The sequence below is a fragment of the Manis javanica genome, chromosome 12, assembly GCF_040802235.1.
Source record: "Manis javanica isolate MJ-LG chromosome 12, MJ_LKY, whole genome shotgun sequence".
Lineage (NCBI taxonomy): Eukaryota > Metazoa > Chordata > Mammalia > Pholidota > Manidae > Manis > Manis javanica.
Genome location: NC_133167.1, coordinates 45945662 through 46017750, shown reverse-complemented (window position 1 = coordinate 46017750; position 72089 = coordinate 45945662). Strand labels below are relative to the sequence as shown.

Below are 72089 nucleotides of genomic sequence, written 5' to 3'. Positions count from 1 at the left end.
TTTATCTTCTAGTTACATCAGAGGCTTCTGCTTCAAGGAGGCAGAACCTCCTTGAAAAATTCCTTTTGTAGTAGAGACTCTCTTGGCAAGGTGGCTGTGGTGATGTAGAGGAAGGAGATGGACCCCAGTAATTTATACAGTGGAATAGGGAGAATTAGCTCTTTAAATTGGCATGAGAAAGATACTGTTTAGATGAAGCCCCAGATGATCTTATGGAACTACTTTGTCCCATCACCAAGTCATATAAATTCTGTCTCCTAAATATCTCTTAAATAAGTCCTTTCTTCTCCTTGGTCTATTTGTGTCAGATTCTGCTAGCTGGTCCTCCTTCTTGCTATTAGTCTCAGCTAATTCCAATCTCTTATCCACAAAACTGTCAGAGTGGTCCATCTAAGCACAAGTAAGATCGTCAAATTTCCTCACTTAAAACCTTTCAATGACTTTCATGCCTTCAGGAGAAAAATGCAAACTCTTTTGCAAGACTCAGAAATTTCTTGAAGATATCACCCTCCTCTACTTCTCTGGCTTCATCCTTTGCCATTCTTTAACTCAAACTCTAGAGTATAGCTAATCTGAACTACCGGCACTCCAAATGTGTGATGCTGTCACTATTGCGCATGTTGTTAATGCAGCAGCCTCACTCCCATTTGTTGTCCTCTGCTAAATTTGCTCTTTCCCGAACTCAAACTGCATTAAGTATGCCATATGCTGTGCTCCACCCCCCAGTACTGGTGGCTTACTTTTCATATTAGAACTTAAATTACAGAAAAGTAATTGAGTTCTGGTCTGGCTTCTCCTACTAGATTAGGCACACTTAAGGCACTGGCTATATGACTTTTATCTTTGCCAGCCCAGCATTTAGTGCAGGTTTTCATATGAACATTATATACTCAGTACATTTTTTTCTACTGAGTGTCAGGTTCTGCATGGTATACAAGCTGTGGAGGAGGTGGCAGTCTAGTAGTAAGGATTAGTCAAATTCATAAAATTAAAACACAAAGCATAAGATGTGCCACGACTGAGATTTAAATGGAATGCTTTGGTTATTTTAAAGAGGGAGTTCTCAATTCCAGTTAGGGCAGAGTGGAGATACAAAACTGAGAAGGGTTAAGGAAGAAGATGGCATTTGGGATGGAGTCTGATAAGAGGAATTTTAATACTTGGAGATACAGCAAGTATAAGAAATAGGCTAGGTCATATGCTGATGTAGTAAAGCAGAGGATGTAATATAAGATCATAGAGAAGTCCCACTGAGCATGTAAGCGAGTACAGGAAAAAAGCTGAAGTAGCTTAGCCTTTAAATGCTGGCTAAGGAGTCAGTATTCAATTTAGAAGGCAACTATAGTGTAATTAAAGACAGTAATTAACAGACAAGAGACTACTAGAGCAACTTTAAGAGTCCAAGTGAGGAGGAACAAAGTCATCTTTGACAGGCAGTATATAGTATAGACAAGCAAACAGACCTAGATCACTTTATATTAGTGATATGATCTTAAATATGTTACTTAAACTCTCAAACCCCAAGTTTCTTCATTTATTTCAAGACTGTTGTGATTAAATTTATGTAAAGAAATTAGCACAGTGCTTGGCATGTATACCAAGTGCTTGAATTAAACAGTGATATTTCAGCTGCAACTGATAAAAATTCAACTCAATTCAGCATGAGCAAATAAGGGAAGTTATTAAAAGGCTACTGACAAGACTAGTGGAACAGAACAGAGAACCTGAAATAGAACCACACAAATATAGTCAAATGACCTTTGACAAAGGATCAAAGAGAATCTGTTCAATAAATTGTGCTGGAACAACTGCACATCTGTATACAAAAAAAAAAGAATCTAGACACTGATCTTCTAGCCTACACAAAAATAAACTCAGTGTATCATCGACATAAATGTAAAGTCAAAACATAAAACTCCTAGAAGATCACATGTGAGAAAATCTTGGTTTGGTGTTTGGTGATGACTTTTTAGATAAAACACCCAAAAGCATATTCTATGGAAGAAAAAATTGCTAGGTTGGACTTAATTAAAATGAAAAAAAATTGCTTTGTGAAAGACACCATTAAGAAAATGAAAAGACAACCCATGGGCTGGGAGAAAATCTTTGCAAAACACATACCTGGTAAAGGACTGGTATCCAAAATCTATAGACAACTTTTAAAACTCAGCAATAAGAAAACAAACAACCCAATTTAAAAATGGGCAAAAGATCTGAGCAGACATCTCACTAAAAATATACAGATGGAAAGTAAGCATATGAAGATACTCAACATCATATGTCATCAGAGAATTACAAAATAAAACAATGAGATACCACCATACATCTATTAGATTGGCTAAAAGCCAAAACTCTGACACCACCAAATGCTGGTGAGGATATAGAGCAACAGGAACTCTCATTCATTGCTGGTGGGAGTGCAAAATGGTATAGACAGTTTAGAAGATAGTTTGGTAGTTTCTTACAAAACTAAACAAACTCAACCAATGATCCAGCAATTATACTTCCTGGTATTAACTCAAATGACTTGAAAACTTATGTCCATGCAAAAGCCTACACACAAGTGTTTATAGCAGCCTTATTCATAATTGCCAAAACTTGGAAGCAACAAGTTATCCTTCAAAAGGTAAATGGACAAATGAACTGTGGTACATCAATACAATGGAATATTATTCAGCAAAAGAAAAAGAAAATAAATGAGCTATTATGCAAGAAAAGACACGGAGGGAACTTAAAGGCACATTACTAAGTGAAAGCCATCAATCTGAAAAGCCTGCATATATATGATTTCAACTATATGACATTCCAGAAATGCTAAAACTGTAGAGACAGTAATAAAAAGATCAGAGATAGCCAGGGGTTCAGGGAGCAGGAGGAAGGAAGGCCTGAACAGGTGGAGCACAAGAGAAACTAGGGCAGTGAAACTGTTCAGTAAGGTACTGTATTGGTGGATACATGGCATTACACATTTGACAAAATCCATAAAATGTAAAACATAAAAGCTGAATCCTAATTTAACTATGGATTTTAGTTAATAATAATGTAATAATATTGAGTGACCAATTGTAATAAATGTACCATCTTAATGGAAGGTATTAGTAATAGGGAAACTAGGGTGGGCAGATAGGGGGAATATGGGAACTCTCTGTCCCTTCCACTCAATTTTTTTGTAAACCCAAAAGTGCTTTAAAAGTAAAGTTGTAAATTTAAAAATTCAGTAAGCAGTATATATAAAATTCATGCACTTTAAAAATGAAAAAGTTGTACTTAAACTGAAGTAATTCCCAGAAACAAAGGCGCAAGGCTTCAGGAAGTAAAACTAGGGTTTGATTTCTCTCATTTTTTGTTTATGTAATCGAGTAAGCAGGCAAGTTTTCTTCACATGTCAGGGATGATGACATTTCCCTCTCCTCCCTCCAAAAAGGCCTATATTAATATCTGAGGCTGGTGGCAATGTGGGCAATCTCAAATACTAAGTTTACTAGCAAATTATATTGAAGCTTTGAAAAATGCTGCCTGCAGTAAGATGAAAATCAAGTCTAATGAAATTTTTTTAATTGAACTTATTTTCAAATAATTGTAGATGTATGTGTAATTGTAGAAAAACACAGATAAATCTTATGTATCTTTTGCTCAGGTTCCCCTAATGGTATTACCTTATAGAACTATAGTAATTTTCTTTGCTCTAAAGTCTACTATTGTCTGATACTAATACTGCCTCTACTGCTGTACTTTGTTTAATGTTTACATCATATGTGTTTTAAACATTCTGTCCTTTTACTTTTTACCTGCATCTGTTATATATTTCAAGTGAGTTGTTTATAGACAGTATATATAGCTGGGACATTTTTTTTAAAAACCTCTGCCAATCTGTCTTTTAAGTAGTGTGCTTAGACTACATTTAATATAATTATTCATAAGTTTAAAGCTGCATTCTGCCATTTTAAATTTTGGCTTGTTCCCTTCCCCTGCTCCTGCCCCTGAATGCTATCTTCTTTTCTTGCCTTCCTAGGAGTTATTTGAGCATTTTTAGAAATCCATTTTGATTTATCTATAGTCTTCTTGAATGTATCTCTTTGCATAGCCTTTTATATGGTGCTGTAGGTATTACATTATGTATCCATCACTAACGAGTTTACTGTTGTCATCACGTTACCAATACAAGTGAAGTATAAAAATGTTACCTCTATTTTCTCTTCCCCATTTATAATTGTCTTAAACATTTCCTCTATACATAATGTGCGTGTGTGTGTATATAAATATATATAGAGAGAAGAAACATTATTGCATCAGATAGTACTGTAGATTTTTCCTACAATTGTAAAACATAATTTAGAGTATTCAAGACTCTGATGTCATATCTAAGAAGGCTCCTGCTAATGCAAGGTTATGAAGATTTACTCTTATTTTACTTCTAAGACTTTTAAAGTTTTATCTCACACTAGGTCTATGCCCCATTTTGAGTTAGTTTTTATGTGTGGTGTAAAGAGGGGGTCCAACTTCATTCTTTTGTATGTAGATATCCATTTGCCCCAGCACTACTTGTTGAAAAGACATCTTTCTCCATTAAATTATCTTGGCACCTTTGAAAAATCAATTGACTATAAATTGAATGTTTTTTTTGGACTCTCAATTCTATTCCATTGGTCTATATGTCTGGCCTTATGCCAGTACAATACTGTCATAATTACTGTAGCTTTGTATTAAGTTTTGAAATGGGAGAATTGTGAATCCTCCAACTTTGATCATCTTTTTTCAAGACTGTTTTGGCTATTCTGGATCCTGTGCATTTCCATATGTATTTTACGATCAGTCTGTACATTTATGCAAAATGGCATCTGGGATTTTGTTGAATCTCTAGATCAATTTGAAGAGAACTGTAATCTTAACAATATTAAATCTTCTGATCCATAAACATGGCAGTGTTTCCATTTATTTAGGTTTTCTTTAATTTTTTTCAACAGTTTTGCAGCTTTCCAAATAAGAGTTTTTCACTTCTTAAATTTATTGACCATATAAGCTTGGGTTAATATCTGGACTCTCTATTCTGTTCCATTGGTATTATGGGTCTGTTCTTCTGCCAGTACCAAATAGTCTTGATTACTGTGCCTTCGTAGTAGAGCTTGAAGTTGGGAAGCAAGATCCCCCCTGCATTATTCTTCCTTTTCAGGATTGCTTTGGCTATTTGGGGTCTTTTGTGGTTTTATATGAATTTGAGAACTATTTGTTCCAGTACATTGAAGAATGCTGTCAGAATTTTGATAGGGATTGCACTGAATCTGTAGATTGCTTTAAGCAAGGGTGGATATTTTGACAATATTAATTCTTCCTACCCAAGAGCATGAGATGAATTTCTTTTTATTAGTGTCATCCATAATTTCTCTTGAGTGTCTTGTAGTTTTCAGGGTCTTTCACTTCCTTGGTTAGGTATATTCCTAGGTATTTTATTCTTTTTAATGCAATTGTGAATGGAATTATTTTTTTGATTTCTCTTTCTGCTAGTTCATTGTAAGTGTATAGGAATGCAACAGATTTTTGTGTATTATTTTTGTATCCTGCAACTTTGCTGAATTCAGATATTAGTTCTAGTATTTTTGGTGTGGATTCTTTAGGGTTTTTTATGTACAATATCATGTCATCTGCAAACAATGGCAGTTTAACTTCTTCCATACCAATCTGGATGCTTTTTGTTTCTTTGTGTTGTGTGATTGCTATGGTTAGAATCTCTAGTACTATGTTGAATAAAAGCAGGGAGAGTGAGCATCCTTGTCTTGTTCCTGATCTTAGGGGAAAAGCTTTCATACTTACCATCAACTTCTTGCTGGTAAGTATGATGTTGGCTGTGGGTTTGTCATATATGGTCTTTATTATGTTGAGGTACTTGCCCTCTATACCCATTTTGTTGAGAATTTTTATCATGAATGGATGTTGATTTTTATCAAATAGATTTTCAGCATCTATGGAGACGATCATGTAGTTTTTGTCCTTCTTTTTGTTGATGTGGTGGATGATGTTGATGGATTTTCGAATGTTGTACCATCCTTGCATCCCTGAGATGAATCCCATTTGATCATGGTGTATGATGCTCTTGATGTATTTTTGACTTTGGTTTGCTAATATTTTGTTGAATATTTCTGTATTTATGTTCATCAGGGATATTGGTCTGTAGTTTTATTTTTTGCGGTGTCTTTGCCAGGATTTGGTATTAGAGTGATGCCAGCTTCATAGAATGAGTTTGGAAGTATTCCCTCCTCTTCTACCTTTTTGGAAAACTTTAAGGAGAATGAGTATTATGTCTTCTCTAAATGTCTGATAAAATTCAGCTGTGTGATGAGTGGATTAAAGATGGTGGCATGAGAGGAGAGACAGAGGCTTCCTCCTAAAACTGGATACAATTAGGAAATTAAATTGGCATAACTAATCCTGAGAAAGCAACAGGAAAGAGGACGCATCAGACTGCACACACCTGGACAAAAGAGCAGACCTCAGCGAACAGGGTAATGTACCAGAGCTGTGGCTCCATGGAACCCGAGCCCCTCCCCAACCCCAGCTCACAGGCCGGAGGAAGAGAAATGGAGCAGGGAGGGAGTGGAAGGCTTGGGACTGCTGAGTACCTAGCTCTGGAGATCTGCGCTGGGAGCACAAAACTACATTTCATGGTGCTTTCATGAGATTTGCATGACTACCGGGTTGGTAACTTAATACAGGCAGAGTTTCTGGGGACACTGGGATTCCGGCTGCTTGTGGAAAGCAGGGATCCATATCCGGCTTCTCTGGGACAAAAACTTATACCACTGTGACTGGCCCACTGGCTCAGACAGTGGAGAGAGGCACAGCAGCCGGGAGGCGGGGAACAGCTCTTTCCTACCCCTAGTACCGCTCACCTGTGACCCGTGACATTGCTTCAGGGGCTCAGCAGCTCCATAATAGAGCTTCTGGACACTAGAGGGTGCCATATACAAACATGAAACGCCAAAGGAACCTTGTACAGAGTAAAATTGTTAATACAACTCCTGAGAAAGATTTAAATGATATGGACCTTGTGACACTTTCTGAAAGAGAGTTCAAAATAAAAATAATCAACATCCTAATGGAGGTACAGAAAGACATCCAAGAACTCAGGAATGAATTCAGGTCAGAGATCCAATCGTTAAAGAACATGATGGAGGGTATTAAAAGCAGGTTGCATACGGTGGAGGAGACAATAAATGAAATAGAAACTAGAGAAGAGGAATACAAAGAAGCTGAGGCAAAGAAGAAAAAAGGATCTCTAAAGATGAAAGAATATTGAGAGAACTGTGTGACCAATCCAAGCGGAACAATATTCACATTATAGGGATACCAGAAGAAGAAGAGAGAGAAAAAGGGATAGAAAGTGTCTTTGAGGAGGTAGTAGCTGAAACTTCCCCAATCTGGGGAAGGACATAGTCTCTCAGGCCATGGAGATCCACAGATCCCCCTATACAAGGGACCCAAGGAAGACAACACCAAGACACATAGTAATTAAATTGGGAAAGATCAAGGATAAGGACAGACTGTTAAAAGCAGCCAGAGGCAGAAATAAGATCACATACAAAGGAAAGCCCATCAGACTAACAACAGACTTCTCAGCAGAAACCTTACAGGCCAGAAGGGAATGGCATGATGTATTTAATGCCATGAAGCAGAAGGGCATGGAACCAAGATTACTTTATCTGGCAAGATTATCATTTAAATTTGAATGGGGGATTAAACAATTTCCAGATAAGCAGAAGCTGAGAGAGTTTACCTCCCACAAACCATCTCTGCAGTCTATTTTGGAGGGACTGCTATAGATGGAAGTGTTCCTAGGATTGGATAGCTGTCACCAGAGGTAGTAAAATCATGGTAGGGAGGGTGGAGCAGATGATTGCAAGGCAAATGCAAAATTAAATTGACTATCCCCAAAGCCAATCAAGGGATAGAGAAAAAGTATAGAATCTGATACCTAATATATAAAGAATGAAGGAAGAAGAAAAAGGAGGAGAAATAGAAAAGAACCTTTAGATTGTGCTTGTATCGGCATACTAAGTGAGTTAACTTAGACTCTTAGATAGTAAGGAAAGTAACCTGGAACCTTTGGTAACCACGAATCTAAAGCCTGAAATGGCAATAAGTACATACGTATTGATAATCACCCTAATAGTAAACAGTCTGAATACACCAATCAAAAGACATAGAGTCACTGAATGGATAAAAAAACAAGACCCATCTATATGCTGCTTACAAGAGACTCACCTCAAACCCAAAGACATGCACAGACTAAAAGTCAAGGGATGGAAAAAGATATTTCATGCAAACAATAGGGAGAAAAAAGCAGGTGTTGCAGTATTGGTATATGATGAAATAGACTTCAAAACAAAGAAAGTAACAAGAGATAAAGAGGGACATTACATAATGATAAAGGGCTCAGTCCAAAAAGAAGATGTAGCCATTAAAAATATATATGCACCAAACACAGGAGCACCAGCATATGTGAAACAAATACTAACAGAACTAAAGGAGGAAACAGACTGCAATGCATTCATTTTAGGAGACTTCAACACACCATTAACTCCAAAGGACAGATCCACCAGACAGAAAATAAGTAACGACACAGAGGCACTGAACAACACACTAGAACAGATGGACCTAATAGACATCTATAGAACTCTACACCCTAAAGTAACAGGATATACATTCTCCTCAAGTGCACGTGGAACATTATCCAGAATAGACCACATACGAGGCCACAAAAAGTGCCTCAGTAAATTCAAAAAGATTGAAATACTACCAACCAACTTTCAGAGCACAAAGGTATAAAACTAGAAATAAATTGTACAAAGAAAGCAAAAAGGCCCATAAACACATGGAGCCTTAACAACATGCTCCTAAATAATCAATGGATCAATGACCAAATTAAAATAGAGATCAAGGAATATATGGAAACAAATGACAACAACAACAAAAAGCCCCAACTTCTGTGGGATGCAGCAAAAGCAGTCTTAAGAGGAAAGTATATAGCAATCCAGGCATATTTAAAGAAGGAAGAACAAAACAAAATGAATAGTCTAACGTCACAGTTATCAAAATTGGAAAAAGAAGAACAAATGAGGTCTAAAGTCAGCAGAAGGATGGATATAATAAAGATCAGAGAAGAAATAAACAAAATTGAGAAGAATAAAATAATAGAAAAAAATCAATGAAACCAAGAACTGGTTCTTTGAGAGAATAAACAAAATAGGCAAGCCTGTAGCCAGACTTATTAAGAGGAAAATAAAATCAACAGACATCAACAGAATCAGAAATGAGAGAGGAAACATCATGACGGACACAAAAGAAATACAAAGAATTATTAGAGACTACTATGAAAACCTATATGCTAAGAAGCTGGAAAACCTAGAAGAAATGGATAACTTCCTAGAAAAATACAACCTTCCAAGACTGACCAAGGAAGAAAAACAAAATCTAAACAAACCAAATACCAGCAAAAAAATTGAAGCGGTAATCAAAAAACTACCCAAGAACAAAACCACTGGGACAGACAGGTTTACATCGGAATTTTATCAGACATACAGAGAAGATAGAATACCCATTCTGTTAAAGTTTTCCAAAAAATAGAAGAGGAGGGAATACTCCCAAACTCATTCTATGAAGTCAACATCACACTAATACCAAAACCAGGCAAAGACCCCACCAAAAAAGAAAATTACAGACCAATATCCCTGATGAATATAGATGCAAAAACACTCAATAAAATATTAGCAAACTGAATTCAAAAATATATCAAAGGGATCATATGTCACGACCAAGTGAGATTCATCCCAGGGATGCAAGGATGTTATAACATTCAAAAATCCATCAACATCATCCACCACATCAACAAAAAGAAAGACAAAAACCACATGATCATCTCCATACATGCCGAAAAAACATTTGACAAAATTCAACATCCATTCATGATAAAAACTCTCAGCAAAATGGGTATAGGGGGCAAGTACCTCAACATAATAAAGGCCATATACGATAAACCCACAGCCAACATCATACTTAACAGCAAGAAGCTGAAAGATTTTCCTCTGAGAACGGGAACAAGACAGGGATGCCCACTCTCCCCACTGTTATTTAACATAGTATTGGAGGTCCTAGCCATGGCAATTAGGCAAAGCAAAGAAATACAAGGAATCCAGATTGGTAAAGAAGAAGTTAAACTGTCACTATTTGCAGATGACATGATATTGTACATAAAAAACTCTAAAGACTCCACTCCAAAACTAATAGAACTGATATCAGAATACAGCAAAGTTGCAGGATACAGAATTAACATACAGGATCTGGAGCCAAGATGGTGGCATGAGTAGAGCAGCAGAAATCTCCTCCCAAAACCACATATATATACATGGAAATATAACAAAGACAACTCTTCCTAGAATAAAGACCAAAGGACACAGGACAACATCCAGACCACATCCACACCTGCGTGAACCCAGCGCTTCGCAAAGGGGGTAAGATACAAACCCCAACCCAGTGGGTCCAAGCGACCCTCCCCCTAGCTCCTGGCACCAGGAGAGGAGTCAGAGTGGGAGGGAGAGGGAGCCCAGGACTGCTGAACACCCAGCTCCAGCCATCCGGACCAGAGCGCAGGCACAGTGCATGCACGGGGCCCTGGATACTAGGGAAACAGGGCAGCAAGAACGGTGAGTGGGTACCAGAGGCCGGTACCAGAGGACAAAAGAAAAGTGAGTGGCCATCTTTTTTGTTGTTGTTGTTGTTGTTTTGTTGTGGTGAGTGCTTTTTGGAAGTCTTAAAGGGACAGGCACCCCAATACTAGGGAAACAGGGCACCAAGACCAGCGAGCGGGTATCGGAGACTGGCACCGGAGAATAAAAGAAAAGCGAGCGGCCACCTTTTTTTTTTTTTTTTTTCTCTTTTTGTTGTTGCTGTTGTTTTGTTTTGGTGAGCGCTTTTAGGAAGTGTTAAAGGGATAGGGACCCAAATACTAGGGAAACAAGGCAGCAAGAACAGTGAGCAGGTGCCCGAGGCTGGTGCCGGAGAATAAAGAAAAATGAGCAGCCATTTATTTTCTTTTTTTTTTTGTGGTCGTTGTTTTGTTTTGGCGGGTGCTTTTTGGAAGTCTTAAAGAGGTAGGGCAGAACACTTAGTCCAGAGGTAGGGAATCTGGGGATCTCTGAGCACTCTGATCCCCTGGGCTGCAGGGAGCACGGAGGACCCTTACGGAGATAAATAGACTCCTGGCAACTCCCCCTCCAAGGCAACTCCACCACTTGGGAGCGGCAGCCCGTGCCAGGCCACACCCACAGCTACAGTGGAGATAATCTCCATAGCAGCCAGGTAGGAAGCAGAAGCCCTGTCTGCGTGCAGCTACCCAGCACAAGCCACTAGAGGTCGCTATTCTCCCAGGAAAGGAAGGCCACAAACCAACAAGAAGGGAAGTTCCTCCAGCCGTCAGTAGTCCCAGCACTGCAAACTATTCCTATCACCATGAAAAGACAAAGACAAAATTACAGGCAAACCAAGATCACAGAGACACCAGAGAAGGAGACAGACCTAACCAGTCTTCCTGACAAAGAATTCAAAATAAAAATCATAAACATGCTGACAGAGATGCAGAGAAATATGCAAGAGAAATGGGATGAAGTGCGGAGGGAGATCACAGATGCGAGAAAGGAGATTACATAAATGAAACAAACTCTGGAAGGATTTATAAGCAGAATGGATAAGATGCAAGAGGCCATTGATGGAACTGAAACCAGAGAACAGGAACACATAGAAGCTGACATAGAGAGAGATAAAAGGATCTCCAGGAATGAAACAACATTAAGAGAACTGTGTGACCAATCCAAAATGAACAATATCCGTATTATAGGGGTACCAGAAGAAGAAGAGAGAGGAAAAGGGACAGAAAGTATCTTGGAAGAAATAATTGCTGAAAATTTCCCCAAACTGGGGGGGGAAATAATCGAACAGACCACAGAAATACACAGAACCCCTGACAGAAAGGATCCAAGGAGGACAACACCAAGACACATAATAATTAAAATGGCAAAGATCAAGGACAAGGAAAGAGTTTTAAAGGTAGCTAGAGAGAAAAAGGTCACCTATAAAGGAAAACCCATCAGGCTAACATCAGACTTCTCGACAGAAACCCTACAGGCCAGAAGAGAATGGCATGATATATTTAATGCAATGAAACAGAAGGGCCTTGAACCAAGGATACTGTCTCCAGCACGACTATCATTTAAATATGATGGTGGGATTAAACAATTCCCAGACAAGCAAAAGCTGAGAAAATTTGCTTCCCACAAACCACCTCTACAGGGCATCTCACAAGGACTGCTCTAGATGGGAGCACTCCTAGAAAGAGCACAGAACAAAACACCCAACATATGAAGAATGGAGGAGGAGGAATAAGAAGGGAGAGAAGAAAAGAATCTCCAGACAGTGTATATAACAGCTCATAAGCGAGCGAAGTTAGGTGGTAAGATACTAAAGAGGCTAAGCTTGAACCTTTGGTAACCACGAATTTAAAGCCTGCAATGGCAATAAGCACATATCTTTCAATAGTCACCCTAAATGTAAATGGGCTGAATGCACCAATCAAAAGACACAGAGTAATAGAATGGATAAAAAAGCAAGACCCATCTATATGCTGCTACAAGAAACTCACCTCAAACCCAAAGACATGTACAGACTAAAAGTTAAGGGATGGAAAAACATATTTCAGGCAAACAACAGCGAGAAGAAAGCAGGGGTTGCAGTACTAATATCAGACAAAATAGACTTCAAAACAAAGAAAGTAACAAGAGATAAAGAAGGACACTACATAATGGTAAAGGGCTCAGTCCAACAAGAGGATATAACCATTCTAAATATATATGCACCCAACACAGGAGCACCAAAATATGTGAAACAAATACTAACAGAACTAAAGGGGGAAATAGACTGCAATGCATTCATTTTAGGAGACTGCAACACACCACTCACCCCAAAGGATAGATCCACCGGGTTGAAAATAAGTAAGGACACGGAAGCACCGAACAACACAGTAGAGCAGACGGACCTAATAGACATCTATAGAACTCTACATCCAATAGCAACAGGATATACATTCTTCTCAAGTGCACATGGAACATTCTCCAGAATAGACCACATACTAGCCCATAAAAAGAGCCTCAGCAAAATCCAAAATATTGAAATTCTACCAACCAATTTTTCAGACCACAAAGGTATAAAAGTAGAAATAAATTCTACAAAGAAAACAAAAGGGCTCACAAACACATGGAGGTTTAACAACATGCTCCTAAATAATCAATGGATCAATGAAAAAATTAAAATAGAGATCAAGGAATATGTAGAAACAAATAACAACAACAACACAAAGCCCCAACTTCTGTGGGACGCAGTGAAAGCAGTCCTAAGAGGAAAGTATATAGCGATCCAGGCACACTTGAAGAAGGAAGAACAATCCCAAATGAATAGTCTAACATCACAATTATCGAAATTGGAAAAAGAAAAACAAATGAGGCCTAAAGTCAGCAGAAAGAGCGACATAATAAAGATCAGAGAAGAAATAAACAAAATTGAAAAGAATAAAACAAAGCAAAAATCAATGAAAACAAGAGCTGGTTCTTTGAGAAAATAAACAAAATAGATAAGCCTCTAGCCAAACTTATTAAGAGAAAAAGAGAATCAACACAAATCAACGGAATCAGAAATGAGAATGGAAAAATCACGACAGTCTCCACAGAAATACAAGAATTATTAAAGACTACTATGAAAACCTATATGCCAAAAAGCTGGAAAACCTAGAAGAAATGGACAACTTCCTAGAAAAATACAACCTTCCAAGACTGACCAAGGAAGAAACACAAAATCTAAACAAACCAATTACGAGCAAAGAAATTGAAACAATAATCAAAAAACTACCAAAGAACAAAGCACCTGGGCCAGACAGATTTACCTCGGAATTCTATCAGACACACAGAGAAGACATAATACCCATTCTCCTTAGAGTTTTCCAAAAAATAGAAGAAGAGGGAATACTCCCAAACTGTTTCTATGAAGCCAATATCACCCTAATACCAAAACCAGGCAAAGACCCCACCAAAAAAGAAAATTGCAGACCAATATCCCTGATGAATGTAGATGCAAAAATACTCAATAAAATATTAGCAAACAGAATTCAACAGTATATCAAAAGGATCATACACCATGACCAAGTGGGATTCATCCCAGGGATGCAAGGATGGTACAACATTCGAAAATCCATCAACATCATCCACCACATCAACAAAAAGAAAGACAAAAACCACATGATCATCTCCATAGATGCTGAAAAAGCATTTGACAAAATTCAACATCCATTCATGATAAAAACTCTCAGCAAAATGGGAATAGAGGACAAGTACCTCAACATAATAAAGGCCATATATGATAAACCCACAGCCAGCATTATACTGAACAGCGAGAAGCTGAAAGCTTTTCCTCTGAGATCGGGAACCAGACAGGGATGCCCACTCTCCCCTCTGCTATTCAACATAGTCCTGGAGGTCGTAGCCATAGCAATCAGACAAAACAAAGAAATATAAGGAATCCAGATTGGTAAAGAAGAAGTTAAACTGTCACTATTTGAGGATGACATGATATTGTACATAAAAAACCCTAAAGACTCCACCCCAAAAGTACTAGAACTGATATCGGAATACAGCAAAGTTGCAGGATACAAAATTAACACACAGAAATCTGTGTCTTTCCTATACACTAACAATGAACCAATAGAAAGAGAAATCAGGAAATCAATTCCATTCACAATTGCATCATAAAGAATAAAATACCTAGGAATAAATCTAACCAAAGAAGTGAATAACCTATACTCTGAAAACTACAAGTCACTCTTAAGAGAAATTAAAGGGAACAAATGGAAATTAAAATTAAACAAATGGAAACTCATCCCATACTCGTGGCTAGGAAGAATCAATATCGTCAAAATGTCCATCCTATCCAAAGCAATATACAGTTTTGATGCAATCCCTATCAAATTACCAACAACATTCTTCAACAAACTGGAACAAGTAGTTCAAAAATTCATATGGAAACACCAAAGACCCCGAATAGCCAAACCAATCCTGAGAAAGAAGAATAAAGTGGTGGGTATCTCACTCCCCAACATCAAGCTCTACTACAAAGCTACAGTAATCAAGACAATTTGGTACCAGCACAAGAACAGAGCCACAGACCATTGGAACAGAATAGACTCCAGACATTAACCCAAACATATATGGTCAATTAATATATGATAAAGAAGCCATGGACATACAATGGGGAAATGACAGCCTCTTCAACAGCTGGTATTGGCAAAACTGGTCAGCTACATGTAAGAGAATGAAACTGGATTATTGTCTAACCCCATACACAAAATTAAATTCAAAATGGATCAAAGACCTGAATGTAAGTCATGAAACCATAAAACTCTTAGAAAAAATCATAGGCAAAAATCTCTTGGATGTGAACATTAGTGACTTCTTCATGAATATATCTCCCCGAGCAAGGAAAACTAAAGTGAAAATGAACGACTATATCAAGCTGAAAAGCTTCTGTAGAGCAAAGGACACCATCAATAGAATAAAAAGGTACCCTACAGTGTGGGAGAATATTTTCATAAATGACAGATCTGATAAAGGCTTGACATCCAAAATATATAAAGAGCTCATGCTCCTCAACAAACAAAAAGCAAATAGTCCAATTAAAAAATGCACAGAGAAGCAGAACAGAAAGTTCTCCAAAGGACATCCAAAATATATAAAGAGCTCATGCTCCTCAACAAACAAAAAGCAAATAGTCCAATTAAAAAATGCACAGAGAAGCAGAACAGAAAGTTCTCCAAAGAAGAAATTCAGATGGCCAACAGACACATGAAAAGATGCTCCACATCTCTAGTTATCAGAGAAACGCAAATTATAACCACAATGAGATATCACTTCACAACAGTAAGGATCGCGACCATCCAAAAGACAAACAACAACAAATGTTGGTGAGGTTGCGCAGAAAGGGGAACTCTCCTACACTGCTGGTGGGAAAGTAAATTAGTTCAACCATTGTGGAAAGCAATACGGAGGTTCCTCAATATGCTCAAAATAGACTTACCATTTGACCCAGGAATTCCACTTCTAGGAATTTACCCTAAGGATGCAGCACTCCAGTTTGAAAAAGACAGATGCACCCCTATGTTTATCACAGCACTATTTACAATAGAATTGGAAGAACCTAAGTGTCCATCAGTAGGTGAATGGATAAAGAACATGTGGTACATATACACAATGGAATATTATTCAGCCATAAGAAGAAAGCAAATCCTACCATTTGCAACAACATGGATGGAGCTAGAGGGTATTATGCTCAGTGTAATAAGCCAAGCAGAGAAAGACAAATACCAACTGATTTCACTCATCTGTGGAATATAAAAACAAAAGAAAAACTGAAGGAACAAAACAGCAGCAGAATCACAGAACCCAAGAATGGACTAACAGTTACCAAAGGGAAAGAGACTGGGGAGAATGGGAGGGTAGGGAGGGATAAGGGTGGGGAAGAAGAAAGGGGGTATTATTATTAGCATGTATAATGTGAGGGGTGGGGGAAAGGGGAGGGCTTTGCAACAGAGAGAAGACAAGTAGTGATTCTACAACATCTTACTATGCTGATGGACAGTGACTGTAAGGGGGTTTGTGGTGTGGGGACTTGGGGTAGGGGAGAGCCTAGGAAACGTAATGTTCTTAAAAAAAAAATTCAGCTGTGAATCCGTCTCGTGTGGGATTTTGTTCTTGAGTAGTTTTTTTATTACTGATTCAATTTCATTGCTTGTAGTTGGTCTGTTTAGACTTTCTGTTTCTCCCTTGGTCAGTCTTGTAAGGTTGTATTTTTCTAGAAAGTTGTCCATTTCTTTTAGGTTATCCAGTTTGTTAGCATATAGATTTTCATAGTATTCTCTAATAATTCTTTGTATTTCTGTAGTGTCCATCATGATTTTTCCTTTCTCATTTCTGATTCTGTTTATACGTGTAGATTCTCTTTTTCTCTTAATAAGTCAGGCTAGGGGTTTATCTGTTTTATTTTCTCAAAGAACCAGCTCTTGGTTTCATTGACTTTTTGTATTGTTTTTTCTTCTCAATATTATTTATTTCTTCTCTGATCTTTATTATGACCCTCCTTCTGCTGACTTTGGGCATCATTTGTTCTTTCTTTTCTAGTTTTATTAATTGTGAATTTAGACTATTCATTTGGGATTGTTCTTCCTTCCTTAAATAGGCCTGGATTGCTGTATACTTTCCCCTTAGAACTGCCTTCATGGCGTCCCACAGAAGTTGGGGCATTGTACTGTTGTTTTCATTTGTCTCCATATATTGTTTATCTCTGTTTTAAATTGCTAATTGATCCATTGATTATTCAGGAGCATGTTGTTCAGCCTCCATGTGTTTGTGAGCCTTTTTCTTTTCTTTGTACAGTTTATTTCTAGTTTTATACCTTTGTGATATGAGAAGTTGGTTGGAAGAATTTCAATCTTTTTGAATTTACTGAAGCTCTTTTGTGGCCTAATATACGATCTATTCTTGAAAATGTTCCATGTGCACTTGAGAAGAATGTGTATCCTTCTGCTTTTGAGTGTAGAGTTCTGTAGATGTCTGTTACATCCACCTGTTCTAGTGTGTTGTTCAGTGCCTCTGTGTCCTTATTTATTTTCTGCCTGGTTGATCTGTTTTTGGAGTGAGTGGTGTGTTGAAGTCTCCTAAAATGAATACATTGTATTCAATTTCCTCCTTTAACTCTTTTAGTATTTGTTTCACATATGTAGGTGATCCTGTGTTGTGTGCATAGATATTTATAATGGTTATATCCTCTTGTTGGACTAATCCCTTTATCATTATGCAATATCCTTCTTTGTCTCTTGTGACTCTCTTTGTGTTGAAGTCTATTTTGTCTGATACAAGTACTGCCAACACCTGCTTTTTTCTCCCTATTGTTGGCATGAAATATCTTTTCCCATCCCTTCACTTTTAGTCTATGTATGTCTTTGGCTTTGAGGTGAGTCTCTTGTCATCAGCATATAAATAGGTCTTGCTTTTTTGTCCATTCCATTACTCTGTGTCTTTTGACTGGTGCATTCAGTCCATTTACATTTAGGGTGATTATCAATAGATATGTACTATTGCCATGGCTTTGGATTCATGGTTACCAAAGGTTCAAGGGTAGATTCTTTACTACCTAACCATGTAATTTAAACCATTATTATGCTATTATTAACACAGTCTGATGATTTATTTCTCTCCCTTCTTTTTCTTCCTCCTCCATTCTTTATATGTTAGGTGTTTTTTTCTGTACTCTTTTGTGTTTCCCTTGATTGATTTTGTAGATAGCCAATTTAATTTTACATTTGGTTAGTATTTGGTTGGTATACTTTCTTTGCCATGGTTCTATTTTCTCTGGTGACATCTATTTAGCCTTAGGAGCTGATCCATCTAGAGCAGTCCCTTTAAAATACACTGTGATATGGTTTGTGGGAGGCAAATTCTCTCAACTTTTGCTTATCAGAGAATTTTTTAATCCCACCTTCAATTTAAATGATAATCTTGATGGATACAATATTCTTGGTTCGAGGCCCTTTTGTTTCATTGCATTGAATATATCATGTCATTGTCTTCTGTCCTGTAAGGTTTCTGCTGAGAAGTCTGATGATATCCCAATGGGTTTTCCTTTGTAGGTGATCTTTTTTCTCTCTGGCTGCTTTTAATACTCTCTCCTTGTCTTTGATATTTGCCATTTTAATTATTGTAAGACTTGTTGTCCTCCTTCGATCCCTTGTTTTGGGAGATCTGTGGACTCTCATGGTCTAAGAGACTATTTCCTTCCCCAGATTGGGGAAATTTTCAATAATTACTTCTTCAAAGACACTTTCTATGCCTTTTTCTCTCTTATTCTTCTTCTGATACCCCTATAATGTGAATATTGTTCCATTTTGATTGGTCTCACAGTTCTCTTAATATTCTTCCATTCCTAGAGATCCTCTGATTCCATTAACAGTCTCTCACCTCAACCAGTCTGCTCTTAAATCCTTCCATTTTTTTGTTTCATTTCTGTTATCTCCCTCCAGAATTCATCCCTTAGCTCCTGCATATTTCTCTATAGCTCCATCAGCATGCTTATGACTTTTATTTTGAATTTCTTTCCTGAAAGATTGGTTATTTCAGTCTCACCAGGCCCTTTATAGTTTTTGAGGGATTTGGGAGTGAACAAGGTTCTTCTGCCTTTTTATGGTCATGGAAGTGATTGCCGGCGAGTGTCTTGTGTGTCAGCTGGGAGAATAAAGTCTCTTCCTGCTTGCTGCTCACCTTGTCATTCTCCACTGCCTGTTTCTGTGAACCACACACATGGAGCAGCCTCTAGGTTAATCCTGAGCTGCCATGGGCGGGGCAGCCCTTGGCACGGCCCAGGGCACTGGTGGGGGTAGCAGTGTTCTCCCACAAGAATGGCGCCCCTTTATGCTTTCTGGACTCTGTGCTGGTCTCTGCTGCCTGTGTGAGCAGAGGCTCTCTGGGTTGATCCCCTGAGCTGCTATGGCTGGGGCTCCCTCGGGATGGCCTAGGGCCCTGGCAGGGGTTCCAGGCAAGCAGTGCATGTTTTCTGTGAGAACAGAGCCCCTACATGCTTCCTGGACTCTGTGTCCATTTCATCTGCCTGTGCCAGTCAAGTGGGTACAGGGGGGCAGCCTCTGGGTTAATCCCCTGAGCTGCCATGGGCAGGGCAGCCCTTGGGATGGCCTAGGGCATTGGTGGTGGTTGCAGGCGATCAGCATGTGTTTGCCATGAAAACAGAGCCCCTGTGTGCTTCCTGGACTCAGCGCCAGTTTCCTCTGCCTGTGCCAGTCAACCGCGTGCAGGGGGAAGCCTCTTAGTTAATCCCCTGAGCTGCTGTGGGTGGGGCGGTCCTCAGCATGGCCTAGGGCACTGGCAGGAGTCACAGGCGAGCATCATGTGTTTTCTCACGAGAACTGAGCCCCTTCATGCTTTCGACTCTGCGCTGGTCTCTTCTGCCTGTGCCAACCACCCTCACACAGGGAGCAACCTCTGGGTTGATCTCCTGAGCTGCTGTGGGCAGGGCAGCCCTCACAATGGCCTAGGGCACTGGCAGTGGTTTCAGGCAATCAGTGTGTGTTTGCCACGAGAACAGAGCCCCTATGTGCTTTCCAGACTCCACGCCAGTTTCCTCTGCCTGTGCCGGTCAAGCAGGTGCAGGGGGTAGCCTCTGGATTAATCTCCTGAGCTGCTGTGCGCAGGGCAGCCCTCGGGATGGCCTAGGGCACTGGTGGGGGTTGCAGGCAATCAGTGCATGTTCACCATGAGAATAAAGCCCCTTTGTGCCTTCTGGACTCTGCGGGTCTCCGCTGTCTGTGCTGGTTAAATGCCGGGAGGGGGAAGCCTCTGGTTCTGGCCTGGTTAGCCATGCTGGGAGAAGCCTCTGTGTTGTTGCTGTGAGCAGGACTGCTGCCCGGCTGCTCCACATCAATGGCGGGTCAGCCAGTTTGCTTGCAGTGCCGGCAGGGGATAATGAACGGTAGGCTGCTTATCACCATGAGGGGCTTTTGGAGCTGCATTGCCGCCCAGGGGTTTAGGGTGCTTGAAGTTCCTTAAAGTTCCCAGCCTGATGGGTTGAGTGTGCCAGGACAATTTTGTCTACCTGTTAAACCTTTGTCCCTTTAAGACTTTTAAAGCAGATGCTTTTCTTTTGCCCCAGAGCAGCTGCCTGTGGGAACCTGTTCGCAGTCATAGTCTAGGATTTTGCTTTTCCATTCCTCTAATGTCCAATAAACCATGCAATGTGTGTCTGTGCTCTGGATTTTGCTTTTCCATTCCTCTAATGTCCAATAAACCATGCAATGTGTGTCTGTGCTCCCAGGGCAGATTACTAGGGCTGGTTATGTAGCAGTCCTGTGCTTCCACTCCCTCCCCACTCTGATTCTTTTCGTCCCGTCATTGAGCTGGGGGTGGGGTGGGAAGTGCTTGGGTCCCACTGAGTCATGGCTTTGTATCTTACCTTTTTCGTGAGATGCTGAGTTCTCACAGATGTAGATGTAGCCTGGCTGGTGTACTGTATCTTCTGGTCACTCTTTTAGGAATAGTTGTATTTGCTGTATTTTCAAAATATGTATGGTTTTAGGAGGAGATTTTCGCCACCCTACTCACACTGCCATCTTGAGAGTCTCCCTCTCTTTGCCTTCTTGTATCCATTTATTTTACCTTTTAGCTGAGAAAATGTACATATGTGGCCCACTGGTCAGATTTGGCTTATGCATCCATTTAATTTGATACAATGTTTTAAAATCAACTTTAATACATTGTCAACATTAATAAATTGGGAAATGACACAAAAATTTGTGTATCTTGCTTCTCTTGAAAAATTTGAATTTGACAAAATGTTGCCTACATTTTACAGCTGGCTGGTAGTGAATAGTGACTACCTCCTTCAAATATGACATGTCCCTCAAGTTTGCTCCACTCTTTACCATTCTCTATTGTATTACATATGGCCAATTTTTCCACTTACAATACAGGCCTTGACTTTGTAGATTTCAGAGTTTGTGAACTTTTAATGTTGTCCTTTCCAATGTAAATTAGCCTTTCTCAGATTCTTTCCAATTTTGCAACTTTTTCTATTTATTATAGTGAGTAGCATAACAAAAGTTTTGAGAGCCCCACAGAATCCCTTGAAAACAATCAGGAGTCCAGAAATGAGTTGAAGCCTTTTGGGCACTATAAATGTAAGAAAATCTCTGTGGAGATCTCTGTTAGAAAGAAGGGGAACAACTGCTTACAGTAACTTTGTATAGACTTCTTGTGGGGAAGGAAAGCCCAGCTCTAAGAGAGAATGAAGGGGAGAAGGGCTGGGCTGTCTATACCTGTTATTGTTAGAAAAGTAGTGATTTACAAAATTGGTCTTCCTGGAAAAAGGAGCAGGGCATAGAGAAAGAAAACAGATATTACAGTAATATCAATGGGACCTATGACAACGAATTACCATGTCAAATACTTACCATAAGTGACATACATATCTCAGCTGATGAATTGACAGCCATTACTTTTTCTGGAAGTGGCTCCTGTAGGATTGTATAAATCCTTGACTGGGAGGAAAAAAACTGCTTACTCCAGTCTTCTTTACTCTGCCCTTTAACTTTATATTTCTCAAAGACTCAATTATCTTAGAGCTACTGAGACAGCTGTGTAGTATTTAATGTTTACTACAATTTTCTTTCTAAAACACAAGAACTTCCTTTCCCTTTCAATAGTGACAAGATTCAGTTAAAAGGCCAGCCTAAAAACCTGACCACAAATATCAAAATCTGCATTTGAAATACATACACGTTTGGGTTTTTGGATTACATTTCAGTAATCTACCTAACAAGAGAAAAGTAGCAACATCAGACTCATAAAATAGAATGAAGGCTGGTTGCCTAACTATGGATATACATTCATTATTATATAATTAGCCTCTGCTTCTTTTTAATGTTATTTTTAGAAAGTAGATCTACTTACTAATAATACATTTTTGATTGGTTACATTGTTATGACAGATGGAACCCAATAATGTAGACCAGAGGTTAGCATATTACACCTCTATGAAGTCACTGCAGTATATATAAGAAAATTACATTTTATCATTTGTTCATTTGTGTTATTTAAGGTTATTTGTTAATATTTGATATGTGGAACAAAGAAAACAATATGCTTAACACACATGTAATATAGACTCTGAACAGCTAATATATGAAGTGCTTATTTTAATTCCTAACCTATAGTAAGGCCTCAGTAAGTGTGGCTGTAATTTTTATGATGCTCACTAAAACTCCCTCCCACAAGGTTCTTTACAGCGCCTTTTCTCACAAGCATTTGAGTTTAGAATACTGGACCCTCCCCACTCCCTTCTTTGCCTTCAACATACATTTGGCCAAATCTTATTCCTACACAACCGGCCATAGATGGTTCTTGGACACCTACTGCTTAACCTGGTTTTTGAAAACCGTAACTACAAATCCCATCGGCTGCGACCATCACTGACAGCAACTGTGTAACAAGTATTGCCTGTCCCCATTTTTCCTGTTCCAGTCTAAGTGCCCTACTCCCCGCTACCAATTAGATGCATCAGATTTCATATCTAACCATAAATTTCCTGAACCTAGAAATCCTCGTATTCTACAAAGAAAACTCGAGGGTATAAGGGGAAGATTCCTTTTATCCAAGGCTCGAAGGACTAGAAAAACCTCACCTACCGGAACGGGAGTACGATACACTCAGAACTCGCTACGGGATTACTGGTCGTACTTATCTCTGGCTCTGTTCGAACTTCCCGGCCGTGGCAGAACTCACCAATCACAAACGCCCCTCCTCGGGCCCCGCCACCACACCCCTCCTCTCCGTCGCGCGCCGGGAACCCGGGTCGAATTTCGCACACTCCCTTCTTCCCCTTACGCACGCAGCGCGCTGACGTCGGCCTCTGATGCCGTCGTCGCTCCCGCGCCGACTGCGCGCGGGCCTGTCCGCTGACGGTTGGGTGGCCTGCCGAAGTCCCTCCTTAGGACCTGCCCACCTCGGAACGGCTCTCGCGGCAGCGACCCATGTGGGGGTTCAGGCTCCTGCGGTCGCCGCCGCTGCTGCTCTTGCTGCCGCAGATCAGACTCGGAGTCGCCGCGTTCCGCGCTCAGGCCGGAACCATGAACTTAGGCGGCACTTGCGGTGCGCGCAGTTCCCCCGCGGCCGAGGGCCGCCGGCAGCAGTGCCTGCAGCTGTCCACTGTGCCGGGGGCCGACCCGCAGCGCAGCAACGAGTTGCTTCTGCTGGCTACGGCGGCGAAGGGGGAGGGAGCGGAATGGCGGGGCCTCTCTGAGGACCTGGCGAAGGAGGAGCCGCAGCTGTCGCCGCAGCACCACGTTCTCTATTTCCCCGGGGATGTGCAGGTAACCCGGGGCCTGCCTGGGCACCTGTTCCTATCCCCCTATGCATATGCGAATTCCCTAGCTGCTTTCCTCGTAGCTGGTGCCCGCTTCCTTGCTTTACCTCGCCTCGCCTGAACACACCCACACATGAACTCCTGGAGGTGGTTCTTCCGTTACTCCAGGAAATCCAAAACCGCCCCTTCCACACCCCGACCCCCTCATGGAGTCACGGAGGGCAGGTGCCCTTGGAGGGTAACGATCTCGAAAGAGCCCGCTGTCAGTCCAGGTTTCCAGGGAGCGGAATTTGAGACACAGAAGGAATGAGACGCATAATGTATATTCATTCTCAGAGGGTTGGGGGGAGGGGTGCGGGGTGGACAACACAGAGGCTTTTAAATTTATTTAGCACGTAGTGTTCCGAAAACTCTGGCAGTAATCAAACAGTAAATTAGAAAACCACTACAAGGGTAACCACTCTTAGTAATCCTAAATTAAAGAGGGTGAATGGAAGAAAAGGATAGTAATTGATAAGCATGGCAATATTTTGATGCTCATCTAAATTCTGTACTTCTGCTTTTTTGTGTTATCTTCGTCATCAGTTTTATAGTTGTGGGCAAATATCCGTGGATATCCTGAAAAGTTGGGTCTTAATCTAGAACTAGGGTTGTCTGATAAGGTAACCATTAGTTATATGTGGCTATTTAGATTAATTTAAATAGAATTAAAAATCTAGTTCCTTGGTTTCACTAGCTGACATTTCAGGTGCTCTGTGGCACCCAAGGTTTGTGTGTGTGCTATAATGGACAGTGCATATAGAAAGCGTTTCCACAGGACATTTCCATCATCCCAGAAAGGTGCTATTGGGTAATGCTGGAAGTGAAGCTAGAATATGGCTAGATGTGTGGCTCATCCCAGGAAGCAGTTTATAGTTTTTGAAATTGATACTTTAAACTGGTATACTTAACAAACTTTGTGCCCTGAGTCAAATGATGATTAAGACATATGTAATTTTTTTTTTCTGTTGTCCTTAAAATAATTGACTGGTCTAGTCGATTGCAAATGAAATTGAAAAACTAGTATTTCGATTTAAAATAATTTACTCAGTTGATGCCCTTTTGCTTAGTTTGGGAAAACGGAATGACACTGACAGTGACTTTCAGAGATTTGTGGACCAGCTATGTATGCATCTACGGTAATGATGACGGTGGTAAAGATGACTAACCTTTATTGAACACCTACCTACTCTAAAGTGTGACAGCCAGAATGTAGTACAAGTCTTCAGATGAGGTCTTAAAAGTGCTACAGTTATTGTAATACCTCCTTTAGTTTTGATCATCCATTTCTTTATGTAGCCTGAGGTTCCATTAGCTCTTTTGGACAGTGATATTGAATATCAGAATATTGAATTACTCTAAAATCCAAGTCTTTTAGAGAAGAAAGAAAAGATATTGTTCATCAAAAGGCTTTGAGGCCAGATTGTCTAGGTTTGAGCCCTGATTTTGCACTTTTTAGCTCCGCAATCTCTGGCTAGTTGGAGATACCTCAACTATAAAGTAGGAATAATAATTTATCGGGTATCAGTGAGGATTAAATATGTGAATACCCAATGAGTTATAGTCCCTCCTCATCTTTTTGATGATCTTTTACATGATTGGGGTACCTAGTGCTGAGTTCTGTTACTTTGCTCTACCTTTACTCCCTTTAGTGATCTCTTTCAAAGTCTTGTGGTGTTAGCCTCTAACATCCTTCAACATTTGTGTATCTAGCCTAGACATAACCTGGAGCTTTAAGACTTACCAGTTGCTTGCATGATCCTTCTTTCTGGATATTTAGTAGACACCTTAAACCTAAACTCTCTGGATCTTTGCCCACAAATCTGTTCTTCTGCAGCCTTCCTCATTCCAGTTAATAGAAATGCTTCCTTTTTAGTTGCTCAAGTTAGAAATTTGGAAGTTATGCTTTAGTTCTCTCTTTCACACCTTGTATGTTAATCCATCAACGAAGTGGCTCTGCCTTGTAAATGTATCTAGAAGTCATCAGAAGAATCATTTTAAAATTTGAGTCAAATCATGCCACACCTGTGCGCAAAACTCCAGTAGCTCCCCATGTCACTCAGAGTCCAGTTGACCCTTGAACAACGGGGATTTGAACTGCTGGGTCCATGTATATGTGGAATTTTTTCAATAAATATATTGGAAAATTTTTGGAATTTGGTGTCAATTTGAAAAAACGTTTTTTCTCTAGCTTTATTTTAAGAGTACAGTATATGATATACCTATAACATACAAGATGTGTTAATCAACTCTTTATGTTATCAGTAGGATTTCCAGTTAATAGTAGGCTATTAGTTAAATTTTTGGTTAGTCTAAAGTTATATGTGGATTTTTGACTGCAAGGGTTGGGGTTGGGAGTGGGGGTTGTCAGCCCCCCTAACAGGTGTTACTGTGTTTTTCAAGAGTCAACCATAAAAGCCAGAGACCTCTTGATCGTCGGCAAGGCCCTTCACTATCTTTACCATTTTCCACGCTTTTGCTTTTCTGTCTCCTTTTTCTGTTTTACTCTGCTCTAGCCACAGCAACCTTTGTCATCTTACTCACAGTAGGACACTTCGCCTCCAAATCTTTCCACATACTGCTTGGAAATGTGTTCCTGCAGATATTTGTAGGATCATTACTTTACCTATTTCAAGTCTTTGCTCAGAAGTTTCCTTCTCAGTGAGATCCTAGCATTCGTTTTAATAGTCATACATAATATGCATAGGATCTCTGTCAACTTTTTTATTTTTACCCATTTCATTTACTCTATTAGTTATTTATTTTGGTTACATCATTACAATGTAAGCTTTGTGTCTGTTTTCTTCACTGGTATATCTGTGATGCTTAGTAACTGGCATATGGATGGTGTTCAATAGATAAGTTATTGGATAAATATGTGTAAGTTGCTTTGAATAATGCATGAAGTGTTTGAAAAGTCTTGGCTATTATATGAACTGCTTTGAGATAGATTTCTTCAACCATGTCTTTGTATTTGATTCTTCTGAGTCTAATGTTATCTGTATGAAATTTACCCTGTTAGATACAGCTCATCTTAGTGTATTGATCCTTTGAGACCATTATTTTGATTTGTATCATGTAGATTAAATAAGCATTCTTTTTATATCTTTATTCTTAATTTGGATAAATACTGAACAGAACTTTGTATGGTACCATTAGAAACTTTGTCTCATCTTAACACAGATTCATTATTTGAATTAATTGGATCTAGTTGTCCATGTAATTTTAAATCCTAATTTCCACTACTTTCTTGATGTTCCTTCCATGGTCATCTTTTGTTATATGCACTTTTTTATTCTATACTTGTCATTCTGTCATTTGAAGTACAGGAAAGCTGAGGCCATAGTAATTCATGTCTCTTTAGGTACCAATTCATGGTGTTATTGATTAGTAATAATTTTGGGGGGATCAGGATTTTTTTAAGTTGGCACTTTCCAATTTTCTTGAGTTACTTTGTTTTTTAAAGCCTTAGGATATAGAATTATACTTTTTTTCTTAAGTGTGAGCTTACAATTTGATGAATTTTGACAGATTCCAGTTATGTAACCAACACCACAGTCATGTTGTACAGCATCTCCATAACCCTAAAAAGGACATTGGTGTCCTGCTTTGGTCAATCTCTTTTCTCAGCACCAGGCAGCCACTGATCTGCTTTCTTTCACTATAGTTTTGCCTTTTCTAGTTTTTCATTAATTAGGAATCATACAGTCTGTAGTCTTGTGTCTGGCTTCTTTCACTTAGCTAAATTCTTCGGAAATTCATTCTTAGTGTTGCCTATATCAGTAGTTTGTTCCTTTTTAATGTCAAGTAGTTTTCTGTGTATGGATATATGATTTGTTTACCCATTCAGTGGTTCATGAACATTTGGGTCATTTCAAATTTTAGCTTTAAATAATTTTTGCTTTCTTAAACTTTAGGTTATGTAGATGACCATGCCCTACGTGTGTCCTGGTGTGTAAGATAAAACTTACTTCTCCTGTGTGTCTGTCCTTTACCACTCATACTACTACACAGTCACAACACTCTGACAACAGATAGGTGTTTCTGCCACACCAAGCAATTCTCTGTGCCATCAGCTGGGTATCCTAGAATTCAGTTCACTTCAGGCACTATCTGTCTGGAGTTATTGTCAGATCCCACAAGTTAAGTGTTCAGTCCCACAAGATTGTCCGCCTCCTTCAGATGTCAGTCGCAAGTCCCTGCCTATAAATTGAGGTTCTTATGACACCCTCTCCTTGGGTTCAGTTAATCTGCTACAGTAGCTCACAGAATTTAGGAAAACAGTTTATTTACTGTTTCCTGGTTTATTATGAAAGGCTGTGAGAAAAGATGTAGTTGAACATGAGATGCATAAGGTATGTGGGAAGGAGTACAGAGCTTCCATGCCCTCTCTGAGAGAACCATTCTCCCAGCACCTGCATGGGTTCATCAGTTCAGAAGCTACCAGAATCCATACTTTGGGGATTTTATGGAGGCTTCATCACACGGTCGTGATCAGTCATTAACTCCATTTCCAGCCCCTCTCCAGAGAATGAGGAGTACAGCTGAAAGTTCCAAACTTCTAATCATATCTGGTCTTCCTGGTGACCAGTCCCCATCCAGGAGCCCACCTAGAGTCACTTCATTAGAACAAAAGACATTCCTATCACCCAGAAAACTCCAAGGGTTTTAGGAGCTCTGTGCCAGAAGTGGGGGTAGCTGTTATTTTATTTCACACCTGGTTGTGTACCCTGGGGTTTCCTGTTCTCTGCCAGGCAGCCTTCTTAGGCTGGATCCTGTTATGGTTCTTACAGGGTACTTACTTGGTTTGTCCACTTTAAGCTCACCCCGTTTTTGATGTAAGTACAGCTCATACCCAGTGTAGTTCTCCTCACTTTGCTGTATGTGTAGTCGACCTAGATTGTATCTGTAGCACCAATTATCTCCAAATTCTCTGAGACACATGTCAGGTTTTCCTAAAAATCCTTTGTACCTTTATTAGAGTAGCAGTATGGGGTGGACCTGTAAGTTTTTTGCAGGTCAGTAAGCATCACTGCCTGTGAAGTGAGCACCCCTTAATCTCTCCAAGAGATTCTCTTGCCACCAGCACCACTGGGAATGAGGAAAAGCACACTTTCTCCCCTTTACCCCCACAAGGAGAGTAAGTGCATTCATTGCATTCCCAACTGAGATGAAAACTGTCAAAAGAAAACCCTCTCTTCCTACGATGTTTAGCCTTTTCTGTAGATTGGCTATGGTTAATAGTTTGGGTTGCAGAACCAGTTTTGTCTACCAGTTAGCCAGTCCTTTGGGGATGTTTGGTGTCTCTTTTTAGGATATGGGAGTACTTACCCATTGTTCTCAGATCTGGACTTTGACACAACATTAACAATCCCATTTTTACATTATAGTGCACACAGTCCTTAGTGTATTCCCCTCACATCCCCACCCCCGATCATGTAACCTGGACTAATGAAAGAAAATACCAAATTTTTTAATTTACTTCCTCTTATATGGTGGAGACCAACCTGAGAATCATAAATAAAATCTTGAGTTCATTTTGGCTCATTAGCTAAATAACTGTATAATACAAATAACTATAGTTTCTAGGTTCTCATTGTCCTTAGCTATAAAAAAAATTTAGGTAAGCCCTTTAAGATCAAAGCTTCTATGGTAATTTTATCTCTCATAAATCTGGATGTGCAGAAGACAATAGTAGAATTCATAAAAAGTTAAGTGATAGCCCCTAGGAGTAAGTATTTTTTAACATACATGATAGACTGTTAATATTAATGAAATACAAACTGTTAAGAAGGACTTGAGCATCCTGTTAGAAAAATTACTAAAGGACATGAACAGAGAATTAACAACAGGAAAATTGCCAACATACAGAAAAATATTCAACCTGATTAGAAATTAAAACATGCAAATTAAAAGTAAGACATTTTATTGTATAGCAAAGATTTTTTAAAAATTAATAGCCATCGTGGGTAAGGATTGGAAAAATAGGTACTCTTGTGTACTTCCAGTGGGGAGTGTAAATTAATAGTAATTTTTCTGATGAGAAATCTTGAAATCATGATGCAAGTCTATATTGTTACAAAATCATGCCTATAAATATATTTTTGAGTGAAAACTCTTTTAAGTTTATTGAAGGAATAGTGTTTTATGTATATACTTATATATGTGTATACTAAAGAAAACTGAAATACTAGACACCAAAATTTTAGTAATGATTATTTCTAATTGGTGCTTTTATGGATGATTTTTCTTACATATTTGTATAAGAAATATATACTAGATTTTTATAGTATTACTTTTATTAGTTTTAAATAGAAAAAAATGTGCATATTGCTAAAAATCCAGTTTATTTAAAGTTGTACATTGAAAATTAAGTCTCCTTTGCATCCCATTACCTCCAGTCACTCATTTCTCTTCCCCAAGGCTACCGCTGTTACCAGTTTATATGTCCTTTCAGAGATATTATTCTGTGGTGAAGCACACTTTTTTTTTTTTTTAACATGAATGGTAGCAGAGCATACAGGGTTTTTTTAGCCTTTATTTTACAGCACATATGAGAACTCAAAGGGCTGCCTATTCTTTTGAAAGCAGAAGTAAATATCCTTATATATTTATTTACACATGTATGCAAGTGTATCATTGATATAAATTCCTAGAAGTGGAATTATTACATCAAAAGAGACGTGCATTTAAAACCGTTCAGTATATATGGTTTATGACTATTGGAAATAAGGAAGAAACAACTCTGTTTCTCTCTCACACACACACCTTATATCCAGTCCATCAGGTAATGCTGTTGACTCTACCTTTAAAAATATTCAGAATCTGATCTTTCTTAGCCTCCGCTTCTACTCTCTTAAAGGTTCAAACCACCTTCTCTCACCTGGATTATACTTCCATAGCCTCCTACTAGTCTCCCTGTTTCAACTGTTGCGCCTTCATACATAGGAGACAGAGTAACCCTTTCAAAACATAGATTATATCAGCCTTCTGCTCCAACCCTTATCAGAGCAAAAGCCAAAGCCCTCACAGTGACTTAGAAGGCATGATCAGCACCACCCTTCCTCCCCAATAGTATCTGTGACCTCCGTGCCAATCACGTTTGCTCCTTATTCCCTCCACTGGAGTTACTCTGGCTTCACTGCTGTATTTTGGTTTTGCCAAGCATGCTTTCACTGCAGGGCTTGTCAGTTGCAGTCCCTAATGCCTGAAATATGATTCACTCCTTCAGGGTCCTTCTCAGCTATCATCTTGTTGGAGACCACCCTGTATTTTAAATAATAATCTTCCATTGTCTCCAAAACCTTGCACTGCTTTCCCCTTGCTTTATTATACTCCATTGTACTTACTACCATCTAATATTTTGTGTTGTCCAGCCACTATCCACTTGTAAATATTGAACACTTGAAGTGTTGGTGTAATTGAGGAACTAAATTTTTAATTGTATTTAAATCTAAAAGCTGATACTCAGTTCAGTTCCTGGAAAACTTTGAAGTATTTTGAACAACTTGGGTATGTGAATCTACTTTTTTACTGTAAATTTTATGAAATTTAGATCAAATATTTCTGATGAAAATTAGCATCCAAATTGAGATGTGCTATAAGAGTGAAATACATGCTGGATTTCAAAGACTGAATAGGAAAAAATATAATAATCTCAGTAGTTTTTATATTGGTTCAATGTTGAAATAATAATTTGGATATACTGAGCTCAATAAAATTTATTAAAAATAATTTCACCTCTTTTTACTTTTTTCAGATGTAGTTACTAAAAAATTTTGTGTGGCTAATGTGTATTTTTTGTTGGACAATGTCGCTCTACTTATGGAGTTGCTTATTGTGTATCTATAAGAGAGCTCCATGTGGGCAGCAGAGGTTTATTTAGTCTTCTAATCCATACCCAATCAATAGCTATCCAATGAATCTTATAAAATAATTGAATAATTTGAATGAATTTCGCTTTTTTTAAAAAAAGCTATTATGAATAAAAAAGAGAAAGTGAAATTTTTATGCATATCCTACAACCTAAACAAAAAGTTACTCATATATGTAGAATGCTTATAAATAAATAAGATCCAAATAAGAAAGGCAAAAGATACGAACAGGGACAGGTAGAAATTCTAACAGCTAATGAATATATGAACAGAATTTCAACTTCATTCATATTTTTAATAAATCCAAATTAGAATGTTATCCTGTGCTTACCAAGTGTAACAAAGATAAAAGTTATACATACCTCTCTAGAAGACAGCATTGTAGTCTATATAACCAACTTTAATTCTTTGACCTAGTTTTTTTATAACTAGGAATTTATTTTTAAGGATGTAATTACAGATCTGTAAAAAGATTTTCCTATAGTTTCATTGCAGCTTTATTTGTAATACCAAAATTGAGATCAAACATAACATTCAGGTTGCCAGAGTAATCCAAAAATGAATGGATTCATGATAGCAGCTTTAATAGGAAAATACTTTAAAATTTTGTGCTGGTCAAAGTCTAATAAATTTTTATTCTCCATTAATGTGTAGGAATAATTGATGGTATGTATACCAAATAAAATGTACTAAAAATATCTATAATCCTTATAAAGTAAGTGCTTTATTTTTTCAATTCCTGTCAGTTAGCTATATGGTAACAACCCTGACTTTTAATGGATTTGAGGCTTAAACTGAGTAAGTGACTTGTTCAAAATCTTTTAACCAGAAAGTAATGACATTTAGTTTTCATTTCTAGTGCATTAACTATAGGTCATTATAACATCTCAGCTTGCTCCACAATAAAAATGGGAAACTATTTTGTGGAAAAAATTTTATATAACTGTGTATTTAATGCTTGTTTCATCTTTCTTACCTTTCAGAATTACCATGAAATTATGACTCGTCATCCTGAGAATTATCAGTGGGAAAACTGGAGTCTAGAAAATGTTGCCATCATTTTAGCCCAGCGGTTCCCCAATAGTTATATTTGGGTGATAAAGTGTTCCCGAATGCATTTGCACAAATTCAGTTGCTATGACAATTTTGTGAAAAGTAATATGTTTGGTGCTCCAGAACACAATACTGACTTTGGAGCTTTTAAGCACCTTTATACATTATTAGTTAATGCTTTTAACTTAAGTCAGAACAGTTTGCTGTCAAAGAAGAATGTGAAAGATTTGAATAAGGACTCCAAACCATCTAATTGTAGATCCAGTTCTCGTACTGCTAATGGTTGCCAGGGAGAAAAAGAGAGGACCTGTGAGAAATTTGATGAGTCTGCCATAAGTTTTTATCCACCATCACTACATGGTGCTTCATTCACTTTGATTGGTTTCAGTAAAGGTTGTGTTGTTTTAAATCAGTTACTTTTTGAGTTGAAAGAAGCCAAGAAAGACGAGAACATAGATGCTTTTATCAAAAGCATAAGAACAATGTACTGGCTGGATGGCGGTCATTCTGGAGGAAGCAATACTTGGGTTACTTATCCAGAAGTCTTGAAAGAATTTGCACAGACGGGGATTATTGTTCACACCCATGTAACACCTTACCAAGTATGTGATCCAATGAGATCTTGGATTGGAAAGGAGCACAAGAAATTTGTTGAGATACTCGGAGATTTTGGTATGCAGGTGACTAGCCAAATTCATTTTGCGAAGGACACTCCCTCCATAGAGAATCACTTCAGGGTTCATGAAGTATTTTGAGCTTACAGGAATATGAATGTATTTATTCAGCGGAAGGGCCTAAGCACTTTCTGAGTGTGTTAGTCCAATAATGAGATGTAATTCATAGATGCATTGTCAGTTTGGGCAGGGGGTAAGTGGGGTGGGGGGAGGAAGTACACATTCCTACATGAGTGTAACCTGCAATAGTATTCCTTGCTTGTGAATGTGAAGTGTTTTTGGTATGGACTGGGTTAGAAGTAGTTCATCTGAAATCTAAAAGGTGGTTTGTGATAATCCTACGAGGAGATATAAGACCCTTAAGGAGAAAAGGTTCAATGTAGTCCTTACAAAAAAGGTAATTAAAGTTGTTATTGTTAGAAATAGTTTATTTTCTGAGTAATGTTTGAAACTAATTTTGGTGACACTATAATACTAATTAGCTATTTTGGCACTCAGAACTTTTGAGTGGAAATACTCCATTTCAAAGTCACACTGATGTTTTTTTCATCATTTTGGAATAAGTATATCCCACCTCTTTTGTGAACTCCTGGAGTCATTCTTTAATGTGTCACCAACTTTTTTCTTGAGTCAAAATGTATTTGTTTCCAAATATAGAAGTGCAATGGGGTAAAGTTGTTTTTAAAAAACATTACACTAACACTGTGGCTTAATTTTTAATTGACAATTTTTGGATATGACATGTTGGGGTTTCTTGAATCTTAACCAAAAACCAGTTCAGAAAATTAAATTGAACATAATTATGTACATTAGGTAAAAATACACTACAGATTTAAGATCTTTTTATAAGTCTTCGAAAGAGGTCAACTTAGGTAAAATAAATACCTAATATTGTATTTATTAGTGTTCTGTTGAAAAGGAAACAGATTCTATACATCCAGGTCATTGTTTTCCAGAAGCATGATTTTGTCTGCCAAAAGAAAGCCTTTCTTTGGCCAAAATGAAAAATTATATGACTATAAGAAAATTACCAGAGAAAGTTTGAAGACAAAAACGATTTGATTTTGGCTCAGAATATGAATTTGCTTAACACTGCTCTGTAATTTGAGTGAGGTTTTTTTCTGCCCATTTTTCTTGACCTAGATAAATACATTTTGAAAAACCAAGACCTAATTAATGCATGTCAACCAACATTAAACATAGCTGTGTGATGACAATAAAGGTGAACACTTTTTTATTGTTTATTATTAATTAGTTTTTGCAGGTCATGAAATAAGCAGGGAAGTAACATACTGCTTTCAGACTGAAAAAAAGACATTGAAACTTAGCATCTTAATAACCTAGAGGACCTACGTTTATAAAGTAGAATTAAAATGTTAATTTCTTGGTTTTCTTCCCAGAATTATTTGACCCTATAAATACATCCCAGATATTCAGACTTACAATAAAGGATTAATTACCAAATGCTTAAAAATAACATCTCTTAATTCTATACACTACAGAATAGTACCTCTCAATGGATTGTTTGTTTACTTTTAGGACAAAGTAGTTTTATATTACTTCAGTTTCTTCAGTTACCTACTGTTTCGAGACCAAAAATTCCCAGTGAGGAAACAAATCAGCCTCATTCTAGCATTTTATTGCCTTGTTTTAAAGCACCATGATTAGTTGGGCAGCTTCTTGAAATTTTTAATAACCCTTAAATCCAATGTGTATTGAATAGCTAAATTATTGAGTGCTCCAATAAGGGAAAAAGGAAAGGCACTTATTTTTACAGGATTAACTAAAATGGGAAAATGACTTTGAGCAGAAGAATTCATTTAAAAAATCTAAGATATTTAAGAATCTGGGTCTTTAGCTATCCAGTCATGTGAATGCTCAGTTATAATCGCTATATGTCAAATGGATATTAAGAATAACTCATTGGATGCCTGGAACCACCACTGCATCAAAATGAGACACAGTGTAGAAAAGTAGAAATACTTTCTTGAATGAGAACACTTGATCCATAAAAGTTATTCTACATTCAAATATTTTGTTTAATACTTCAGATTTGTTCTTTCTCCACATTTAAAACTATTGTGAATGTTAGTGTCCTTTTGGATTGTGCCTTTGTGTCATGAGTCTCAACAGAAAAGTAGTTATACAAATAATATGAAAGTTGTTACTGTCACAGCATGAATGTACAGTTCTATTAAATTTAAGCCACAGAAGTCTGTTTAGATGTGCATTGTATTAGGTTTGTTAAAACTTCAGATCATCTGGAAGTATTTTCTGCACTTTGCCAGTTTGGGTTTCTGTTTTCATCAACCTCCATGTTTTTTCAAATTTGAACATTTCCTGTAAAAATGCATCTCTTCTCACCTTTAAATTGCTCCACAAAAATTCACATTATTTTCATTCCTTCTGTTGTATTTCCTAGAGAACAAAATCTTTCAAAAGTATGTTTTTCCTTTTCTTCACTGATCATCTGGGGTATCTGTATTTCTTTAGCTGTCCTTAAGAGACTTGGTTAGCATATGGTGTGATCTATTACTTTCTTTTTCATTTATGTAATAATATCTAAGTACCCACTAAGGGCAAGGAAAGTCTAGGTTCTGAGGACATAGTACAGACAAAACAGTCCCAGTATGTGAGTATAGAAATGTGTACTAGATTAAGGCTTAAAAAGTAAAATGAAACAAAAGGTAGTATTCTTAAAAGAGTACTCTGTTTATACTTCATTTAAGAGCTTTTAAGAGAAAAATGCTTTAGATAGACTTCATCTGTAAATTCAGGTTGCTCTTTATAAAGGCAGAGGCCTAGCTGCTTAGTGGTAGAGACAAGCAGTCACTTAAGTGGTCATTTTAGTATCCCACTTACTGGAACTTTATAGAATACAACTTAGGAGTATTTAAGACACCCAAAACACTCAGTCTCTATGCTTGAAATAAGACTTTACGGTAACACTCAAGATATGTGGGTGACTGCCAATCTATACACTAGTTCCTCCTGACTACATCTGTTTTTTAGCACTAGGGGAGAGTCACAGCAGCACAGTTCCAACTCCATCCAGATCTGCATTCTAGCTTCCTGCATATTTTTTTTCTCACCTTTTTAGATTTAGCTTCCTATCTGTTGGCAAGTTTAGATAGGTGAGAGAAAAGCCTAGTTACTAAGGTTCTTTCCAAATGTTCACATAGCTGCTGTTGAAAGTATGGAAAGATACAAAATAAGCCTTGTTGACTTTGTTTTCCTTGTTATGGTATTTCATGACATTTGAAATTAATTACTGAATAAATGGAATTCCAGTATAGTTATATCCAAGACAAATAATGTTCATGAACTCTAACCGTTACAATCTACACGTGCATTTTTAAAATTTATTTTGAAAGAATTTTTATAGGGGCAAAAAAAGTTCAGGTAATACACAGCTGCAAACTTCAGTCTGCCCACCTACTTGTTCAACTTTTCAGAAGCAGTCCCTGCCACTGGTTTCTTGTGTATCCTTCAGAGATTAATTCTATGCATGCACAAATGTTTACTTAAAGCATACCTTTGTTTTACACAAATGGTAGCATGATAATCCTAGTTGTGTTAATCTCAATTGCCTTGGAAAAATTTCTTGCCAGTATATAGATACATTTCTGCCTTATTTGTATAGTAAGTATTCCATTTTTATATTTTGCTCTGCTGTCTACCTGTTCATCATTTAGTCTTACTTTGTATCCCTTGTTTACCTAGCAAGCAGCACAATGAGAAGTTTTGCTGGCAGAAAAAAAACATTCTTTTACGCATTAGGTCAAGCCCCCAAAATAGCCAAACAAAAACTATATAATCTTTCCATTAAGTATTTGAGATGCACTGCACCTAAGGGAGAAAGAATGGAGAATTACCAATCTGGTAAGTGTAGTTTCTATCACCCAGTTGTAGAAGCCTGGACAATCATTTAAGTAATCGGGATTAGATGATTTCTAAGATATTTTCTGAGAGCGTTCAGCAGTAAAATTCTAAGATTTGGAATTCCTGAGAAATTGCAGCTAGTACATACTGTATAACAGTTCACACATTAAAAACTGTCTCATTTGGGCTCAACCAGGTAGGCAAAAAAGATTAAAATTTTATATTTAAAATAAACAGACCCTAACATTAAAAATTATGACCCAGGAAATAATTTAAAATCTTCCCAAAGGGTTCATCATTCATCTCTGGCTTTCTAGATATTGTAACACTGCAAGAGGAGCTACCTCAAGTCTCTTAGCAAAGGATTAACCTAGCACCAGCCATCAACCAAATGCTGGCTCTGAATACTTTGTATTTTTGTAGCAACCCTATAAAGTTCAAGTTAGTTCTTACTTTAGAGATGAGGAAAAAAAGCTTCATGAACGTTAAGGTCATGTTTGCTTCCCATATACACAAAGTGAATATTCACCTGGCAAATTGTAACCTCAGTTTTACTTTAAAGTTTTCTCTACATGACTGCATATATACTAAGCACCAATTTTCTTAATCGTTTAAAAAAAAAGGCAAAACCAACTAGGGCTTATTAAAGTGCTGACTATAAATACTATTCAAACTAACGGGTTTTATCTATTTTTTCTTTCCCAAGGAAAAGGAATCATTAAAATTCTTTGCTTAACCTAAGGAAGACCAAAGATCAAAATCTAATAATTACATCTAGCTAATACTACAGTTCCTTTCCTGACACTTTTCATTTCTGAAATGAGTAACTAATCTCTCCCCCTAAAGATGCATATGAAGTTCAGAAACATTTTTTTGTATATTTTCCTTTCTTACATAATTTCCCTATTATCTCTGAAATTAATTCAAATGCAAACACAAGATATGAGTGGATTAATCTAATAGAGAAAATTATCTTCTCCATAATTAAAATGCACCAAATTGAATTACTCAGATTGCTTTAGATGGGCACTTTGTATTCAGTAAATATATTTGTTTTCTTCAGTGACACTGCAATATAATTACTATGTGCAAAACAAAGAATGACACAGATCCACATACAATGGCTCATTGTCTTTAATTACATTATTGGGATCTCTCCTGTGTTTGTTCTTAAAAAAAAAGGAAAATTTCCCCTTAAAGGGATAGGCAGTAAAGCACTTAGTGGAGAAAACTTTTAATTAGGTTAAAGTAATTACGTTATAGCCACAGGTATAAAATAAAACGTGTTTTCTGACATTCAAAACTGAAAGGGGCAGATATTAGGTGCTAAGAAAAAACATGATCAGATTAAACATTTGGACAAATCACAAAATCCAAATTATCATCTAATCCAGTTCTCAATTCTGTTTATGTAAAAACAACCTATGTAACCTATCAATGTTATCAAGTAGAGGTAACTATCAAACCGTAACACTGAATCAAAGTCACAAAGTTGGGGCCTTGGCATGTTTCAAAAAGCTCAAAAGGTTAACGTAATAGACATTGTTGGATGCCTACATTTTTTTCCTTATCAGAATACTGATTTCAAAAATCCATTCTGCCCCTATATATACCTAACATGCCTCAGGAAAAGGATTCTACTTCCAGCTCTAGTAGACCGACTGGCCTGCTTACTCCATACCCTTTGCCAGCAATGACTCGCTTAAGGATGAAAGGTCTAAGCCACTTTAGATCAGTGAGACCCAAGGATTCTGGGAAAGCTTTCACATACTAAAGAGAGGGCCCCTGGAGTCTAGCCTGACTCCTCCACTGCATGTAAATGAAGATGCACACAGCCCCAACTGCTGCTGGCAATCATCCCATGACCACGAGGGTAGCCAGCCTTAGGATGATGCCAGTGCTGCAGTTGAAAACAGGAGGAAAAAATCCTAGAGGTTCTTGGTGACACTAGTAAATCACTGGATCAGAAACACTGAAGCCCGTTCTCCCAGTAAACTTCATATATAATGATTCAATGTACTTCCTTACGTTTGTCACTGTAAGCTGTATTTTAGTTATTTGCATCTGAAAGCTAAAAAGCAGTCCCAGTACAGCATTGTTTCAACCATAACCTGTATTAAGTAGAAACCACACAAATACCCCTTCACACTTTACCTATAAATCTGAAATTGATTTATCTTTCCTGTCTGAACAGAGTGCATCTTGGAAAAAAACTTTGTATCTTGTACTTCCCCACTATTTGAGCTGAACTGTATTTAAAAATGAAATTCATTGCATTCACTTCATTATTTATTCAAAATTTTTGCTATAGGCTTTGTCTTGAATATGTAAAACCATTCGCCGTGCATAGAAGTCCCTGTATTCCTCTGGTAATTCAGCCAGTGTTTTTAAGGCTCTGTCCAAAATTTGTGCAGCTCTTGATGCTGCTGTAGGATCTTTGTTTCCATAGGTATCTGTTTTATCATAGCATTCAGATGGAAGGTGCTTCCAAAAGACATTCACTCCCACTCCAAACTCTTCAGAAATTACATTATGGAACCATAAAGCTGGAGGGAAGTTTAAAAAAAAAGTTAAATATAAAACCTACAGTTTAAAAAAACCCAAATGTCAGTGAAATATCACAAATTGCATACAGCCAATGTAAAAAATACTTCTCGTAACTAGATCCCTTCGTTAGCACACTCCTAGCTTTTAACAGAATCATTTTAACTTTTATGAACTGCCAACCAATTTTAAGTGTCAACAGCACAACCCTACGTTTAAAACTTTTGGAAATAGCAATTTTTCCTTTTAACTAGGAAGATATAATAAAGTTGTATTTGTTTTGTAGTTCTGTAATTTGGGGTTCTGTTTTGTGTTATTTGTTTATACTTCCTAAGTCACAACCACTTTAAAAGTATTTATTTTTTAACACAGAACATTTCAGTTGAGTATCTTTGACCTTTTTTGATTCAGTACAGTACTTTTGTTCCAGTTTTATATTTCTAATGCAAGTATAATTATATTTCAGCTCCTTTACAGTAAGTATGTAAAACTAAATGCAAATATTTTGATGTTTTAGAGGATGAGTAAATTTTATATTACATAGGTAACTAATTTTTACTTCTATAAAGTTTACTTTTTCATTTTTAATTGAGTCTAGTTTTCAGAATACAGGTATTACAAGAATAGTTCTAAAGTAACACCACAATGAGACAAAGATGAAATGCTAGTCACATAAAAAAAATGTTTTACCTTGTGAAAGAGAGAAAGTTAGATTTATAAGATGCTACATTTTAGAAACACTCTACAAGTCCTCCAGGTAAAACAAAAGCTTAAAAATTTTAATTTGCAAAACTAGTTTAAAAAACAGTTTTAATTTTTACTTTCACAATCTTTTTTTCCTTATCTGATGTAACAGGAAAAATAGCTAATCATTCTGTTAAGTTAAAATCCAAAGATGGGGCTTCTGCTTTTCTGCTTATATCAAACTATATGCAAATGTTCACTATCTCTAGCTTTTTTTTTAACTTGTATACAGACTAAGAGAAAAATTTATACCCTTCACCATGCTCAAAAAATACAAAAATCAAAGATTTAAATATTGGCAATGGATTTAGCAACCTGTGTGCTGGCTGTTTTCACTGTATACAAGAAGTCAATGTATTAAATTTTTATAGACTATTATGTGAAGGATATTGTTTCAAGTCCTTGGGGAACAAAGTTTAACAAGGCATGGTTATAATCTAGCCTCAAATGAGTTTATACTTTTATGAACATTTTTTTACTTAATTCTATCACTCAAAAGTGGTATTGATAATTATCAATATATATTAACTTAGATATGAGAAATACAACTATATAATTAGAATTTGTTAATGTATCCCTCTAATTTTAATGATTTTTATAATCTTAAGGCATTCACTTTTGAATAATTATAGATGTTAATTATATCACTGGTTACTAACAACTAATGCCTATTTCACAAAAAATTAAGTGTCACTAATTCAGACTGTAGAAAAATAATGCACACAAGAGACATCACAGGTGTTGAGATTATAACTGATATTTAATAAAATCCTTAATCTGTTTGGCTTTGAAATATAGTTACCATTTATTGGTAAATACTTAAGTGACACAGTTCTATAATATGTAAGTATTTCAGAAGTGAAATGATTAAAAAGAACAACCGGGCATAATCTTCTTCCAGATACAAAGCATCCTGCTTGGTGTTATTTTATAAAATAGAGTGTAATAGGTTGCCTTTGAAAAATAAGACTTAATTTTATAACAATTTGCCTAAGCATACTTTAAGCACTCACACAAAGAGGTATGTATAAAAATCATCTTGTAAAGGACAGCATACATATAACAAATCTACTTTTGTACTAAAAAAACCATAAAATGGATAACTGAGAGAGTACTATTATATAAACAGCAAATTACTGAGGTCTAAAAATCTTACCGGGGATAAATAATACATCTCCACCTTTCAGGGAACATTCATACCTTCTAGCCTTGGAAAACAGTGGATATTTAGCTAAGTTTGGTTTATCTATATTCAGTACTTCTGATTTAGTACCTGAAAAGTTCAAAGAAAAGAAAATATTGATTGAGCAAAGTTAGCATTTTTTAAAAAGTAATCACAAAAATTTGAAATTTTATTTTCTGAACAATTACTATTCTAAACCTAAGACAATTTTCAATACCCACACCTATGACCATTGACATCCATTATAATTTAATTACAAAAATCTGAAAATCTCATTCTTACATAGCCTATCCTTACATGTACACAATGGAGAACATAATACATCATAATTAAGAAACCCTAAAGTGTTTTATTATGCATAAAGAGACTTCTCAAAAAGAGTAACTGAATAAACTAGACCTCAGAAATACAAACTTAAAAGTACCTGATAAGTATAAATATTGGGCATCTCGAGGACTGAACAGTACAACACGCTTTTTTCCTGTCACTTGTATTAAGAAGTTATCCATTACCTACAGACCAATAAGAATTTATGGGTAAGCAATTATCTAAAATTCAAATAAACAGAACCAATGGTATTCCACAGTTAACTGTAAATCCTCTTTTAATAAGACTTGACTTACCTTATCTAAAATTCTTATAGTAAAATTGTAATCTAAAAATTAAAACATTTGTATTCCAAACACAACTGTGCCTTTATTAAAGATATTTCAGCAGCACTGCCTTAAAATGGGAAGAACTAGCAAGTCATTAGGAAATCTAAAGTGAGAAAACTCCTTGCCATAACAGATAGAAAGCACTTAGAAAAACTAGTTATTGGGAAAGTACAATGTAGTGCCACAAGCACTGCTGAATTCTTTTAATATATGGCCAGCCGTTAACTCGTTATAGGGATCTTGACTTCCAAATTATTTCTCTAATACTATAACCAGCCAAATTTTCTTCACATAATTATTAATGGAGTAATCTTGACTTTTCCTGTGCATACAAGGGTACACTTTGTTGGCACAGACTGTAAAAAATGTTAAAAGGCAGAACTACACAATTCTTAGCTAAGGAATTAAAATACATACTAAGCAAGATATATTCATGATTATTTACATATCATTTCTACCTAAGCATTTCTTCTTTTATCACTAACCCGTCAGTTTGTAAATCTGAACTATATAACTAGCATTCCTTTGACTTATTCTTAATTTAAGAAAAGCTTTATAATATTCCACTATAACTCAAGATAAAAGGGATATTACTTAAAATTTAAAATGTAGCAAAAGAAGTTAAAAATGCATAGTTATAATTTTCTCACCATATCATTCATGTAATACCTTTAAAAATATGCTAAGATTTTATGTCTATATAATTTAATTATAGAGTTATTATGTTAAAATCCTCCAAAGAGGTCCTCGGCTGAATTATAAAATACATTTATAAAATAGTTTGATTTAGGACATTTAAAAAAATTCTTTTATCTCTGGGAACCTATTAGGTATTGCTTTGGCATCCTTAATTTCTCCACTGAACACTAATAAGCAATACTAGATGTTTAATATTTTTTAAATACCTACAGTAACGTATTTAAGCAAGTAAAATTGTAACACAACAGAACAAATTATCAATATTCTACACATCCTGCTGCTTAACAAATACAGTAGACATCTGGCATTCTGAAGATAAATATATCTATTTCTTCAAATTGACACTTCTTAAGCTTCTGTTTTTCTCAATAACAGTTCCATCTAGTCATGGGTTTTATTTCAACATCCTCATACCACAACCTTATCATTTCAATAGTGTTTCCCCCCTCATCTGGTGGTCATTCTTCACACATTAAAAAAACACTTCAAAAAACGTGTGTGTGTGTGTGTGTGTGTGTGTAATGAATCGAGAACAAGACCACAGATAAATGCAAATGAAAGACTAGGTTTTAGCATTAGCTAGGCAATTCCCTCCCATATCATCACCTTGCACAGTGCCTGTTTTCCAACCTCACGTTTCAGTATATTACATGTCCAAGATCTTTATGGTAGCCTACACAAAGTGGAACTGAACGTTAAATCTATAAATGCTAAAGATCTACTGTAGCTTTAGATTTCTCATGTAAGTACCATACATCATAGTGGGTCCAAAGTTGTAATCCTGGTGAGCTAATTCGAAAAACACTGGAAAAAAAATGTTCCTCTTTGAAGAATTTTGGAAACTTAATATCTCCTTCCAATACAGGAAACTGCTTTCTGATATCTGCAACATCCTGCATTGAGAGAAACACAGTAAGAATTTTAATAATAAATACAATATTGGTTGGGCATAATGCTTATTTTTCCTAAGGCTGCCAAAAGAGACCATAATGTTAAGGAGAAATGGGGCAAAACTTAACTTTACTTCTTTTTGAAAGGCACAAACCATTGAGAAAACAATGGAAAAAGATAAAACATAATATGTCAGTGCTTCAAAGTACTAGAATGTGATCACAGCCAAGACATAACCTTTCAAATGAGGAAACAGAGGACTGTGTAGCAAGACTGCAGATTCAGCAATATCAGTATTGTTAAGCCTTATATGCTTCATAAATACAAAGCTTTTTCCTACTTTAAGAATTGTACAATCGCCATGCACTCTAATATCAACTATTTTAAGTTTAGGAGTCAGTAAGTTGAACATTATCAACTACGTAAAATCTTTAGGACCTCCTGAAGGAGGAGAATGAAAGAAGGTGAAAACTAAAGGGTGACGTAAGGGGAAAAAAATAAAATCTTCCTTAGTCATTTTAGGGACCACTTCCTTATCACTGTAGCCTATTAATTTGACTGAATACACATCAAAGCTTCTATAATGACTTCTCAGGGTTTTTATAATTATTTTAGATTATACTGTATTAGAATGGCCTGTAAAACATACAGTAGAAAGGATTTCTTAATTGTGTAGAAATTAGATGACTTTAACACTAAGATTCTACGGTCCTATTTGAAAACTAAGTAATTAACAAATCTTTTTGAAAGGCACAAACATTGAGAAAACAATGGAAAAAAATAGAACAGGTAATATATCAGGCAGTAAGTATAAAAATTACAATTCCAGTTAAAATACATACATCTATTTATGTTTTAAGCATTTGTTTTACATTCAGAATTCTCACCTTTCTAGGGTCTTCCCCAAGTGATCGTAAGTAGTACTTCTCTTCCTTAAGTATCCACAGAAAAATAACATCAGATTCATTTAAAAATATTATGAAGACAGAAATGAAGGAGTCTTAAAATCTAACCCAGAGTTCCATTTTCTTATACTTTCTACTAATGCTCTCTGGTGGCCATATGAAGAAGTACCTTTATATGTTGCTTGTAATAACAACTAGATTCACAAAATTTTAAGTAAAATAAATTTTAAAGGCAACACAACACACATACCACATGTAAAATCACAATGCTTTAGACTTTATACTCCAAATCATTTAGACTCTTAACAGCATTTTAAAACTTAAAAGAATTCCCATTTTGTGGAGCACATATGATCTCAAGGTATTGAAGGCCAACAAGTTTCTTTAACATAATTCCAGTGTAGAATGGGAGATAAATAAAATACTTTATACTTTTAAAATCTAAAAATATGGAACACTGCATTTCATCAAGCTAAGCCTATCCCTGATTATAAATTCTCAAGCCAAATCCTTGAGTCAGCTCATGTATGAATTAGAAATAGTCCATATTCATCATATTTACATATTTTCCCTAGTTTTTAGACTTTAATCTTTATACTGTCTCTATTTCTTTTACTTCACTTGAATTCCACGGCTACTTAAATCTGCTGCTTCTTTCCCATGGACAGGAAGTACTAGCGGGCAACAGTATATACATGTTAAAGCATGGCTGTTAAGTTAAAAATACATTTTCAGGTACAGCTAATAAGACTCATCTTTAGGAGACATTCTAGTCATACTATAGAATCACAGACCTCCAGAGTTGTAGGGATCTTGGTGGTCATATGCTATAATCATTGCCTGATGAGAGAGCTGTGAAAATATACCTTTTACAATCAAACTGACTACCAGCTCTGCTAGCTCAAATGCAGGCAACAACTTCACTCAAAGCTTTAAAAAGCAACTTATTTTAGAAATGTGTTATTGAGGTAACACAGTGAATTTTATTTAAATGTATTTACATATAAGTCTCAAAGATATTTAAATTGAATTATTTAAAACTGGACTATACTGCAAATTAGAATTCTGCATTTAATCTAGAATGTTATAGCAAATGCATATAATAGAAATCACATTGATAAGTTAATAAAATATAGAAATAGTCTAATAGCCAAAAAGATATGAAAATAAAGCTCTCCATTAGCATGTGAACTTGGCATGCCCCACTGAAGCATTTTCAAAGGAGGTAATATTAGCTAACATTTAGTGAGTAGTTCCTATATGTCACTGTGCTTAATACTCTACAGATTTTATTTAGTTCAGCATCACAAAAATCTTATGAAACAGGTACTTTTGTTATTCCTATTTTATAGATCAGTATACTGAAGCACAGAAAAATAATTTGGTCAAAGTTAGAGAGCTCATAAACAGCAGAACTAGGATCTGTGGCATACACAGCCAGACCTTAAGAATGAGTATCAGAGAAGCCTATAGCTCTTGTATATCTGATGTTTTTACAAGAAAATACACTTAGTATGTACTTACTAACGCTTTCTAAAGAAAATGCTAAAAACAATTACCTCTGAAATAAAGAATTCTTTATGCTTTTCTTCAGCTGCCCTCTGAACCAATTTATCAAAAGGTAAAGTTCTGAAAAAAACACAAAAGAATTCCTGGATTTAATAATAATAAGCCAATGAGTAATACTCTTAATATACACATACATACACACACATAGGCTTAATTGGGGATTATATATATACATACATTATTGGAACTGTAAATTGGAGATTTTATATATATATATATATATATATATATATACACATACATTTATTGGAATTGTATATGATCTTTTTTTTACAATATCCACAATTTTTATTATAACCTATTATGTGGAATTCTACATTTTAAAAATTATTTTAGTGGTGTGCTTATTTGACCTAGTTTTTCTGAAGTTTTTATTTCAAAGTTGAAGTTTTTAAAATATGGCACAGATGGATCCTTTTCAAATGTCAGTATCTTCCTATTACAAGTTACTATTAGAAAAATGTTTCTATTTTATCTGGTTACCTTTGGAAATACATAGATTTTCAAGCTCTTACTGCTACCTATTTTCAAGTGTCATGGTCCAACAAGTTTTGTGATGAATGGGACAAACTACTAGTGCTACTCTGAAGGAGAGAGCAAGCAAATGTTCCATTGAAGGGAAAGCCCTTCCCCATTTCACTCATCTGCTTGCCTTGTGGCAAGGCCGCAGAACAGAGGCCCACAACACTGTTCTCACACTCCTGCCCCACCTTGTCACTTTAAGGCTTCTGAGGAATATCTCAAGGAGCCTTCCAGTGAACTGACCAAGTTTTATTAATTCTTCAGTATTTCTGTCTGAATGCCTATCTTCTTCCATTCTGGTGAATAGCGCTGAACAGTGCAGAAGGTAAGTTTGTTTCCTTTACTTCACACTCTTGAGCCTGGGGGGCTATCTTTGCTCCAGGTTATCTCTTCAACCTTCTACTCAAAAGTAGTGCCCCTTGTATGAAGATGACACTTTATCAGTAACATCAAGACAGTGAAGTTCAAAAGCATCTGGGTCAAAAGTCTCCCCTCTCCTCCCCTACTGCAGTCTAGCCTCCAAACCTCTGATTAAGAATTGTAGTCTTTTCACTTACTTACCAAATCTTTCCCCTTGAAATCTGTATTGGGGAGGTGAGGAGAAAGGGTTAGTAAAATGTGTTTTTTTGTTGGCTAATCCTTTTTCGTTCTCTATAAGACAACTGTGGGCTTATCTTCTCCTAACCATGTTTTCCTAGACACATCCTGGGTTAAGATAAATGTGGAATGTCAGCTGTGCCATCACGTAATACTGTTAATTGTAAAAATGACCCTTGATCGGTGAACTATGTCTGGACTAAAAGGCTGGTGAGAGAACCATAAATACTTCTTAGGAAGCAGAGGATTTGGCTTCCCTTTGCGCAGTGTAACTCTTATAACTGAGATGTCCCTTGGAAGAACCTAGAAGCTAAGTATGAGCCATTTCATGCAGCTGGTTTCTGTAGACTATGTGGCTTAACTAAGAGTGTGTGTGTACCCAATTCTATAGTCTCATTCCCTTACAATAAAACTGTGACTTGGTGAGCCAAAATACGGCTTCTGGGTTGGTATAACAACTTCCACTGATACCATCCTGCTAGAATGTTGCTTCCTGTCATATATCCTTTTGTAAAACTGAGTGAATCTGATGACAGTTTGTGGACTAGTGGGGTTCTGTAAGTGTGAATGTCTATCTGAAATCAAGGACACTGCTGTAATTATGATTCTCAGATCAATCTCCTACTATAGTCGCTGGTTAATTATGTCAAGAAATTTACTTGGTATCCTCCCATTCAATGTTTTCATCTCTGATCTTACCATATATCCTTCATTTCTACCAAAGTAACTTTGCAGAGTTTGAGAACAATGTGGAAACCTCTCTGGCCTAGAGCTACATCTGTAATTGGTACAGTTGCCCAGGCTTAGCTTTTTTACTAGGGAGAAACCAGAAGTGTTTCAAGACCTTTATGAGAACAGGACAGATAAGAGTATCTCAGTCAAGAGAAGCAGAAGTCAGGTGCCCACAGCAACCTTTTCCCTACCTATTGGAGCTTCTGCAGAAGCACAGTTTAAGAGGGGGAAATGAGGTATACAACTGGTTAGTTCCATAGCCTTGAGATCTTACCTACCCTCTGCATGTTTCAAAGAGAACACCATCTGCTATGGAAGTTCTATTTGTCTGGACTGGCATACAGACCAGCAAGGGAGACAGTGCCAAGGAGGCATTAGGATCATGGGCTCCATGGAGTCAGGTGAATGTGGGTTTAAGTCCTGGTTCCATCATTTCAAGCAATATGATCTTGGGCACTCAATGTTTTTAAGCCTCCATTTTCTCATCTATATAATTATCATTAAAAAAAAAAAAAAACCTAACTCACAGATTGGTCTGAAGTTTAAGTAATATAGTCTGGGATGCTTGGCATAGTATTTGATATATATTTGCTCAGTGAAGGTCAGACTGTAGGGTTAACAATGATAATGTACCCATTAGCAGAATTCAAATAGTTACCAACATTTAAAAAAAGAAGAAGAAAAATCTTCACTGTCCTGTTCCCCATTTATAAAGGCTGCTTTGCAAAATCAAGATCAGGATTGATTCAAGTATATTAAACAATTAAAGCAGGATGACAGAAATTAGATTACGTGATAGGTAGAAGCAATAAAGCAAAGCTTATTAAAGATTCAGACTTTTCTTTTTAATCTATGATCAGAAGAATACCAGCAATGCACTCTGACCACACAAAACTTTTCTTGCTCACAGCATCCTGACTCTGGAAAAACAGTGAGAGCTATGAGGAAGAAAGAAGTAAAAAGCTAAGCCTTGGAAACATATTGATCTTCAAATGTTTAAAAAGCAGAAATTCAACCTTAAACTGAAGTGATAATAATTATACATGTGAGTAGGATTTCTAACTCTCTAGTCTCTCTTTGGCGTAGGTGCTTCCCTTCTTTCCTATTCCCTGGTAACTGCCAAAAATGACTAAATCCGTTTTTTTCTTGCACTAAGAAAACAATTTTGCATCTCTTTAGTAGCTCTACTGAAAGGCTTGGAGGAAGCTGGAATAGCAACCATTACATAGTGTATGTGCTCCAAAAACAAGTTTCAAAAAGTTTATAGAACATGATGAAGCATCAAGATGATCCAAGATGAAGTTTCAATACCCATTTGTTATGGCATTTGACTCCCTGGGAAATAAACATCATTAACTACAGGCTGAAAAACCCTCTTCATTCCAGCACTGTTTTTCACTTTCTTGATGTAATAAAATATGAAAAGTTCTGACACTTAGAAAAATTTATGGCAATTAAATTCAATTAATGACCTATTAAAAACCAAAACTACAATGGTGAATATTCAGAAGAACAAAAACTGAGCAATGCTTTGGCAAGCTGCTATACAAGCTTTGAAAACTCTAATGAAAAATGAATAGCCCTGGACATTAGAAGCTCTGTTTCAGTCATCTCTAAATTCTGGAAGGACAGTGACAGCTACCTTTTCTTCAAAAATCAGCTTTTTTTTGAAATACATAGTTTTTCAATAGATTAAATTTGCTGGGAGCTGCACATGCTCAGAATTTGAAGGTCATTTTTTAACATTTTTAATGAAAGTCTTGGAATAGGATAGTAAATATATAGGGCTACAGCATTTAAAGCCTCAAGTTTAGCTACTGAGCATCTTTTATTAATTCTTGTTTACTTTTAAGAGATCCTAAGCATAAAATGGCAACCACAAGGGAAGTTTAAAAGCACTTTAGGTTATTTGTCAGAAGAGAAAATTAAGTATAATTTTTTTAAGTTATTGAAGTTGATGAACGATTATGCCAAACACAGCAACTATTTGTCCTATATTTCTGGAGAGGGCAGAAAATGAAAATAGGGCTTATACTTATCTAAAAACAGTATCTGGAATTAGAAAATCTTCTAAAAATAAGGGTGTTAAAAAATCAAAACAGGTTATGAAGAGAAATTTATTAGAATTTCTTAATCCAATAAATTACTAATGTAGTAGAATTAAGTAGTTAATGAAGTATTAAATGACCACAGCGCATCTAACTTTAGAAGTGACTCTACAGATATTCTTTGTTCCTTCCATGACTCCAGAATGTATTAGGTATATACTCTATTTAAAAAATGGTCTTTGGAAATGTCTTTGCATAATTATATAAAGTCAGAATTCTTGTTTCTCAAAAGCCATTCTTTAAAAATAGGTGAGTTATTTCACGATCACATCGAACTAGCCAAACAATGCAATGCCATAGTCTTTGTATGATAATGCAAAAATATTTTAAAGATTTAAAGTTATTTGTACCCCCAGAGTAAACCTCAGAAGAAGTACCTATATACAAAGTTCTTACTAATGAAGTCCATCTGAGCAACTGCAGCAACATGAATCTTAACTTCTTTCTTCCCTCCGACTTGGCTGAGGTACTCCACCGTCCATTTGCTTGTACATGCCCCTAGATCAATTCCTTCTAACACTAGAGGTTTTCTCTGTAAGTGGGGGAAAATACAACCAAAAATTAGGGAAAATCAACAACATATCAGTTGTATTTGGCAATAGAGGGACAAAAACAAGAAGTGATTCTTGACCGAAAATACTCAAACTCAAACCTTTTGACAGTTCATACTGTTAACTAAAACAGGAAGAAGACACATGTAATATACTTAGAAAAACATTTTTAACATTAGGGAAAACAAAACCAAACAAAAACAGCAGGATGATCAATACCATAGAAACAATACAAATGTTAATAGTATTTAATAGTATTTAAAGCATTTTTGTGTTACTTCCGACAAAATATGTGATTAAAATTTGTACTTTACAGTCAAATCTTCTAATGTTTTGTTACCATTTCAAACTTACAGAAAAGTTTCAGTAACATTTCAAAGAACTCCCATATACCCTTTACAATGATACACAGTTAAATTAACATTTTGCCCCATTTACTTCACCATTTGCTCTCTCACTATGTGTGCATAGAGACGGATAGATGATTAAAGATGATTTAATTTTTTCTGACCTATTTCGGGGTAAATTGCTGACATCATGCCCCTTTATCTCTTAAAAACTTGAGTATATTTCCTAATGACAAAGACATTTTCTTACATAGCCACAGAATAATTACCAAAATTACATTTAACAACAGATATAACACTACTCTACTGTCAATACCCAAATTTTGCTAATTGTCCTAATACTATCAAAGTTTGGGTTTTTTCTTCCTACTTCTGAGATGCCACATTATGTTCAGTTGTCATGACTTTTAATCTGGAACAGTTCCTCAGCCTTTTTCTTTGCATGACCTTGACATTTTTGAAGAGTACAGGCCAGTTATTTTGCAGAATGTCCCTCAGTTTAGGTTTACCTGATGTTTCCTTATGAGTAAACTCAGCTTATGCATTTTTGGAAAGTAAATGCCACAGAAGCAATGTTGTGTCTGTTTCTAGGGCAACACATCAAGTGGCACATGATATTCTATCTTATTTTTTTTTGACTTTTTGATCAACTGGCAATTCCTGACTCAAGTATTGCTATGAGTGCAAATACTGATTTTTAAGAACTCTTATCTTCTACATTAATTGGCATTCTAATGTCAAAACAAGCTCTAACTTCTCCATTTCTTTTATTCACTGGGTTATAACCCATTGATATCATTTTGATGCTAAATTATCCCAGATATGGCCAGTAGGAACACCTCAAGCTGGCTCGTGTCTTCTACCTAAGCACTTCCTTACTTTATGGCAAAATAACACAATCCAACATCTTTTATACTTTCTCTGCCCCAGCCATACAGTCATTCCTTCAAGAAGCTCTGGTTCCTTTTAGTGAGGAATGCTATTTAGAAACCATGACCTGGGCGCTAAGTGTGTTCATTGCTATTGGGGCTATTCAGGCCTTCTCAGTGGACAGAGTTAGGAAATATGTGAAGGTGTATATATGACCTCTCCTTAATCCTCAAATACATATACACATATACATCATACATGCATATACCTGTACCTATTTATCTCCATATGCACACATATATATATATATATATACACACATACTTAAAGGATGTTATGTATGAACCATGATACCTCCAATCTTGATCTTATACCTCAAGATTCATTCTAAATCTTTATTGTTTATGTATTTGTAACTCCCTTCTCTAGCACTGAGAAACCTAGTCCCTATCATCCTCAATGTTTAATCAATTGCACAATCCCAAAATTCACAGTAAGCAATTTCTGTTGCTAAGTCATACCACTGTAAAAAATAAGACTACTAACTTGCATTTGGTATTTGTTTACATTTATTTTTGTCTTTAGACTGAAGACATATAATCAAAGTACTATGTCCAAAAGTGCCTGGGTTACTTCTCCTCCTACCTCTTAGCTGGGTTCACTTGTTATTTTTTATATTCTGTATTAGAGTTTTTAATTACTCATCAACCCTGTTAATTTTATTACTATTACCTTAAAATGTAAAACATTAGTGTGATCCCCAAGGTCAAAACTATACAAAAAGATCACCCTATCTACATTCTTCTACCTTGTCTCACCCATCCCCTGAAGATAATCAGTCTTAATAATTTCTGGCTTACTGTTCCCTTTTTTTTTTTTTGGCAAAGTGATCAAAAACATATATACTTCTTTGTTTTTTTAATACACAAAAAAGTGGCATACTACTTATTACAGTATGACCCGAGTGTTGTTTGCAATTTTCACTTCATAAAACTTAGCAATGCTTTCTTTGTGATATATCCTATCTTGTCAGGATATATCTTTCTTTCAGAATTTGCTTTTTTTAAATTTAGAAATACAGTTGATCCTTGAATGACATGGGGGTTAGGGGTGCTGATCCCCCATGCAGTCAAAAATCTGCATATAACTTTTGACTCCCCAGAATTTAACTACTAATAGCCTACTGTTGAGTGGAAGCCTTACTGGTAACATAAACAGTTAACACATAGTTTGTATGTTATATGAATTATATGCTATGTTCTTACAATAAAGTAAGCTACAGAAAGAGAATGGTTTTTCAAATTGCCACAAATCCCCCAAAATGTTCCAGTATATTTATTGAAAAAAAATCTGAGTGGAAGAAGACCCACGCAGTTCAAATCCATGTTGCCAAAAGTCAAACTGAGTATCTTGGAAATTACTGCTATCAGTTCAATTATCTCCTTCATTCTTTTTTTACAGCCTAGTACACCATAGTGTAAATGGACAATTTAATCATTATCCTATCCATAGGTTTTTTAGGTTATCTGCAGTAATTGCCAATATAATAAATACTACTTAGATAAATACTGTTTAGATACGTATTTTTGGATGTGTTATCCCCAGAGTAAATTCCAAAAAGAGGGATCACTAAATCACAGAGTAATACACAGTTTTGTCAAGTATGCCAAATTCCCCTCTGTGAGGGTTGTACCACTTGGCATAAAGTATGAGAATGCCAGTTGCTTCACGCCACACTGAGCATATTATTAAACACCTTTATGATTTTTGCCAACATAAGAAATGCTATCTCAGTGTAGCTTTCTCTTATGAATAAAGTTGAACATCTTTTCATGTTTAGAGGCCATTTTTAGCTTTTTTTTGTCAGCTGCTTACTTTTTTATCAGATTTTTGGCCTTCTTCCCCTTAATTTTTAAAAGATCTTTACGTACTTAGGCTTTGACTGCCCTTTTATGAAAAACATATGCTGCAAATATTTTTCTCCCAGATTATAGTTTATGTACTCAAATTTTAATCTTCATTACATATTAATTTTGAGCCAGCCAGAAAGTCCATCCATAGACGTAGATTAGAGGAATTTACCCATTTTCTAGTACTTGTATAGTTTTTTTTTTAACATTTATATCTCTGATCCACTTAGAGATTACTCTTCTGTATGGGTGTCAGTTTTATCATTTTTGAAATGACTATTCAATTGCTCCTGCACACCATTTATTTAAAAATTTATCTTTGCCCCAGTGAATTTAAAACATCACATTCATCACATACTAAGTTTCCCTATGAATGGCAATTTCTTGATACACACATATATACATATATGAACATAGTAAATATGTATATTTATGTATATATGTGATATACATACACACACACACACATATATATATATCTCTCCAGATTTCTATTCTCTTTCTCTGGTCTATCTATTCATGGAACTGTATCACTGTTAATTATTACAACACATTTAAAAATTTGATAGGACTATGTCCCCTCATAGCTTTTCCTTAGTGTTTCCAAGTAGAAAGGTCATACTTTGCAATTTTATTATTAATTTCTAGTTTCATTACATTATGACCCAAGTGGTGTTTGCAATTTCCACTTCATGAAACTTAGTGGTGCTTTCTTTGTGATATATCCTGTCTTGTCAGGAGAGATTAAATTATAAAATACCTTTGGTTGTATCTTACAAAGCACATCCTTATACATTATTTGATCTTCAGAATCTGCCTCGCAGGCCTCTTACACTAACATATCCTGAGGCAGGGTGGGAAGGGCAACACCCATACAGGACCAGTCCCCCAAGTAAAGGAAGGCTTGACACCTCTCTGCAGGTTACCAACTCCTGATAAAAAGAACTCCATCTGACTTTTCTAATACTCTGAGGTGTAGCTCTGTTACCACCCTTACAGATGTAAATATCAAGTAAAATTGCTGGTGGTGGGGGTGTTCTACCATTAATAAGACTGAATGGTAACCTTGTGGATTTTTTTCCTCTATCTGCTAGGCTCTTTATTCTCGGTTTCTCTGAATCCTGGACTCTCTTGCAAAGCACTGCAAGTAAAAATACTTTTTTCCCCCTTAGTATTTTTTCTAAGTTTTCTTTTAAAGAACTAAGGTTCAAAGTACACACACAAGAGATAACAACGTCTAAACTAGAACCTAGGTTAGTTAGAATCAAGACCAGTGGAGCTTTCTTGTTGACTCGGTGCAGTGAAAAAATTACTCCTCCAAATCCAGGAACTCGAGTAGACAAGCGTCGTTGGGGTACGCGAAACCTCTAAACTTTACGAAACTAAAAGGAACATAGGGAGGCGAGTGGGTGGGTGGTGTGTGTGTGTGAAGATCTCCCTTCAATGCCAAAGTAATGGCAGAAACCTCCTGCAAGGCCGCTCCTCACAGCAAGCAGCGCTTATTAGGCGAACCGTTTCTGGAGCTCGGTTCTCTGAGGTCATCCTGCTCCCCAGAAAAGTGAAGCTATTCTCTCGAGAAAACGCAATAGATGAGCCGGTCGACATACCCCATGCGTACTCTCCCTCGGCCACAGAGCCGACCAGCCATCTTCAGCCGCCCGCCCACAACCCTGCGTCGAAATAAACCAGCTCGGAGCCGCCCGCGCGGCAGCGACGGGTATCCCCCGGCCGTCCTCGGGGCGAGGCCCTCACCTGCGGGTAGAGCTGCTGCATGAACTGCTCCTGCGAAACGCCCTCGAGCCGGGGTACCAAAAGGCGATCCCCGGCCATGGGGACTCACATCTCGCCCCTTCCAAGACTTGGCCTCAGGTCTCCCGTGCTCCTCACTGGCGATCCGCCCGGAAACACGACCCACAGAGGAAAGGTCCGCGAGGCCGGCCCCTCGCGAGAGCCGCTGGTCCCGGGAGCCGGGCCGAGGGCCGAAGGGCTGGGTGCCGCAGAGGTAGGATCCGGAGGACTCGCCAGAGGTGGCAGCAGCAGACCAGCTTTAATCTCCGCTCTCTGAGCCCCGCTGAGGTGGTTTCCCACCGGCTTTCTTTCACTACGGCACAGGCAAGCCTAGGGGTGAAAGGGCAGGAAAATGGCGCTGGCCGCTCGTCTTTCATCCCGCCTGCTGTTCCCTCGGCCGCTGCCTGGCAGAGCCGCGTGCGCCTGGGCCGCCGGCGCAGCCGGGGTGGGGCCGCCGTTGGCGGGACTGTGCTGCACCTGCCGCCGCCCCCTCGGCTCGGGGACAGCCCGTTGTCCTCGAGCCACTGGCGCCTTGGCGGCCTGGGCGCTGCCTGCTCGCGGCGCCCGGGGACTCGCCGCCGCCCTCTCGGCTTTCCCCGCCTGTCCGCGGCGCAGCTACGGCACCGAGGAGAAGCCGCAGCAGCGCCAGAAAACCAAGATAATTATTTTGGGAGTCTCCAACCCCATCAACTGGCTTCGGACTCGAATTTACGCCTTCCTTATCTGGGCCTATTTCGACCAAGAATTCAGCATGGCAGAATTCTCCGAGGGGGCGAAGCAGGTTGGTTTGTCTCTCTGGGGTTGACCCGACCGCCTCTCCCGCATTCAGCTGCCACACGCAAACGTGCTGAGCGGTGAGGTTTCCTCACTGCCTCACAAGTTCTCAAACGTCGGTAGTGACCCAGACAAGAGAGCCTCCGGCCGCTTCTTGACTTAAATTAAGCTCTGTATATGTCGGTACTGTGGCCAAGGATGAGGGATTCAATTGAGACCCAAGGGTGAAGTCCCTCAAAGACCTTGTCCACTCTCTGTAGGTTTTGAATCAGATAGAAATGAATGCAAAGCCCCTTTCATCCACTTAAAAAGTACATAGCTTTATCTTTTCTGAATGTGATTTTCTGCAAAATAAAGAAGCCAATGCCTGGCATATAGTAGGCACTCCATAAATACTTACTGAATAAACGAAATGAGTGAATAAGATTCTTTTGAAGATTAAATGGGATAACATTCCCAAAGTTCTCTAGTGTCATTTTGGATAGAAAGACAAAACTTCTGGCCAGCGCTCCTCCGGTCGCTCTTTTCTCCCCTTATCACCCGTCATACTCCATCACACTCCTTAATGAATAACCTAGAAATGAGCAGTTTTCCTCTTTCAAAAAATTTGCTGGGACAACTTGGTGCCTGCGAAGTGCACACCCAGAGCACTAAGAAGTAGCCTTTGGATGTCCATTGCCCTGATCCCGACAGTTCTGTCCCTCATTCTGAGGAGCTGTACCGTCTTACCCTTATGGGTATGTAACGATCACTTTGGGCCCTGAGATGATTTGAAGATTCTGGGTGCACATGCATTTTTCTATAATGAAATTCTATCTATAACTTTCTTTTGAATCTCTTAGGGAGTTTGTCTTTCCCAAACATGTCAGAACAAGTGATAAGCAACAGAAGTCATAGTTTATTTAAAGTTCATACATCCATATACCTTAAAATTGTGCCATCACTGTAATCGTTTTACAGTATTGATTGTATACTGGTGTTGATATATTTACTCCTTATTTATTTCAGATTATAAATACAGCCATTTATATTTATGTGACCTGTCAGTTATAAATTAAACGTTTATGACTTTGGATAGTAAATGTCAATATGAACTCCTGCTTCCTGTTTCCCTGAGTCAACTCTTGACTGCTTTATGTGTTATTAGAAAAAAAAAAAAAAAAGCAAAGGACTAGTTTGAGTAGTAGCATCATAAGAGGGAAATCTGATCTTATCAGTTCTCAAAATCTTTTGCCCATGCAGGCATAAATAGGCATGATCATACTTTCCTCCTCAGTGCTCACTAATGACATGAGAGCATGTCTACTTCATCATACATATATGACTGTATAAGCTCATTCATGTGTCAGTAAGGAATGGAAGTCATCTCCCAATCATGGGCAGGAATCAGGCCTTAGGCCTTGTTTCCTCAGAACACAGAAGAGCCTGGGATGCTTTTTAGCCACTCTTTAATCATACAGTCCTTCCTATTAAGTAGTATCCCCACCCCTTCCTCAGATAGTCTTTATGCATTTGTGCTTCATCTAAGTCAGTTTTTGTGCACTTGACCATTCTGATTTCCAAAAGTAATGTTGGGTTATCCATGGCAAAAATTTAGCAATTTCCTTAACCAGTAGTTACTTGACATACCTTTCAAATCAAGAAATGAGTTCTTTCAACTCCTAAGATATAAAAAGGACATAGCAAAAACCTTCTTTCTGCTAAATCTCATAATGTAATTGTACTTTTCTTTGAATGGGTATAATACTAGGGCTTGGGAATAATCTGATGCAAAAACATTAGTAATTTATCTACTCTCATTGGCTCCACTTCCCCTTTCTCTTTAGGCTAACCTCCCAACAATAAGATGTTATCTTGAGTTATGAGTATTGTTATCAATTAGATTATGTTCATTAAGATTTTTCTATTTCAAATCATAGAATATGAAAGTGAAAAGGCACTTTAGGGCTCATCATTCTAGTCTAATCCTCCTTTGCAGATGGTAAATCCAAGTTCCAGAAAGGTGAGAAGTTGACTCCAGGATATATAACTAGTAAGTGCTGAGGCACACTGTCCCATGACTCACTCTACAAGCAGTCTTTGTTCTCCAGAATTACTAGAGATTGAGATGGTTAAGTACAATCTAAGCAAGCTTTTTTTAATCCCATAAGCCAGGAGAATAGGTGTTCTGAGGCTATACAAGCCTTAAACAGCTTTATTGGATCCACAGACCCTGCTTCCCATTGATATATGATATGTCTTCCCTATGACTGCCATCAAACTATATTAATCATATACTGTTTGTTTCCTATTCCTTGCTTGCACATTTTAGCCATATTTCCTAAAAGCCTCTTTAGGTTAGACACTGTATGTCATCAAGGCCTTATCAGGGCAGCTTATAACAGTTCTGATACTCCCAGGAGTTAATGCAAACCCCACAGGTTAGGGCTCAGTCCCACAAGACTGCTCACTTTGACACCAGGACAAGTCTAGGCCTCTCATACTTTTGACTGACCACCTATATAAATTGGGATTGCCCACATGTCCCTTCTTCAGGTTCAGTTATTTGCTAAAATAGCTCATAGAACTCAGGAAAGCACTTCTTATTACCAGTTTATTATAAAGGATACAGTCAGGAATGGCCAAATGGGAGGTATGTGGAAAAGGGTACAGAGCTTCCATGCCCTGTCTAGGCGCACCACTCTCCCAGCATCTTCACCAACCTCGGAGCTCTATCCTTTCTTTGAGGGTTTTTATGGAGGTTCAGTTATGTAGGCATGATTAATTAAATTATTGGCTACTGCAGTATAATGGGTCAGAGAAATACATTTTGGTCATTCAGGTGACCAAATATTTCCCAGGGATATTTGGTCTTTATCCACAGTTCTTGAAAACACTGCAGAGCCTTAAAGGTGGAATGGATGTTTTGTCATGTTAATGAGAGACTTTTGGACCCCATCCAAGGTCAGGAGCTGGAGGTTGGATCAGCCAATGGCCAATAATTTAGTCAATCATGACTGCAATGTAGCCCTCTCAAAAACCCCTGAGAAGAGTTTATTGCTGACTTGGATCCTGCATCTTTGTCAGAGGGAGAACTTCTATGCCTGTGTCCACATACCACCAAGCCAGGCCCCAAGCTCCATGAGGATAGAAGCTCCTTTATTTGGGACCTTACCCTATGCATTTCTTCATCTAGCTGTTAACTTGTATCCTTTACGGCCTCTTTTGTTCAACTGGTAAACAGTAAGTGGTTTCCTGAGTTCTGTGAGCTGCTCTAGCAAATTAATGGAACCTATAAAGGAAGTTGTTGGAACCTTCAGTCTGTAGCCAGTAGTCAGAAGCACAGGTTAACTGCCTGGGGTTTGCAACTGTTGTCTGGACAGGAGGGTGGAGGGCAGTCTTGTAATACCTAGACCTTAGTCTGGGGAATCTGGTGCTGTCTCTGGGCAGATAGCATCAGAATTGGGTTGAGTTCTTGGACACCCTGCTTTTGAGAATTGCTTGGTGTTGTGTGTGGGGTAAACTTTGAGAACAACTACCCCCACAATTCCTGCTGCCACACGACCGCTCAGGCCCCCTATCAGTCCCCTATCTCACAGAGAGCAATTCCACAGCAGCCAGTGTCTCCAACCCCTCCAATTCTGGGGAGGGGACTGCTCATCTAGGAGGCACTTTACCCTAGACCAGTTCCCCACTAGGGGCTCCCCCGAGTGGAAGCCCCACGGATGAGGGGTTCCCTGGCAAAGCCGCACCATCCACAGGGGGGTCCCCACCATCTCTAGGAACAGCCCACCCAAGGATCGCACCCATGAAGACAGATTTCAGGTTCACCAGTCCTGCCAACTACCATCAGATGTAGCTCTGGGAGGAAAGTGTGTTCCTGGCCTGGGGCAAAGAAACCAGTGAAGCCGGTGAAGTGAAAAAGTCTAGGGAAAGGATTAAGTGGGAGAAACCCTTTTATTGTTCACAGGAGGCCTGGTTCTGGTCATCCTGTCTAGCTGCTACTCTCCCTGGTGTCTTGGCCCTTGCTCACCTCTCCACCCACCCCTTCCAAGAAGAACTTCTTGGGGAGGTCCCTGGTGACTGACAGGTGCCAGACCAGTTAGGCAGCAGAAGGGAGGGGAGAACAGCTTCTCTCCACCCCTTGTAAACACCTGTTGATATGGAAACAGAATAAGGCCAGGTGTGAGATTATGGAAATACTGCAATTTTAACCACACCCTCTCCCACATACTTAAACACATTGGAATCCAGGAATTCCAGGAGAGGAGTTTAATAATACTGTTATACTGCTGTATACTATTACCGTGTATACTATATTGTTGTTGTTGTGTATCTAGGAAGGAAAAAAACAACAGCTACTTTGAATAATTCAATCCCCAGCCCTTTCATCTCACTAGAATCTGGGGGTGGGGCTGAAATTTCCAGCCCTTTAATCTCATGGTTGGTTCCTTTTATAACAAGCCCCTGTCTTCCAAGAGTCACCTCATTTAAAAAGGGTCTTGTTTTAAGAGTTCTGTGCAAAGGACCAGAATGAAGACCAAATAATGTATTTCTTACTCTGTCACATATCACACCATTGATATATGCACGTCCTGTGTCTTCTATATTACTGCCACCAAACCATATTAATTACGTACTGTTTGTTTTCCTGTATACATTTTAGCCTTTTCTATAAAAAAGAGAGCGATTTCCTAGAAGCCTCTTTAGATTACACAGTACTAAAAACATTTCGTGACTCTGAACCATGAAGGCCTCTAAAGTGTTTGTAAGGGGTCCTTGAATCCATTGGACATGTACCTATTCTCAAAATTCAACTCCATTATTGTACTCCTTTTCTAGGGTTGCCATAATGGAATACCAGTCTGGTTAGCTTAAACCACAGAACTTTATTTTCTCACAGTTCTGGAGGCTGCAAGTCCAAGATTAAGGTGTTGGCAGGTTTGATTTTTTCTGAGGCTTCTCCCCTTTGCTTGCACATGGCTGCCCTTTTTGCTGTGTCCTCACATGGTTTTTTTCCTGTGTGTAAGTGCCCCTGGCGTCCCTCTCCCTGTGTGTCCAAGTTCCTCTTGTAAGGACACCAGTCAGATTGGATTAGGGCCCGCCCTCTTTTAATGTAATCCCTCTTTAAATGCCCTATCTCCAAATATAGCCAGCCTCTGAAGTCCTGGGGGTTAGGGCTGCAACGTAGGAATCGGGGGAGCACAGTTCAGTCCATAACAGGTAAGCAGTACTGTTTGCTCACGTGCCTGTACGTCCTCTTTGTCCTGCCAGTTCTTCAGATTTCACCTTAGATGTTACTTCTTTCAGGGGAAGTTCTCTTTGGGCCTCCCATATTGACTTAAGTTCCCAAATCATCCTGGTCTTACTCTGTCTTAAATTCTTGAACTTGGCAGTTTACTTGACTCCCTCCCAGGTAAACTAAAAGCTTCTTGGAGGTAAGTAGAGCCTTATGCACAGTTTTGGTAGGAATATGGAGGAGTGCAGTGGTTTCCCCACTACTTTAAAATGGAACCCCATACTTCAAAGTTGGGATCCACTATATTAGACTAGGTAAACTTGTTATCTTTCCTCCCACTTTCCCAAACCTGCCTTATCTAGATGAAACTCAGACTGTGATCCAGATCCCCAGACTCCAGTGCAGTCTACATTGTGCTGAAACTGCTGTGTGTTAATCATTCAAAAGCCAGGATGGTTGATTGCTTCACCATTATAGAAGAATTTTTTTTGAGGACCTAGTGTGGACACTACACACTATCTTTTCTCAGGTCCTGGGAATGGATATATAATTAGCTGTCTGCTCACTTACTACTATATATGTGGAAAGACCATATGAGAAAAGAAAGCCAACCAACTTTGAAGGAGTCATGCTTAATACTGATATCTTAGTGTTTGATGTTGTTTATTGCCGCTATCATAAAATAGTCTTTGCTACATTTAGCCATTTAAGTATATGCATTGTATATTATATGGTATTTTGCATGGTATTTTGAAATAATCATGACCTCCCCCCTACTATTTTGTTTTGAAGGCTTTTGCTCATGTGTCTAAGTTGCTGTCACAGTGTAAATTTGATCTATTAGAAGAACTTGTGGCCAAAGAGGTATATTTTTAATTTTCCTTTAAAAATAAATGTCTTACTCTCTTAAAATAGAATGATATACATTGTCCTTATTTATGCTCAAATATAGTATGTATGCCATCACCCAAAGTAGAGTGCCTGTATCTTTACTCTTGGGTACTCTGGGTCATATAAAGCACAGAATGATGTGTTACTTAAGGCAGAAGTAAATAAGTATAATGTCTTTCAGTTGTTCTTGTATAGCATGTTTTGTTATGAATTATCTAGGTGAATAATTAGATATCTTTCTGACTTGCTTTTGAAAATGAGTAAATATGGTTGTAAATTTAAAAAAATAGGTTTAGTAAAATTTATTCCATGAAGAATTCATTCCACTTTTTGAAAAGATATAAGAAAATTCAGTAGGTGAACCATGGTTTGCTTTTTCCACACTTAGGTGCTACATGTATTGAAAGAAAAGGTTACTTCACTACCAGACAACCATAAAAATGCCCTTGCTGCTGACATAGATGAAATTGTGTACACATCAACAGGAGACATTTCCATTTACTACGATGAGAAAGGTAGTGTGGGAGCATAGTTAACTTCAAGTGATCCATAATTACCCAGATAAGCTGATCTAGTAGATAATTATGAAATAGTGGGGTTTTGTTGGTACAAGTGGATATTATAGAACTTAGAGAAAATAATGTATTCATTTTTTAAAGGCCTAGCTCTGGACAAGTTGAGATACAATAATAGTTTCTTATGTTCTTCTATGTAGAACTTTTCCCTACTACTATTTAATTTATAGGAGAGATCATTGTTACTTAACTTGATGAAAATAGTTTGTCTAGGATAATCTGCTCCCATGTCTCAAATTGAAAATATTTGTGTTTCAGATTTCCTAACTTGAAGAAAACAATTAAACATTATAAATGTCCAGCTGTATGTTAAATAGAAAGAATGAGTAAAAGAAAAATAAATAATACCAGCTAAAGACTGTTTTGAAAGTACGATTAACTGCCAAACTCACAAACTGGATTTATTTGGAGATAGTAAAAAAAGAGTTGAAAGGAACTTCAGTGGTTATCTGGTTCGTCTCTATCCAATGTGCATGTATTTTCTGTAGAGTATTCCTGAAAACTTACTGACTTACTTATTCTACAAATATTTGTATATGTATTATGTTCCAGACACACAGGAAGTCTAGTCTTTGTACATTTCCCAAGGCAGTTCAGATATAGGACTCTTAATAGTTAAGAATTTTTCATACACATGTTAATATGAGACATTTGTAAAGGCACTTTTAGGGATATATGTTTTATTTTCCCCTGATACTTCAAATTGCATCTCAGCTTCATAGTCACTATCCCATTTTTACACAGAACATTGCCATAATTACTTGGCATAGCCAGATGAATTAGGGTAGAAGTCTTTCTTCTTTCTGGCAGTTGGGGTTCAGTTAATTACTTAGCAGCAAAAAAATGTGTTTTCCCCCCTTATTTGTGATTTGACAACAGATATTTGTTACTGTAATTTTAGAAAATGCCACAAATTGAAAGTAATCCTGGTAATATGCTTAGTAAATAGTACATGCTCAGTAAATAGTAGCTGTTACTACTATGATACTGAGAAGAGGGCAAATAAGTCATAAACTCTATGAGAATATCCTCAAAATAAAAGGGTATGAATACAGGTATCTTAACTTAGACTAGAATAAGCACAAAATTTGATCTATAACAACTGTGTAAATTTCTGATTTATTTTGGATATATGGGTGAAAAATTTTTGCCAAAAATAATTTTATAGGCAATAAAGAAGGTATTGAAAAAACTACACATTTTTAAATTGTGATTTATATTTGTGTGTGTGTGTGTGTGTGTGTGTTTCTCTAAGGAAGGAAGTTTGTTAACATCCTGACGTGCTTTTGGTATCTAACCAGTGCCGACATCCCCAGTGAAACTTTAAGTAGAGCCAATGTATTCCAAGTTAAGTTGGGGGATCAGAATGTGAAAACTAAACAACTTCTCTCTGCAAGCTATGAGTAAGTCTAATCACATTTCATTGTTTTCTTTCTCTAGAAAATGAAGGTAGTGTGAAGGTAGGAAAACTAGAGCTTTAGGAAGACTAGGATTGAAATTTGACAAGTTATTTATGAAGAGAGAAATTCATAAAGACATACTGGCCGTGAAACAGGAGTGTTCAGATATTAGAAAGAGGTAATAGTGCTAAATTCAATTAAGCAGTGTTGCAGGCTGTCTATTGCTGCTTTACAAATCACTCCAAAATTCAGTGACTTCAAACAGCCATTTATTTGGCCTGCTATTTTATTCCTCAGGAATTTTGGAAAAGCTCAGTTGTGCGGTTTTCTCTGCTTCACCTGGTGTCAACTGGGATGACAAGAGCTGGAAGATTAATTTCCACAATGGCTTCTTCATTCATACATGTGGCACCTTGGTGCTCCTTGACTTCCGTACATACAGTCTCATTCTCCAAGGCCTCTCTTTGTGGCATAGGTTTATGGTGGTTCCAGGCTAGTCACGTGTTTTACATGGTGGTTGGCTTCCAAGAGGCAGAAGACAGAAGATGCTGGACTAGTAAAGGGCTTTGCCCAGGATGGAGCATCATTTGTACCATAGTCTACTGATCAAAGCAGTCAAAGGACCCGCACAGTGGAAAGGGCATGTTGGGACTCGACCTCTTTATGGGGTAATGGCAAGGTCACACTACAGGAGAGCATGTGGAATGGGACCTACAGTTATGGCTATCTTTGGAAAATAAAATCTGCCATAATTGGCAAATGGGCCATCTACTCACTAGATATTTATTAGCCATCTCCTGTTTATCAAGAACTCTCATAGGGATTCAGATACAAAATTGAAAGGTTCCTACCCTTAAGGAGGTTGGCAAATTGTTTAATAGAGACACTAGAATGTATGTTTGTGCTAATAAAATTTGGAACAGTGAACAAGTCAGTGGAGACATAATTTAATATTCACTTATAGGAGAATACTGTTATGTCACCAAAGTTATACAAATGCTTTAAAATAACAAACAAACCCAAAATGACCTAAGAAAGAAAATATATTTTGTTTCACTAAGGTAAAAGGGAATCATCCTCATTTTTCACTTTTTTTGGAAGAAATTGTATTGTTTTTCTTTTATGATTTTTGCTTTTTTTTTAATTACCCAAAATATTCTATATATTTATATCTACTGAATTGTCGCTTTTTTAAGATATGATACAATTACAGAACACTATAATCAACACTAACCTTTGGATCTTCTGATATTCCCTAAGACCATGCCTGTCATAAACACTGCTATTTTCAAGACTGATCTAATGTATATGAACCAAATTCCTGTTCTCATCATTAGTGCTGTTTTCATCACTATAGTCCAATTTATTTCTCCTCATATTAGGCATATATTATAGCTAATATTTTGCTACATTATCAAATGTATTTATTATATTATTTAACAACAGATATTGAAGTTTCTCTCAAGGACTGGCAGATGTTGGAGTGTGATCAGACCATTAAAAATACTCATTTTAGTTGAATGTGGACTTCTGATTTTGTGAGGATATTTTTTGCGATTGGTTAATTCAGCTTTTTTTTTGTTTTGACTTTTATTTGCTGCTAACCATTAGCTTGTTGCTAAAAACTGTCTCAAATGTACATTTTCAAATTATGTAGTTATCCAAGAAGTATTTGGACTGGTGTAAGAGTCACGTTATTTGTAATTTTTTCCCTAGGTTTCAGAGAGATTTTACACAAGGAGTAAAGCCTGTCTGGACCATTGCACGGATTGAACACTCAAAATTACTAGAGTAATCTTTCTTCGAAAATCAGCTTTTTTGGACTTTTAGCAATTGCTGTGAAAAACTGAGGAAGAAAAATTTTTGGATCAATTGATCTTAGTCAAGTCTGTGGATTACTTCTGCATTATTTTTAAATGCTCCTTGTAGTATATTGGTATGATACAATAAAGCATTTTCCACAGATTGTTTCCACCTTCTATAAAAGCATCAAAGTAAAGAAAACTACAACAGTTCATTGTTGGTGTCACATTCAATATCATTTCTGATGTTTTATATATATATATATATTTTATAAATTATTGCCAAAAATAATTTTATAGGCAATAAAGAAGGTATTGAAAAACTACACATTTTTAAATTAATAGTCCTTAAATACTTGTGGCTAATAATTTCAAATGTGTAAGATTTATTTTTAAACATCACTTGCTGCTATTTGACTACCTCTGATCACTACCTGGATGAGAAGGAAAGGATGGAATTATAGTAAATTGGTCACAGCAGAACTAAAGGTCAGTGAACTTGAAACTTAACTAATTGCACAAAGGGAAAAAAAATAGGAGTGCTTCAGCCACCTATGGAACATGTCCTATCTTTTAACATACTTGTATTTGGAGTCCCCGAAATTGGGATAAAGAAGAGAAAAGCAATGTAAAAAAAAAAAAGAAGAAGAAAATTTTCCTAATTGAATAAGCAGGTAACACATAAGAAAACCTCTTAAAGGTACATCATAATAAAATTGTAAAAGCAGCTGGAGAGAAAAGAGACATATTCCATACAAAGAGTGACTATATATTTCTCTTCTCAAACTATACAAGGTAGAAAACATCTTTAAAGTGCTGAAAGAAAACTTATTGATCCATCTGCAAATTTGTTCTTCAGAGAAGATGAGAAAAGGCTTTTTCAGACAAAAACTATGAAAGAATTTGTTGCCCCTAGACCAGTTTTGTAAGAAACGTAAGACCAAACGAACAGTACAGAATTCAGAAATGGACCAATGTATATTGGACAATTGGTTTTTGACAAAGGTGCCAAAGTAATTCAGTGAGGATCTTTTTAACAAATGGAATAATTATATAGTCAAATGGGAAATAACCTCAAGTTTTGCCTCACACCATCTGTAATTTCAGTGCAAAATTTGGATTGCAAAATACATCTTAGAGTTAAATGAATGCTGAAACTCTAGAAATTCTAGAAGAAAACAAATTACTAACTTGGAATAGATTCTTAGGACACAGCATGAATCATGAAAGAAAAATTTTACGTTGAAATTTATTAAAATGTCTGCTCTTTGAAAGCACTAAGAAAATGAAAAGCCAAGTCACAGATTGGGAGAAAATACAAAGTACCCATATATGGAATATGTAAATGCTTCTAGCTTAATAACAAAATGTAAAATGACCCCAATAAATACTGGGCAAAAGATTTGAATATATTCTTCATAAAAGATATTCTATAAAAGAGCTCCCTTTAAAAAAATAATCACAAACTTTATCAGTATATATCAACTGCAGTTACTCTTCTTGATGCTTAAGTAGCCCCCAGTTTGGCTAGCGGGAGGCCCTATAATTCATCTGCTGTGACAGGTGACTATCATGAGCCTCCCTGTTGGTAGTCTTTGAATGCTTTGGTATTTTCTGGTGTTAATATGTCCCAGGATCTTGTCCATTTCCTGCCTCCTATCTGAAAAATCAGTGGTTTCTTCAAGAAATCATTTCTTTTCAGGGTGATTGCTGTAGATTGAATGTTTGTGTCCCTTACAGATTCCTATCTTGAAGTCCTAACCTCCAATGTGGTCTCGGCCTTCTGGAGAGGTTAAGTCATGAGGGTAGAGCTCTCATGAGTGGGGTTAGTTCCCCCATAAAAGCGACCCCAGAGAGCTCCCTTGTGCCTCCTGCCACTTGAGGGTGTACGCGAGAAGACGGCTGTTGGTGAACCAGGAAATAGGCCCTCACCAGACACAATCTGTGAGCACCTTGATCTTGGACTTCCCAACCTCCAGAACTATGAGAAATGTTTCCTGTTTAAGCCATCCAGTCTACGGTATTTTTGTTAGAGCAGCCTGAACAGACTGACTGGATGATGTTTAGAAACCAAGATTTGGGCATCTTCAAGCATTTTAACATTTTTAACTGTAAGAGTATGTTCATATTTACACATATTTGAAATTTTGGATCACTTAGCTAAAGGAATTTTGGGGGAGCTAGATGTGGACTGTTTGCCTTTGTTTCTGTCAATCTTATTTAAAGTAATCCCACCCGTATCACTTTCTATGCCCTAACCCAGATTTATTTAGTTTATAGCACTTATCACATCTGACATTGTAGTATATATTACTTTGTTGATTTGTTCCATTGTCTGTCTTTCCAACTAAGGCAGGAACTTTGTCTATCTTGCTCACTGCCATATTCCCAGCGCTTGGAACAATATCGTGTACAAAGTAAAACTCAGTAAATAATAGTCGAATGGACAAATAAAAAAACCCTCACTACTGTTGAGTTTCCCGGCTCATATAACATGAAAATCTTCCCTCTTGCTTTTGATTTGATGCTCTAGCAAGCTGGGTGGAATTTTGTTTATCATGTATGGACCACCTCTCAATGGATATGTGGTATCATTGGATATGTGAGCTTGCTTTTATAGTCCTATAATGTCATTTGTTCTAAACACCACATGGTGGAGCTGTGTATAGATTCTAAATGCCTTAAGTTTGATAGGGTTTAAAGCCCCAAGGAATGGGAGAATTGCTTTGCTTACTGACAGATTTTCATAGATATACTTAACAAAACAGTTTCATGAACAGCATTTGTTGACGTTAAAGGGTTAAGTGAACGAGTCAGTTGGAGGGAACTTTTACCCACATTTCTTCTCTGATTGCTACAACCACAGATTGTGTCATTCAGTTCCTCTGTGATTACCTCCATCCTCAAATTTCTTCTGGATAATGTGGTGTATCAGAATAATATAAATTATGCTGCAGTCACAGTCTCCAAATCTCAGTGGATTGAAGACAAAAAAAAAAGGTGGATTACTTGTTCAAGTAAGAGATAGCTGTGGACTCTGCTCATCACTTGCCCTTCTAGACACAGTTGATGGGCAGCCACTACTTGATACTATGGCAAAGAAAAAGTACAACTCTGAAGGGTCCCACATGAGCAATTACATGTGAAGTAGCTGGTGCAAATATTGGTGTGTCATTAGGACTAGTTCTGACTGCATGAAACAAAAATTTTTTTAAATCACAACTTAAATAATAAAGAAGTGGTTGATTTTCTTACACATAACAGAAGTCCAGAGATATGGTCCTCTGGGCTGGTATGCCAACTCCACAAAGTCCTTGGGCATCCAGGCTTCCTCGAGTCGCCATTGCCTTTCTTAAGAGTATGACCCTTGTGCTCATAGTAAGAAATGGATGGTGGAGCTCCAGCCCCCAAGTCCATATGCCAGGCAGCAGAAAGGGGAAAGGAAATAATGAGCAAAGGGTATATATACATCAGCCATCTTTTTTTTTTTTTTTTGAGAGGGCATCTCACATATCTATTGATCAAATGGTTGTTAACAACAATAAAATTCTGTATAGGGGAATCAATGCTCAATGCACAATCATTAATCCACCCCCAGCCTAATTCTCATCAGTCTCCAATCTTCTGAAGCATAACGAACAAGTTCTTAAATGGTGAACAAATTCTTACATAGTGAATAAGTTCTTACGTGGTGAACAGTACAAGGGCAGTCATCACAAAAACTTTCGGTTTTGATCACTCATTATGAACTATAAACAATCAGGTCAAATATGAATATTCATTTGATTTTTATACTTGATTTATATGTGAATCCCACATTTCTCACTTTATTATTATTATTATTATTTTTTAATAAAATGCTGAAGTGGTAGGTAGATGCAAGATAAAGGTAGAAAACATAGTTTAGTGCTGTAAGAGGACAAATGTAGATGATCAGGTGTGTGCCTGTAGACTATGTGTTAATCCAAGCTAGACAAGGGCAATAATACATCCATGGATGCAGAAGATTTCTCTCAAAACGGGAGGTGAGGTTCTAAGCCTCCCCTCTGTTGATCCCCAATTTCTTACCTGATGGCCCCCCTGTGACTGTGCCTGTCTTGGGTTGTTCCTCCCTTGAGGAATCTTACCCATCTCTGGCTAACCAGTCATCTTCCGGGGCCATACAGGGAAATGTAAAGTTGGTAAGAGAGAGAAGCCATATTGTTTGAAAAGGTTAGCTTTTTACTTCTTTGCAGATTTATGCCCTGTGGCTTCTATGCCCAGCATTTGTCTTGAGGTATCTTTACCACTTGGAAGAATTATGATACATGGTAAATTCAATATGAGGCACGAATTCTATTTAAGGGTTGTAATTAGGAAGGAAGAAGAAAAGCTATAGAGGTAGCAGATGGAAGAAAACATGGGAAGATTGATTCTTTCTTTGACTTATCTTCTTGTAGAGTAACTTAAGCATGTATTGGTTTTAAACTACTAATTAAATTGTGCACACACATTAACATAATAGTAATACAGTTACATAACCAAAGCAGATCTATAATTACCAGCCATCTCCAGTGAAGCCAAGAAACCAGTTAGGCACCCTAGGCATTTGTGGAAATTTGTCTATGATAGGATGGATATTGTCCAACTCTACTTGAACAGTCTGAGGGAAATCAGACAAATTAAAACAACCCATTCCTGGGAACTGTTCACATCCCATATGTTCTTTTAACAGTAGATAGTCTGTAGTTGTAAGATTTTGGAGCGCTACAACTTGCACTTCTTCTAATTCTTGGTTGAGTTCCAACAGTATAGATCCAGTCAAATTTGTTGTTTTACTGTATGCACAGGCCAGCTTAGATATCTCCTTCTTCATTCCAATGGCAAGTCCAGGAAGTGGTGGGATGAATGCAGCTACAACTGCAGCATCGCCTGGATCTTTGTTGAGGTTTTTTGATGATCATCTTCTGGTATGACTCATCCAGAGAGTGTTGATGTTGGAAGTTCTTCCTCATATTGTATCTTAGTTCATTTTCTGGGTAGGCAAATTAGGCTTTGATCCTCTGTATAAACACAAACAGACCCTTTGCCCACACTTTGATATACCCTTTATACCATTGTGTAGATCTCATTGGAGGTTACCACACAGGAACTGCTTTTTTTTTTTTAAGAGAAAGGAATATTATCAGAAAAGTGTACATCCTTAGCCGATCATCTGACACCCTTTAAGTGATCAAAATTAAGGATATTTAAAGCATGCTTTAATCGTTGATTTACAGTTAGTTTTATCCTATCAGGAAGTAATC

General features: G+C 37.3%; 3 protein-coding genes across 5 annotated transcripts; 2 read left to right on the top strand and 1 right to left on the bottom strand.

Moving 5' to 3' along the window:
* Positions 1-23547: 23547 nt before the first annotated feature.
* Positions 23548-35123, top strand: C12H2orf69 (chromosome 12 C2orf69 homolog). The gene is made up of 2 exons (XM_017662097.3): positions 23548-24013; positions 32903-35123. Exons 1-2 carry the CDS (start codon positions 23675-23677, stop codon positions 33725-33727), a joined length of 1164 nt encoding a protein of 387 aa, XP_017517586.3. The 5' UTR covers positions 23548-23674; the 3' UTR covers positions 33728-35123.
* A 4681-nt stretch (positions 35124-39804) lies between these two features.
* TYW5 (tRNA-yW synthesizing protein 5) lies at positions 39805-56331 on the bottom strand. 3 transcript variants are annotated; one of them, XM_017662098.3, is made up of 8 exons: positions 56109-56331; positions 51056-51210; positions 46710-46779; positions 45133-45177; positions 44110-44247; positions 42424-42511; positions 41973-42089; positions 39805-40074 (listed from the first exon to the last, which is right to left on the bottom strand). In XM_017662098.3, the coding sequence occupies exons 1-8, from the start codon at positions 56184-56186 to the stop codon at positions 39818-39820; spliced, it is 948 nt and encodes a 315-aa protein (XP_017517587.1). In that variant the 5' UTR covers positions 56187-56331; the 3' UTR covers positions 39805-39817. The 3 variants fall into 3 exon arrangements, with proteins under 3 accessions (XP_017517587.1, XP_017517588.1, XP_036856111.1); XM_017662099.3 differs by lacking the exon at positions 45133-45177; XM_037000216.2 differs by lacking the exons at positions 44110-44247; positions 45133-45177.
* Positions 56332-56491: 160 nt separating this feature from the next.
* MAIP1 (matrix AAA peptidase interacting protein 1) lies at positions 56492-66965 on the top strand. Its single transcript, XM_017662100.3, has 5 exons — positions 56492-56925; positions 62929-63000; positions 63416-63542; positions 64858-65005; positions 66719-66965. The coding sequence occupies exons 1-5, from the start codon at positions 56497-56499 to the stop codon at positions 66795-66797; spliced, it is 855 nt and encodes a 284-aa protein (XP_017517589.3). The 5' UTR covers positions 56492-56496; the 3' UTR covers positions 66798-66965.
* The last annotated feature ends 5124 nt before the right edge of the window (positions 66966-72089 follow it).

Bases quoted from the DNA above. Each gene is read 5' to 3' on its own strand.
- C12H2orf69 (XM_017662097.3), top strand. From the start codon at position 23,675: ATGTGGGGGTTCAGGCTCCTGCGGTCGCCGCCGCTGCTGCTCTTGCTG. The intron at 24,014-32,902 runs GTAACCCGGGGC...CTTACCTTTCAG, and splicing joins ATTTCCCCGGGGATGTGCAG to AATTACCATGAAATTATGAC.
- TYW5 (XM_017662098.3), bottom strand. From the start codon at position 56,186: ATGGCCGGGGATCGCCTTTTGGTACCCCGGCTCGAGGGCGTTTCGCAG. The intron at 45,178-46,709 runs GTAATTGTTTTT...TGGATACTTAAG, and splicing joins AAGAATTCTTTATTTCAGAG to GAAGAGAAGTACTACTTACG. The intron at 42,512-44,109 runs GTATGGTACTTA...ATTGGTCTGTAG, and splicing joins AACTTTGGACCCACTATGAT to GTAATGGATAACTTCTTAAT.
- MAIP1 (XM_017662100.3), top strand. From the start codon at position 56,497: ATGGCGCTGGCCGCTCGTCTTTCATCCCGCCTGCTGTTCCCTCGGCCG. The intron at 56,926-62,928 runs GTTGGTTTGTCT...TTTGTTTTGAAG, and splicing joins TCTCCGAGGGGGCGAAGCAG to GCTTTTGCTCATGTGTCTAA. The intron at 63,543-64,857 runs GTAGTGTGGGAG...TGTTTCTCTAAG, and splicing joins CATTTACTACGATGAGAAAG to GAAGGAAGTTTGTTAACATC.